This window comes from Watersipora subatra, chromosome 4 (assembly GCF_963576615.1).
Source record: "Watersipora subatra chromosome 4, tzWatSuba1.1, whole genome shotgun sequence".
Classification (NCBI taxonomy): domain Eukaryota; kingdom Metazoa; phylum Bryozoa; class Gymnolaemata; order Cheilostomatida; family Watersiporidae; genus Watersipora; species Watersipora subatra.
The window spans coordinates 1,613,662-1,677,910 of NC_088711.1; the positions used below are offsets into that span (position 1 = coordinate 1,613,662).

Consider the following 64,249-nt stretch of genomic DNA (forward strand, 5'->3'; position numbering starts at 1 on the left):
TACCTACTGATTACCTAAGTTAAACTGAGTACCTACTGATTACTAAAGCTAGGTTGAGTACTTATTGATTACTAAAGCTAAACTGAGTACCTACTGATTACTAAAGTTAAGCTGAATACCTACTGATTACCTAAGTTAAACTGAGTACCTACTGATTACTAAAGCTAGGTTGAGTACTTATTGATTACTAAAGCTAAACTGAGTACCTACTGATTACTAAAGTTAAACTGAGTACCTACTGATTACTAAAGCTAGGTTGAGTACTTACTGATTACTAAAGCTAAACTGAGTACCTACTGATTACTAAAGCTAGATTAAGTACCCACTGATTGCTCGAAGCTCATCTCTTTCTCGCATGATGCGTTCTATCTCTTTCTGCAGCTTCTTTTCTCTTGCCCGACCGCCTGCAAGAGAGGTTATTAATTCATCACAAACACAACTGCTTAAGCCCTAAAAAGAAAGTTAGAGAGAAAATTACAAATAAAAAACAAGCTGTGCCAATGAATTCTAGCAATACAGAGAGACCAAACAGTTTGACAGCCAAAGTGCACAGATTTGTTGTTCATAATAATATTGAAAGTATTCCTAAATCTACCTGAGTATAAATGTAAACGCTAGAAAATCCTTGTTTTTTTCAGTTTATATCTTTCAGAGATATTTTATGGCAGTGTTAATTTTCCTGTTTATCTTGTGATTGTCACAACTTTGTTTTATTGCCAATAGAAAGTATATATACAAAGTATCAATAGGATGATGGCATTTAAAAAAAATGATGGCAGTAGTTTGGCAGCTTCAAATGTATGATTGTTTGTATTACCAAATGCTGGTTAAATGGGTTTGGTTCTTGGAGGTCCCGTGGTGGTCACATACGATGACATGATAGGCAAGCACTAGCCAAAGCTGAGTGCCAAATATGCCATGTGCACTACTTTGCTTCTAACAAGTGTGTTCAACTTGATTCGGATCAATTTTCTGATGGCGTGATTTAAAAGTGAAATTTTAAGCTGATCATATACTTTCAAGGACAGATGAACCCATAAAATAATCTTCACCTCTTAACCATCATGAGAGAAGGAATTTTAGAGTTCTGCTAAGAAATTGGAAATCAAATTATTTAAAAGACTGCATGGACTTTTTATATATTGTATGCATTGTACATATTGTTAGTTTTGTGAGTGTTGTGCGTGTTGTGTGTATTGTGTGTATTGTGTGTATTGTGTGTGTTGTGTGTATTGTGTGTATTGTGTGTATTGTGTGTATTGTGTGTATTGTGTGTATTGTGTGTATTGTTGCTATTGTGTGTATTGTGTGTATTGTGTGTATTGTGAGTATTGCATATATTTTATTGCAAAATGTGATCGTCAAACACCTACCAGAGATCATTCATTCTCAGATATCACGCTCTACATAACACTAACACTGATGCATGTTCTAGTTACCCAGATTGTGACAGTTTATAATAATTCGATGATACATACATAGAACTTCGTGACGCTTTTTCCGAAGTTCTATTCTGAGCTCCCTCTTGTCAGCATGGAGTTGAGTAATCGTCTCATTCTGACTTCTGCTTGTATCTTGAACATATTCGTATAGCTCATTAATTTGGTTTGAACCCATCCTGCCTCCTATAATGTAAATAATTAGTATTAGCTTCAGTACTACAGGTACTGTTTATCAGTGACTAGACTTATCCATCCTCCATTTCAGTATTTGTAAGAATTTTGAATAGCTTTCAGTTAAATATTTAACTTATTAAGTATCTCATGGTTCACAATTTAAAAATGGGACTTTATGATCCACCTTTGTCAGGGTGATAGAGACACCCGTAACAAGTATGGGTTACTAAGCTAGTCTTGCATGTGTCAAGCCTTAGCCCACAATCACAGACTGAACGAGGGACTGGTACATCAAAGAATTGGTAAATCAATATGTGAAAACATATAAACATGTTTGTTTATGAAAGTTTGTTGCGCTGGTCGATGATGGGCCTGGAAGCACCATTGCCAGTCACTACCAACATACTACTCACTGCCAGTCACTACCAACATACTACTCACTGCCAGTCACTACCAACATACTACTCACTGCCAGTCACTACCAACATACTACTCACTGCCAGTCACTACCAACATATTACTCATTGAGCTAAAAATACTAACCTAACTCAATAAAACTCTAGTATTTTAGTGCAATCCAGTTTCAGACATTGCCCTATCGAGTCACCTTCAAAATTGATTTAGTCTTAAAAAAAGAAGTGGTCAGTATTACATCAATAATACACTAGCATTCTCAGAAATCCACAGCCATTTGTCAGAAGTAAAGTTTTCTTCCCAGACTTTTATTAGTTGAAGGTTAGAGAGATTTTACCCTTATGTAGCACAGTGATAATATTTTATTTCCTACTTTACTAAATAGTCTCACTATTACTAATTAGTATGACTATTACTGACTAGTATCACTATTGCTAACTAGTTATGGTTCAACTAGTTATTTAGAATACTCACAGCTATAATATAAGCAGTTTCATATAACCAGCTACGCCCTTTTCACTACCTAAATTACCTCTACTAGCAGCAGTATTTTCTAATGACCAAAGTGTTCAGGTACTGAGCGGCGTGACTCATGGTAAAAGAATGGCTTGTCTAATTCATAGCTGAATTGGACAAATAGGAATATGTATAATCCCCCATTATATCAGTCTGGGTGTTTTGTGACCTAAAAGCTGGAAATTCCCAAACAGTTTGTGAATTTAGACACTGGAAAGCCCCTTTACATATTTTCCAACAAACTCATAAGTGTAAGCACATTCTAAAAACCAAATACATTTGCTTATATCATTCATTTACATGTATATACAAATATACTGAGAGCACATATTCTGAAAAACAGCATCTAATAATAAATTTCATTTATCCACTAGGATAGTGCTTCATATTTATGTAGATTAACTGCTTATAGAATAAATTTATACACAAATGTAAGCCGTACATATACTTACATTTATTTTAACTTATAGCCTAGACGTTTCCTGGTTATAGTTGCTCCCTAGAGGAGCAATGCATCCTCTGCAGTTTACGTCTAGTAATAGATTGTCAGTACAATACTTCTGATTGTCAAATGAATCACTCAAGTAGACTGGTAGTGATGTCATCATTGAGGGCGGTGCTAAATCAATCAACTGTGTAGCTTTTACACTGTATTCATAGCTCAGTTGGGCTGGCTCGTGTACAACAAATAAAAAAGATTTACTATGAATAAAGGGAACAAATAGTACATCAAAAATGTAATAAATTTCAATTCACAGATTTAAATTCAAAGTTAGTCTGTGTAAGAGTAAAGACAAATTTTAGTTCGATTTAAAGAATAGGTCATAAATATATTGACTGTCCAAAGATATGTTGATATACATATGATTTGACATATTGATGCACTGATATAATTGATATAATGATATAATCTATGTACATTGCACCCTCAAGATACGATGTTGATCCGTTCCAGGGTTGGCATCGTATGTTAAAAAATCCGTATGTAGGGGTATTTAGACCATTTTAATTATACAATGCAAACATTCCCTAGTAAAATCGTCAAAATTTTATAAAAATTGGTACATATGGAAATTTAGTAACAAAATAGTATGTTAACTTTAGTAACTATAGTTACCTACAATAACTGTTTTGTATTTAGTGTATTTTAATGGTTATGATCCGCAATAAAACACAACATTCCAATGTGTGTACAAAATGCAGCATGGAAGGAGTTCAAGACCTTAAAGACGTACGTGTAACATAAATTTAAATAACTAAACTAAGTTTTAGTATGTATTTTTAACTATTTTACTGAATTTCAACTTTTTATCTCAAAATGTTTTATTATTTATCAAATTCTGACTTCACTTTCACTGTAACATTTAGTCTCTCTGGTTAAAATCTTTTTCAACCTAATTCGACAAGAAAGGCCAAGCGACTCAGTTATTGAAAGCGGCCTCTCACACACTTGACCATTTAATGGCTATCAAAAAGAAAACTGAAATTTTATTTACTATACAGGATGTACATACCTTTGGAGTAACGTGACTTGAGCTGGTACATGTAGCGAGTAGAGCAGAGAGAAGGCAAAGACTTATTAATGCTAGCTAAAAGAAGTTGTCTGATACTGTCCAATTTTTCCAACTGGTTTTAAAAGAAAAAGTTTAACACTTTTGGGTTCTGAAAAGCAGAAATGTTCAGGAAGACACAGCTTTCCTGTTGATGCAGAGAGTGCTTTAAGAAAACAATCTAACTTGGTGCAAAGTAGAAGATAGCCTACTTGATCCCTTTTTGAAGATGCCTGCTGGTTTTACTGTAAAGGCTGGTGCAGTGCAGAAAATTGCTAGCTACATTAGCTACACTAGCTACATTAGCTAACGTTTGTAAAAGGATCCAGAAGGTTGTACAGTAGTTTGTCTTGTATGAAATGTGCACAAGAATCAATGTAGCCATACATGCAGAAGTTTGTTCGTATTTATACTCTAGAGGGAAGGGCTTTAGCAAGTTTTAGAAAGTAATGTGGATTCGTCAACTATTTTGAGTAGCTAGTTATATATGAGTTACATACATATGATGATTTATATTTACGTAGTAGAAAACAGGCCTGCCTGCAAAGACATAATTAAACAAGAAAATAAAACACAATCAAAACAAAATGAATAAAACATGAAATAAAACATGAAGTGAATAAAACATGAAAAACACTGAAAATAAATTAATGATATACCTTATACATACATTGTACAGTATTGTTTTATGTACCAGTACACATCATTTAAGTAAATACTTGAAATTTTTCTGCCGAAGTAGGTTTTTCTGTCTCTTCTACTTCCTTGCCACCACTAAATGGTTGCTCCTCTTGAGTGCTGATCCGGTGCATGGCCTCCAACATTTTCAAGTCGTCAGTCGTAAGCTCTTCCTTGTGTTTGTTTGCTTTGATGGATTTCTTGTTTTTAATAACAATAATTGCAATAGTTTATTGGTTGCGACCATATTCTTTGGAAATATTAACAATACGAGGGCCTTCTTCCTATTTATTTATGACCTCCAACTTTGTTGTCATAAAAATCATTTTTCTTTCGTCTTGTAATGTTTGTATCAGTCTCAGATTCCATAGCTAACGAATTATATATAGATACTTGTAGTTATATACATATGCTAAATAAAAGTTAATAGTAAATGGGAATATAACGCTAAAAATGAATATTTGCTCTCGCTTGTGTACTTTACACGAAGTTTCCCACGTGGAGTGCTGACCTGAGAGAAATCGGTCATTGTGTCTCTTCTAAACATTGTGATATTTTATTCGGCGAACCACATTTTGGCGTTTTTGTTATTTCGACGTATAATTATAATAAGCACACCGACTGCCAAAATTGAACTCAAACGAAAATTTTCTTGAATTCGTATGGCGAAATAAAATTTGTACGATGAGGTGAAAATCTCACCATGTTCAACTTCGTAAGGTGAAAAAATTGTATACTATATCAGGGTAATCATATCCTGAGGGTGCACTGTATATAAGTCTCAAAGTTTGTCGTTCAGCTGTCCAGCCGTAGCACTTAAAATTTAGCAATGAAAATCCATATCGCACAAGATTTGATCTTAGAACCTCTCGTTCACAAGACGAGAAGGTAACCCAATAGGTTACACGAGATGCAATGGATTCATTGAGCGGTATGAGGTTTAAAATCTATCTGGGTTAAAATATGCATAGCAACTCTGCGTTGCGCACAGCGTCACTAAAGCTTGTTCTCACCGCTGTTATTAGTAAGTTTAGCAATCCGGATACTAGCTTACTAAAATTAGCCAATGACAACTACATTACCTGCCACTGTTTATATAAGCTGTTTTAACACCCGTGCAACGCCGGGCATTCAGCTAGTTGATATATAAAATGAGCTAATAAATGGCTGACCAATGTTTCATAGCTGTCTGACTGATGTGTCTCAAAACAACAGAGTTGTCTTTTCCCGTGTAAGCAATGATACTGAATACATCGAGAATGGCAGTTTTAAAATATTTCTATGTATTTTAACAGCCCTGAGAAAGCTAATAATATGTATTTTATGAAAGTTCTCAGAATAGATCTTGATCACTCTTTCTGCTGGTTAAAAATTGTAAGGCATTTATCTCATCTTTTCATCTTTTCCATCCTTAAAATCTTTTCTTTCTTTTACTTGCAAAGTTAACGCTGTCATAAAAGATCTAGAAAAGGTTTCTCAGCTCAGCAGTAAGAAACTGCAGAGAAACAGCTGATCTATATTTTTCTAGAACAACTCATGAGTTAGATTGACACCCTCTGTGTTTGCATTGCCACTTGTCTGTTTGTCCTACTGTTGTTATCAGCACATGATTTCCTCATTAAAACCTCGAAACGGACTGTTAGCTCATGTATCCTCACTTCACAGCTATGACATCCACCAACAATCTCGAAGCATGCTAGATGTAAATATGAAAGCTCCATAAACCATAACTGACAGATTTGGAACTCAATTTCGTTGTTTCACCAACTCGACTCCATTTAAACCACTTGGCCTGTGTGTTCTAATCTATTGTATCTATAACACCTAGCTTGTGTGACTTGCTGAGCTCTTCCCTTAGCTCTTCCTACCTATATGTAGTAGCCTAAAATGGTAGAAATTGGTCTTTACACAAAGACATAATCGTTACAAGTATAACCTAATAAAATAAAGGTGGAGGCATGTTGGCCACTATTTACAAGTTGCCTAGTTACCGGCTACTCAGACACCATTGACTGTAGGTTTCTACCTTTGCTACAGACAAATAAAACAGCTCAGAGATTGATGCTAAAATCATCATAGCTCTGTGGAAGATTTGTAAATCCATATAAAATCTGCTGCAGTATTAATACTATGGTGTTAGTTCAATATAACACTTGATATTTGCTATGCTTATTACAACCTACCAAAACAAGTTTCATGTCAAATACCCTTTGATTGCAGGGCATGACCATCTCTCTCGTCGACAACAACTGGGCATAACATTCACAGGTGTATTCGTTATGCAGTAGAAGCTTATAACGTCTCAGATGCTATTCAGAAAAATTAAGGTATATTTTAAAAGTTACATTTTAGGTACCAGGTCTGCTACCAACCATGCAAGTACCAAAGAGTAGCCTTAGGTTACATGTCAGACTGGCTAATAATAATAGAGCTATGATGTGCATCTGAGTAGCACATGTGACAGTGATTTGAAAGTTTAGAAGTTTATTTTAGGGCTATTGCTTAACTAAACAGCGTTTTATTTAAATTCTACTCGGATCCATACTAAAATCTTTAAGAGATTGCAATTTACCTCAGATGTTGATATAGTGTTACAATTCATTTACAAAAAATACTATTGTTTATTCATATTGCTCACTAAAAATAGAAAATGAAGACTATGATTTTCTGTTACTGATGTGAATTTTCATAGCAATGTATAAAAACACAATGCTGTCTACATACTATAATACAACACATAATAAACTATATCACCTAAAACAATATATAATTACTGAGGTATCCTGAAGTAAAATTGCTGGTTTATATGGCAAGAGAGGACAAGTCCAAGTGTTCAACAAAACAGGCGCAACCCGACCAGGGTTTGGCAGGTAGAAGGGCATAGTTATGTTTGGCGTATTACATAACTTTTCAGCCATCTAGCAAAAATGAGAAATACTGACATGTGTAAATGTATATTATTGATATCAGCAAACTAAAAATTGAAAAATTATTATGATAGCGCGCAAATGGTAGGATGGATTTTTAAAGCGCTAAACAGGTATAGCATCAAGCAATCTCACATTTTTTTGCAATAATCAGAACGGGTATAGACTTTGTAAAATCACTGTAGTGTAACACTTGCATAGAATGATATTTTATATAAATGATAGGATAACTCCTTCGAGCATGCTTGAAAATTGTCTGTCTCATGTTACACATCGGCATCATTGTACATCGGACTGGTATAATGAGTTGAAACAGCCCAACAAACCGAAAAGATTATACTTTTACTCTCTGTGTACGACACACTTCCTGGTTTTTTCTTTCGCGTAGGTATGGAGTTCTTCGCCTTTTTTTCATTCTCTTTAACGCTGCCACTTCTTTTTCTATCTTTTTCAGATGGTTCTCCAAAACGGCATTTCTACTTTTATAGTCTACAAAGCAAGCAAACTAGTCATCTACCTTGCAACATAATGAGCAGCTCACAATAATTTCAAGAACAATAGAAAGTACCTTTCAGCTCCTGATCACTTTCTAATATACTTTTTTTTAGAGTTTCAACCTCCTGTTGCAGTTCAGCAACCTCACCCGCAGTTCCTGCTACTGCAGGTTTAGCTCGTTTCAGCTGAACCCTTGGTACACGAGCTGACACACCTGTAATATCGAAATAAATGTAATTTAGCCATACTAGTTAACTCAATAAGCTACAACTGAATCATCTCTAGTTCCCTATTCTTACAACTACTAAAGCTTCAACTTGACTGAAAACAAGAAATTCTGAGCTCCTCGAATTACTAATCAGCCAGTTTTACCAGAGAAACTAAAGTTCCTTACCAGCAGGTAGATGCTCCATATTAGCAGGTTGGAGTGAGTTGTAACAAACTGTAGGCTTCTTTCAATTGTCATTGTATGGGAATGAGCTGGCTGTCATGGCTGGTTCCTTCTATGCACGGATTTCCTATGATGCAACCTTCAGATGGAATTGAGAACATATAATACTTGCGTGTTTTCCAAATCTGATATGCCATCAGTAAAATGGCATTCAATTTGGGGAAACTGAACTTTCCAATCTGGAAATCCCACCTATTTGGGAAATTGGAAAAATTTTCCAAGGCTTTCCAATATTATGGGAATTTCCAATGATCAACTTTCCAAATGAGACCTTCCATACAATAGAAAAAAACTCTCTGAATTTGTTGCATTTATGAGCCAATCTGCTTGTGAAGGGTGTCAAAATCCATCTTTCCATTTTTATAAATGCATCAATGTTTATCACACTATATATCACAGGTCCATTATGTTATAATTTGTTTTCATTTTACTGACTGAAAATTTTTTTTATGTTTTGTGCGCGTGTGATTTATTTCATCAAATATATAGTACATACAATTGCATACATACGAACAAGAAAATAAAGAAAAGTTTGAAACAATTGTACATCAAGAATCAAACAAAAGCAGAGATGATGGGGCCAGTGCGAAATAGCAGAGCTAACCAGTCGCAGGCCCGAGTTGACAGCATAAGGCGTAGACACTAATGCTCACCAAGCAGAGCTAAGGTGGAGCCTTATCTCCGTTTTAAACTCACCAATAGGTTTTATTAATTTCAACGACGCTGGCAATTTATTCCACAGTGCAGACATCACAAAGTTAGATGTTCGTTAACCAGCAGATGAAGAACAAAAAGGAGTAAGAAGTGAGGATGATTGAAATCGGGTGTTATAATGTGAAGATTTTTGAAATGCTTGTGAATGATACAGTTTGTGTGCTCTAATAAGTGATTTGTAATGATTCTTTCTATCAGCAGTCAAAATTTTAGAGTCGTGAAATAAATCAAAAGTTGGGTAACCAAAAGGCTTTTTATAAATAATCCGCAATATTTTCTTTTGAAACTTAATTAATTTGTCAAGCTGAACCCAAGAAGCATTTCCCTACGATTCTATAAACTAGCATAATTTAGAGTGAATAAAAGAGTAGTAAAGCATTATCAGAACCTTTCTTGGAACAGTAGTGCTTAATCGAAAAAACAGTCCTGAAATAGGTCTTAAGTCAACCAGTAAATTCCGTGTGTGTGAGGACCAACTCAAATTCTTATCAATTGTACAAGTGTTTATATATAACACAACTGCTAGCACTATTAATTAACACTTCTAACAAGCCGTGTTCAGCATGTTGGTCACATCAGATCAGTGGCAGCAGGTGCTATCAAAGAGTTTGAAATGTAAATGACTGCAATGGTAAGAGATGGCAGGTGGTATTTTATCCTTTTGCGATCTGTCACGGTTATTTGCTTTATGACGGTTCAATTAGAACCAATTGAATACGAGTCAACTCCGCTTGTTTTTTCAATAGTATTTATTGAGCGCACAAAAAATATTATTATCAAACCACAAAATAGTTACATAACTGTGAAAAAAGCTGAAAAAATTACCACAGATATTTGAAAGGAAGTTTAAGAAAGATATTGAACACTTGGTACTACCAATATTTGCATAGAGATAAACACAAATAGTTGATGCCTTTCAGCAACTGAAAAATAATAATCGGCAGCGATAGCTGCGTCAAAAGTCAAACTAAGCCAGTCTTAGTGCAGCAACATTACACACAACTCTAAAGACTCTAGTCTTTATGGTTCAGGTTATCATCAAAAGATAGGCGATCACACTGCTCTACATTTGATTAGGTCTAATCAGAACTGTTGTGTTGTAGTTTCCACTGATAACTGGCAAAGTTGCACTACAAGCTTCCGAAGGTGTTATTTTACAAAGTAATGTTCTAGCAGGCCCTTCCACGACGACAACGTGCTGGCTCTTCGGAAAGGAACAGTCACTCGGGCATCATCTGATATGAATATCTTCATGCAAAAGTTGATAATGTTTGATACGCTTTTCAGCACACTATGTTTAAAGTGGGTGCTCGAAACCCAAATATTAACTTTAAAAAAAGAACTATTAACACAAGACAAGCGCATCAGCTACTGAGTTACCAAACACTGAGTCACACTAAAACTATAATTTATAATCACGCTAAAACAGGCATGTTGCTGATTGTTCATTTTTAACAGTCAGGAGAAGACTCTTGCTCTGCGTTGAAGGTAATCGGCATCCTCTCCTGTACGTCAGCTACAATGGCAAACACCAAGTATTGGTAAAATAATTCTACATTGGCTCTCTATAATATATTACTAAAAATCAAATGCTTATAATGTGTCAACCGTCATCGTAAAACTATTGCTGCCAGTGTCTTTACCCTGACAGCAGATTGCCACTTGTTGCCTTAATCCTTATAGGTCAATATTATTACTGTTATCGTATTTTTAAGTTGAGTTTTCTGTTCATATGAGTTTTGCTGATAGCCTTGTCTGTGTAACGCTCCCTCTTTCACCCCCCCCCCTCCTGTTTAACAATTCTTCGTCCCACCTGCCCCTCCCTCCTATTCCTTCCCCTCGCTCACCCCGTTAAGTTGTAACAGGTATTTTATTTCCTTGGCATCTTTAACTTCCTCTTCATTCTGCACCCTTTCTAGAGCAGTCGATCTCATTTGATAAGTGAAATTGCAAACTGTTTTTAAATGCTACAGCTACGCTATTTTAATTACAATATACGTTTATTTCTTTTCCCTATTTCTATACACTAGTACCTACATCTTAATGGAGTGGTTCCCACTTGTTGTTGAAGATGCCTGACCTTCCTTTTCAGTTTCTTGTTTCTCTTCTTCACACCTGTGTGAAACAGCAAATAGTCATAAGGAAGAAGGCTGCCAAGAAGAAAAACAAATATTATTTGATCAACTATTCTGTATACTGAAGCCAAAATGATCTGATCATCATGAAACTGAAGAATTTTGAGAAAGCAAATTCTTAAAACAGTTTGACATATTGACCTTCAAATCTTTACTATAATAAGAGTCAAGTCTGTCCGTCTGTCCGACCATGCGAAAAGAGTTAGAAAAAAGTATTGCACCAAAGAGGAGTTAAACCTGAGTAGTCAGATTCCCAGACACACACTCTCCCATCTCACCACTTCATCATCTGTTCATATCTAAGAATAATTGTGCTCATAGTTATTACACATGATGATCTCTCACGCAGCATGGGACTAGCAGGGTACTAGTATTAATATTAATAATAATAATAACAGCTATTCTGAGAGAAAGACAGTAAATCTGCTATTAATTAAAGCTAAATAAGGATATAATCTAACTAGTGGCTTTACTGGGAGGATAAATCGCTTGTTATATGTGGACGATTTGAAGCTATTTTGGGAAAGAGCATATTTGAAATTAAACAGGTTTGTTTATGGAAACTACAAGTACTGGGGTAAGCTACAAGAAAACTGCAAGATTCCAACAACTGTAAGATGAAAGGAGTGAAATATAGTTAGGGGAAGGAATATGGGAAAAAACCAAATTAGCATTTAAATGAAAGAGCTTATAGTAGGGTTGTGGCTGTTTTTCAATACACAGGAGTGATTATTTATTGTTGGACAAAAGAAAGATTACACAGGTTACGGAATATAAACAGGAAGACCGCAAGGATTACGACTAAGAACTGAGCTCTGCACGCTAGAGTTGATGTAACTAGGCTATATTAACTTCTAAAGAGGACGAAAGGAGGGCAAGACTATAAGGACGGAGAAACATGGAATATTGTATTATGTCTAACAACCAGAGAAAGAGACAACAAGTTTGTAAAATGATCCATAAAAGAAGAAACAAAAATGGAATGCCAAAACCAGCATAATAACCAAAAAAGAAAAAAGGAGAGTTGGCACTGCATTGACAACACATTCAAGTGTCTGAGATGGCAGATTTTGAGAAGACTCAATATTCAATGTAAGTTACGCAGTTTAGGTGCAGTTGGCTGGGTTCGTCCATAAATTAACCAATTAGCAAGCTGGACACTTAGCAAGTTTCACACCAACTTAAATTTTCCAAAAGTAGCGTGACTTCAGTAAGTGAAACATGATCGTACTTAGCTGGATGATGTCATCTCAAAAATGCTTGAAAACTCGCTAGTGCACTCAGACCTATTAACGTGTATAGATGTAGCTAAACCAGAATGAGGGCTTCATCTGTTAGCATTGGTCAGACAGTAGAAAGAGAACTGCCCACAGACTCTCAACTTTCCTTTCTACTGTCACTTTACCAGCTCCACACAGTTATACTCTCCGAGTCGTCAGCGATGTTATTAGTGAACATACACGGTACTTACGAGAGAGTTTAACAGTCTTGCTACAAAGTTCCTGTCTGAGCTGGCTCACAACAGCAAAAAGTTCATTCATCGGCTCTAAAACATTTCTGTTCGCTTGAGACGTGTTTCCTGACTGGGCTGTCATGGTCAAGGTCTTATCAAATGAGCCTGTAATGCATTCATTAGTTTTTGTTGAATGCTGCCACAGATTGCTGATATGTAACTTTGCATAGTTCAGTCACTTATATTAATGCTTCTTCTGTCTACATCGTTTGCATGTTTACATTAATTGTATAAAAGAATATATAACGCTTGCATCTTGAAGCTTGGAGACCAGCCTGGACTCCCGCTTTGTCGTCAGTGTCTCATCTTTCAAAACCTTTTTTGCTACTTGTTACTATAAAGTGTACATTCTGAACCTGAAAGATGTCAAGGTTAAGCATATATTTCTGTGTTATAGTCTTGCAGCTGCATAAAGTTGAACAGCCGTCGAGTAGGGCATCGGTTTTTAAGGATACATTGTTTTATGGATGCACTGTATTCTATTAGTGGCAACATTTAGCCAGTGGCCATAATGACCGACTTCTCTGGCAGAATCGCAGAACAAGTTAAAAATGTCCCAGATTTAGTGTAAATCCTGTAATGCGACGGAGATAGTGTACTTAGATTAGCTGGATTGGTTCTCTGGCATTCATTTATCTAGCAAGTCAGTAGCAGCCAATTTTAAAAAGTTTCCACAATGCAAATAGCGTTTATTTAAGAAGATTAATTCCAGCTTGCAGACGAGCGTGCAACTGATTGTCATATCTGCCGTTCCTTTTACCTGTTACTCACCACCAACACTCTAGAACATTTCCTAGGGAAGCTCAATATATGCATAAGGAATCAATCATCACCTCATCAATATTGTATTATTACTAACCTGTCTGTTTATTCCACACTTCAATGCTGAGAGTGATTAATTTTGAAGCTTGCAAAATGATAGCAAGACTAGAACGTTCTTCTAGAAATGTTGACGTATAGACTGCTTAGTCAGCGGTAAAAGCTGTAGTTTCTAATCTAGAGCTGTATGACTCTCTGGAAGTCTACAGTGCGTATGAATAAGGAATTGATAAGAAACCAGAGGCACTTCGTCACAAACTATTCATTACGTACCGTTTATGCAAATTTTTTCTTTAGGTACCAGTGTGAGAGGACAACTCTTAACCACATGGAAAGAGAATCTTGAAACACTACTTTTATATGAACCTACGAGTTGTGATTATTTATTGACAATCTGCAAACATTTTGAAGTTTCAAACAGTGATAAAACAGGATAAAATGTTATGTGTTAATTTTTAATACAAGTTGGCCATCTGAAATGAGCAGTTAAGCCCTGACAGGCCCTATCTGCTCGAGCCAAAGCTCTGTGGCACTCTGAATAGAGCCTTCCTATCATATGAAAGCCGTAAATAGATAAATTTAAGTGTGCAAATGCTTGTAGTCAGGTCAGAAGTTCAGCTACTGTATGATGTATTAGTTTCATATGATGGTATTGAGTCTGATGGTCTGTGGAAAAACTTGATCTTTCATATTTGCTATCGGGTCCTATGGTACCATAATGGGCATAGAAAGAATTCTAGTTTTTTGATTACAAATTTGTTATAAAAAATTTATGGTTTATAGTAATAACTTTGTTTTTGGCATTTATGACACTGCATGGCAATACCTTGCTTTTTATGTTTGTGGCAAGGTATGTGGTATGTAAAGTATATACATACATATACCGGTAGATATAAAAGTATATACATACATATACCAGTAGATATAAAAGTATATACATACATATACCGGTAGATATAAAAGTATATATATATACATATACCTGTAGATATAATTGTCTAGTAATCTATGACTACAACTGCTCCTCCGTCGAGTATTAGTATAGCTTTATGATAGCTAGTATTAGTATAGCTCTATGATAGTTATTATTAGTATAGCTCTATGATAGCTAGTATTAGTATTGCTCTATGATAGCTAGTCGTAGTAAAGCTTTATGATAGCTAGTGTTAGTACAGCTCTATGATTGTACACGCCTTATAAATATGCGTAAAATAAGTTTATATGCTATTACTTATTGTGTGTATCTGAAGTTTAGGATCTTTTTAAATTGTAACTCTTTCCTGGTGTTTAAATGGTTTGTAGACATAGCATATTATGCATGTACTTTCCTTTCAGCAATGTTTGTATTGTTTAATGAGCTACCATAAATACATGTAATTGTATAATATACAGAGTCAACGTATAAATACACATGGCTGTACAATATACAGATTTGAAGTATAAATACGTATAGCTGTATAATATATGAACTCACAGTATAAATACATATAATTGTATAACATATAAACTCACAGTATAAATACATATAACTGTATAATATATGAGCTCACAGTATAAATACATATAGCTGTATAATACATAAACTCACAGTATAAATACATATAACTGTATAATATATAAACTCACAGTATAGATGCTTATAACTGTATAATACATAAACTCACAGTATAAATACATATAACTTTATAATATATAAACTCACAGTATAAATACATATAACTGTATAATATATAAACTCACAGTATAAATACATATAACTGTATAATATATGAACTCACAGTATAAATACATATAATTGTATAACATATAAACTCACAGTATAAATACATATCTACTATATGAACGGCAATCATTGTCTGTGTGTGTGTCCGCCTTATAGAGTACCGTACCTTTCGGACTATCAGCGGCTACTAGGTATCTAGGGCGCATTAACGGGAATCTCCGGTTAGTACACGCCTCTATACATAACCTATTCATCGTTTGCCGTTTTCACACAAAAATGACGCAATAATTTCAACTCGATGGCTTTCTTTTAGCTTCATGACACGCGATGCTTTTTTGTCCTCGACGTATTAGGGCTAATTTGTTTTCGGCAAAACGATATAGACAACAGACTCTCTCGATATTAAAATTTGGCGATCAAATTTTATTAACTCTATAAAACATGACGTCATTTTTGTGAACCTCTATTTCTTGTTTTTTTTAAGGTTTAATTGCTAAATCGCTGTTAAGGTCACTACTTTTCACGCTGACGATTGTATTATCCCGAGCGGGAATAGCATCTAGATTCTCTCACCTCCGATCAGACAAAGACACTACAATATTTTATTTTTACATAACATATCGTCGTACCGGTATCGTCGTATTCAGTGTTTTGATGGATAGCTGTTGGTGAACAGTAACTTTTTTATACACACACTTCTATGCAAGAATTGTTATTACTAATTCAACATATTCACGAATTTTATTTTGTTTTCTCAGTTCGTATTAATTGTATCATTACCGAATCATCTCATATTGTAATCGTAGCAAAACAGACTCAATTTAGCTAATACTTGCTAATTATTTTACTGTTACATCTAAACCTTTTTATAGTTGTTTTATTTTTAAGTTTTATTTGACCTGCACAAAACATTTTTCTCATGATATGAAGTTTGAAAGTTACAGTTGTTTGACAAAATTTGATCAACTTTACAGTTGTTTTTATTTTCTCTTTATTTCAACTACACAAAACACTTTTCTCATGATACGTTACCTATTATGTTTTTTCATGTTACCTATGTAGTTTGAATGTTAGAATGGCAAATGTTGTTATATATGTTAAATACAAATAGATTTTCTGTGCAAAGACTTTTTTATTACCCAGGTACAAGTACAGCTTATGGTGTAAAATGTTGAAAAAATACTTTACCAAAGTTGTTTTCTTGCCTTGGAACGGATTAAAATTTACATTATTTTAATGGGAAAAATTGTTTCGGATCTCGAACAACTCGGCTTTTGAACTACCTTCTGGAACTGATTATGTTTAAGAACTGAGGTTCCACTATACGTTATCAAAAGATATAGGTCACTGAAAGTTATGAAATTTTAAATTTACATTGGTTTGAAAACCTTTACAGTTGTTTTATTTTCTCTCTTAATTTATTTCAACTACACAAAACACTTCTTTAATGATATGTAGTTTGAAAGTTAGAATGGAAATGTTGTTATATGTTAAGTACAAATCAATTTTCTGTGCAAAGATTTTTTTTACTACCCGGGCAATGCCGGGTAGCACAGCTAGGCTTGGGGCCGTGGCGTCACTCGGGGATGCGTTGGAGACCTTTTTTGCTCCGAGTACAGCGAGAGTCACCAGGCGCGGCTTTCCGGATGAAAGAGTTGGCGAGTGCGAGGCGATTGCTTGCAAAGCGATTGAGTGCTAGGCGATTGGTTGCGAGACGATTGGTTGCGAGTGCAAGGTGATTGATTGCAAGGCGAGTGCGAGGTGATTGATTGCAAGGCAAGTGCAAGGCGATTGATTGCGAGGAAAATGCAAGGCAATTGATTGCGAGGCGGGTGCGGGCTGATTGATTGCAAGGCGATTGATTGCGAGTGCGAAGCGATTGATTGCGAGGCGAGTGCAAGAACGCGATTGTCAACTGCTCGGCGGGTAAAGACTGGTCAGCTGAGGCGAGGGCTCAGCGGCAGAAGTGCGCAATTGTCAACTGCAAGTATAAACGAGGGTGAACGGATGCATGAATCTAGAATATTTACTAGATTTTACACGTATCTAGCTGTAAGACACATTGCAGATTTCGATTGTTCTCCCCAACATTGACATGTATATGTGCATGCATTCTCTGATCAGGACAATTTCAGTAGACTGCATATTTGGAGTTGTTTTACAGTATGAAAGACAACTCTCAATAAACCTTATGCTGCACGTGAATCTGTTCCTGTAGACGGGTAATGCAGCTAGTAACTGTATAACGTATAAACTCACAGTATAAATACATATAACTGTATAATATATAAACTCACAGTATAAATACTTATAACTGTATAATACATAAACTCATAGTATAAATACATATAACTGTATAAGATATGAGCTCACAGTATAAATACATATAACTGTATAATACATAAACTCATAGTATAAATACATATAACTGTATAAGATATAAACTCACAGTATAAGTACTTATAACTGTATAATACATAAACTCACAGTATAAATACATATAACTGTATAAGATATGAGCTCACAGTATAAATACATATAACTGTATAATACATAAACTCATAGTATAAATACATATAACTGTATAGCCTAATATATAAACTCACAGTACAAATACATATAACTGTAACATATATTTTACTGCAAGAGTAGCATCATATTTGTGAAGCTTGGTTAGTTTATGGGTAATTTTACTACATGTAGTATTTATTAAAGCAAATGTTAAGGTCATGTACCTTGAAGCAGTTTCAAAACCAATCTGCTATTAATACTGACTACACTAGAGTTACAGGCATTTACATTAAAGTTGATCTTATTTTTCTGAAAACGGGAGTTACTGCCTCTTGATACACATATTGATATAATAAAAGGTGATAATGTGTAGAATTAAAGTTTGTTTGAATGATTTCTCTGGTAACTTAATCTTATGCACAATCATTTACACTCATAGACTCATGACAATTCATTTAATAGACAAACACTTCATTAACATAGTTAATTGTCGTAAATGATAAATGCTCCCAACTTCTCTGTACTGGCTTCTGATCCATATAAACCTATAAGCATTGGAAGTATGATTTCACATGTAATATAGTATGTTACTTTGTTAGAGAACCCATCAATTTGCTTCAAGTAACTCAATTCAATTGTTTAATCTTGAGTTGAGACGAACTCACATGTAAACTTATGTAATCAATTCATGGTTAATATATTTTATAGTTGCTGATTGTTTAGAGGTAACTTGACAGCACACTAACTAAATAAACTACTAACACAAGACTCTATAGCCACAGAGCATAACTACTACTTACCTACTATTCATGTGTAAGTCAAACATATATGGAATATCCAGTGACTCTTCAACTCACTGAAAACAATAGCTCAAGTAGAAACTAATAACTTGAAACAGTGTCTGCCTTAAGTAATTGTGTTGAAGTTTTTAGTTTTGAACATTGAAATCTTTTGATTTTTTAATTAAAAACTCTTATTAATGAAAACACAAAAGCATTGAAAAGTTACAAAAAATGTTTTCTGTAAAAACCTACAGTAGATCTTATTGACAATAATTGAAAGTGTCTGTTGGTTTTTAGAAGCAATTCCTTCAAAACATGAAATCCACTGGAGCATTAGTTATACTATTGCCATCATTCCTACAGCTACAAGATGCTGTAGTATATACGTCACTCCTCCCTTATCTAACATACTCTCACTCCACTAACTTGAGTAAACACTGATTAGCCATCAGTGACCTACTTCATTGTAACAGCTCATAAAGAACTTGTATTATTTTTCATTATTATTATTGCTTCAGGTTTTACATATAACTAGCTGTGCCACCCAGCGTTGCCCGTGTAATAGAAGAGTCTTTGGACAGAAAATTGATTTGTATTTAACATATAACAACATTTGCCATTATAACTTTCAAAGTACATATCATGAGAGAAGTGTGTCGTGTAGTTGAAATAAATTAAAAGAAAAATAAAAACAACTGTAAAGGTTTTAAAACTTTGTCAAACAACTGTAACTTTCAAGCTAGTTGCCTGGCATAATGCCAATGGAAAACTCCACTAAGCTAGTTAATAAGGATAGACTTCCAATGACGGTGAGCCATGACTTTGAGTCTGTATTGTTGTCCAGCTCAGCTGTTCTACTAATAACTATAGCCGGATTTCCAACAGACAGATATACGGACTTTGAGAAATATATATATAGATTATTATTACTATTTGAATGCACGTTTAGTAATCATGTAACAATGCCAACAGAAAAGCTCAGGGATCTCTGGGATATATTTCAAACAATTTTACAAAGTACAAAAAAATGTAAGAAATAAAACACTGTAAAAGATAATATAGTTGTAACTGAATGACATGGAAGAAACATTCAAACATTTCCTAGACACTGAAACAGGCCGATAGAGTTGCATAATAGATTTAATACAACAAAGTTTGAAGCATACACTCTTGTATATCAATCTATAGAACGTACACTCTTGTATATCAATCTATAAAGCGTACACTATTGTATATCAATCTATAGAGCGTACACTCTTGTATATCAATCTATAGAACGTACACTCTTGTATATCTATCTATAGAACGTACACTCTTGTATATCTATCTATAGAACGTAGAATAAAATTAGCACCAATACTGTTGATACAACATGAATGAAAGCTTGCCAGACTAAGGCTGAGCAACAGGAACTCAATAACAAATCCTGGATTTAAATGTCATGGGGTCAGATTATAGGCTCGGCTGAGCCCCAGTAGGCAAATATGGCCCAACCTACAATAGACACCCAACCCGTCACTGCGTACATATAGTCCCAGTTACCAGTTGCTTCTAGTATGGCTCCACTCACATACGTCCCTATAAATCCAGGAATAGCTCCAAACATATTCATCAACCCTGAAACAGTAAAATAATATCAGCGATTAAACCAGGAAAAACATGCTAAGTTGCAAGGATTAGATACAATGAGAGGTGAGGAAATTAAGTTAGGTTCTTCACATTTCCCAAATACTGTAAAACCTCTAATTGAACGCCACCTCCATTTGACGGCAACTGACATTCTTGGATCTTTATGAACCCATAATAGCAAGTCATCAGTAGAAAAGTGTCCATAAAATCCTGCTAATAATGACTCAGCTACATCAATAACAATTAGTTCCTTCGTTGTTTCCGTTCGTATTGATAAAAGTTTTCAAACTCCAAAGCTATTCGATTTTACATTAAAACTTTGAAAGCAACTCTTTAGAAATACGTAGTAATAACTGTATCAGGCTAATAATAGTTGCTGATATAACACGGTCTTAATACTTTGGCGCATGTGAAAAACGGTTCACATTCGCGATGACATATGAACTACTAGTTTTAGGCTAAAAGTTGTGCTTAGCGCCCTACAGCTAAAAGTTTATCATTTGTGCTAAGGGCATCGCATGAAAATTTTGCTCTGCTACAAAAATTGTCTGAATGCTAACATTGACTAGTTCGGCAGAGCAGAAAAAGAGTTGAGGTCAGAAGGCATTGTGGAAGGTATTAAACAACCAGAAGAAAATCAAATGGTTCCAAACGAAAGCAACGATCAGAATGCGATGCATATATCTCTTAGAGAAATGTTAATTTTTGTTTCTGTATTTATTATAAGTATGGTTTGTTCATGTCACTCGTTCATGAATATATATTTGTAGCATTTGATAGATCATTGTTATATAACTTATAAATTTGCAGATTTATAGCATATTATTTGATAGCATCTTTGTGGTTATTTTAACACTGCTTACAATGAATTGATGCTCATAACTCCTCATCTATTGCACATAAAAAGTGAGTTTTGGCTACAAACTGTAGCAAACATATCAATGAGTGCAATAAGCTTTTATGCAACCTTTTTAAATATAATTATAAAACATAACTATACCTTCAAAATTAGAATGAAATAAAAAAATTGAAAGCTCCAACAGTACAGGGGCTATAATATCATCGCAGGTTAATCAAAAGTAATAGATATGAACTGATAGAGATATTTCTCGGCTGCTTCACAATGCCTATTTATTAAGAGATCTTTGACAAGTTAGGAATAAGTCAACAGATGTATTGTCCAAAAGAGGTCTGCGTCGCTTCGCCGGAAGGAGAGTGCACAATATAGGCAACATTCGTTTCGCCCATAAAAAGGTTTATTTCATCTTCCCAAAATTCTAATGAGCTATTTGAAAAATACAACAAAAGCCCCTGATTGCCATAATAGAGGAATGGTTGAAAAATAGAGTACAATGGCGTTCAAATAAAGGTTTTATGGTAATCAACATTGACCAAGGGGCTACAACCAGACTCTATTATGAAGTAGAATATGCTAACAGCCACCCCAAAACATGAACTACGACACACATGTACATCCGCCAATACTTGAGCTGTGAGTACTCAGAATAGCTGATTGTATGACTCAGTCAGCAGTAAGTACACTGCTAGTCTTGTACATACCAAAAGCAAAGCCTGTGTGTTCAGGTAAAATATCTGATGGGTTCATAATTATGGAGCTTTGGTATGCCCCTTGACCCGCACAGATGACACAGAAAAGAAGAAGACTTCCCTCATAGCTGCTGACATAAGAGACACAGATAAGACAGACGCCGAAGAGAAGCATACCAAACACCTACAAATACATATCAAAAATAGGTAGATGCATGCCAAACACCTACAATCACCTGTGAGAGCAGGTGTGAAGGGTCATATATGAACTAGAGACAGATGGATGCCATGCAGGGTCAGAGTGTAGATATAATGACCATATCCATAGGAAAGAAATAACCATGCCTAAAGCCATGTCATACTCACATTCATTCCTTTGCGAACCAGAGTTTTAGCAAAACCCTTCATGAGTAGCCAGCTACCTAGAGAGCCAAACATAACTGATGTGCACATCGAGATAACCCACGGCAGCACATTGTACACCCATGGCTGCAACATACAGAATATATGTTAGCGCGTGATGAAACTCTGTGACATTTGTGCCACATAAACACATGGGATGCAACAGGAAGGAATGAATCACTAAAAAATGTGATAGAAATTATAATAATTAAATATTTGAAAAAATTAAGAAATTATAAATGATTTTTCTTTCTTTTTTGCTGTCGATCGCTTCGACAATGACTCTTATGGTTTAGGCTTTATCACAGACTTCCAGGCAGATCTATTTGACAACGACTCTCTTATGGTTTAGGCTTTATCACAGACTTCCAGGCAGATCTATTTGACAATGACTCTCTTATGGTTTAGGCTTTATCACAGACTTCCAGGCAGATCTATTTGACAATGACTCTCTTATGGTTTAGGCTTTATCACAGACTTCCAGGCAGATCTATTTGACAATGACTCTCTTATGGTTTAGGCTTTATCACAGACTTCCAGGCAGATCTATTTGACAATGACTCTCTTATGGCTTAGGCTTTATCACAGACTTCCAGGCAGATCTATTTGACAATGACTCTCTTATGGTTTAGGCTTTATCACAGACTTCCAGGCAGATCTATTTTCCATTCATTTCTAATGTTCCAATGACTATTCACTTATTCAATAGACACATAGAAAAATCCTGTTCAGTATTATTATATTTATAGTCTCCAGTTAATTTTACATTATTTAATTTCAGATGGAGTTAGCAGCCATTTTTGCCTATATTAGTCAATAGCATACACTGTAGAAATAAACTCTCAACTCATGTATGACTGATATAGTTATAAATACATTGTACCGGCTGACATACTAAGGAGTGTGCTGTTAAAAGTAGTTTATGACTAGTTACATCTACAAAATGCTATATATTTGTGCTTGTGTACGATACATGAGCTATGAGGACACAACTCCACGAATACTATAAAACCTTAAAACTAGTAGAGCAATACTTTTTAGCAGTTGTTTCTTAGTCCTATGATAACAATATTAGACAGCAGTGAGATGTCAATACATTAATGAATTACGAGGCTGCTATATTTATCTAATTTTAAGCAGGCGATTTATTAACTAATAAAAGTAAAACTGTTCATTTAATGAAAAGCAATAAATACGAACTTAATTGTTTATCATTGAGCAGAAGGATGTGAAATTTATTACTTGAAGGGACAAAAAATATAGTAATCTATACCTTTTCAAATCAACTCTTTTCTTTTAATTCGTTAAACGTGTAAAATGATATTTTACTACTTCATGCTGGTACTGTTTGAAAAGTGAACATACTAAATATATAAGATATATTATATAACGTAAACTATACATAATCTATGTCTGGCAAAGCAATCATAATTGCAAAAAAGTCTAAGACAAAATTCAAAAGAAGGTTCACAGTTAACGAATAGTCAAAATCCGGAGTGTATAACATGTAATATAATATTGAGACACATTATGAACAGCAGTATGAACAGCAGTATGAACAGCAGTATGAACAGCAGTATGAACAGCAGTATGAACAGCAGTATGAACAGCAGTATGAACAGCAGTATGAACAGCAGTATGAACAGCAGTATGAACAGCAGTATGAACAGCAGTATGAACAGCAGTATGAACAGCAGTATGAACAGCAGTATGAACAGCAGTATGAACAGCAGTATGAACAGCAGTATGAACAGCAGTATGAACAGCAGTATGAACAGCAGTATGAACAGCAGTATGAACAGCAGTATGAACAGCAGTATGAACAGCAGTATGAACAGATGACAGAGTTACTTGTGAGAGTGAGAAAATGATATGGTAAATGAGCATGTAGATGGGTGATAGAGATTAGAGATCATCGTAGGAAAGGCAAGTGGACTGTATATTGACATCGGATACATATAAATGACTGTTCTTCTATTTTTGTCTGATGAATGACCTACTTATGGCCATCATCAGTAAAATAAGAATAAAAGCGGATTGTTTGCAGAAGATCATACTGATGTTGCTGTACAGCAGTGATTTGCGTTTTCATGCTCAAATATATATTAATTAACTGAGTTCGGGTCTCCGCCTTGTAGCAGCTAGGTATGATTTTCCCACTGAAGACCTTACTCCTTCCTTAGAGCATTGATCTACGATCTGAAGATCTTCGAGCTAAATGAACAAAACCTAAATCTGAAGATAGAAATATGAGTTTCAGCCGATCCCTTTAAAGTCAATCGTTAGTTTGTGGCAGTCAAGCATCTTATGCTTCTTCACGCCACACATCTACAGTAAATAATGGCATACTCCTGTCTCCACATCGATTTCACATCACCAGTAGTTATCTTTGAAGCAACTTCTAAAAGGCATTACTTTCAGGAGAGTAGTCTGCTACTAGTTCATCAAAGACATCACTCATGCCATCCAATGGTAGAAATGCAAGACCAAGGAACATTTTATTTCATGCGAACATTTCTTATAGTAGTCTATTTTCCTATGTTTCTCGGGATCGATTGTCCTACGTAAAAGTTTTTCAGAGATGCGAGTTTGAGGAAATGCAGGTTTGCGAGCTAGTTCATAGGCGATTTGTACACTTCTTGGAGAAAGTATAGTTTCAATGATTTGACTTCAGTTCACATTAGAGTGTATGTGACACATTGGTTAAATAAGAGAAAAAAACCAGATAATGTTGTTTCATATAAAAGCATGCGTAGCGTACACTTGCGTGCTTTTATAACTTAGCTGATACATATAACGTACCTCACACATGCAACGATCAAGGTACGACTGAACTAATAGGTGCTGATCTACTAATCTGTCCCAACAACTCCACACCCACTGTCTTGGAGCAGGGATCTAAGGCTAATCTGTCCCAACAACTCCACACCCACTGTCTTAGAGCAGGGATCTAAGGCTAATCTGTCCCAACAACTCCACACCCACTGTCTTGGAGCAGGGATCTAAGGCTAATCTGTCCCAACAACTCCACACCCACTGTCTTGCAGCAGGGATCTAAGGTGGTATGTGGGTTGTCTCAGTTGATTTAGTATTACCAGTTTTCCAACAGTAACAAGAACGGAGAACGCTGTCTGTCGCCTTGCTTCTTTGTCTAATAGTCTGATACGGTTTTGTGGAACAATGAACAGCTGCTGCAACTTCATTGAAATCGGCAAGTGTGTTCAGCCCAATTCGTTGGATCTCATGCTACAGTTGCATTTGCTGGGTTTTCTACTTTTCATTCAGGCACTTCCGCAACATCTAGTATATGCACATGTACGAGGCCGCTTAGTAGAGGTCGCTGTTGCAGACGACCTCAAAGTATGCTATTGGATGACCTTTACAACCTGCCTTTATAAACAATCTTTCCACACCACCCGTTGATTGTATTCGATTTTGTTTTGCTTTTCTTGTACAAAAAAGCTTCATGGCTTATCAAGCCATTTCCTTTTCTTCATAAAATTTTCTGTAGTCCATAATAAGTTGTTCAACCATGGGATTTTGCATATCAATGCCTTCAGCAACAACTGTTGAAAAACTTATAGATAACTAAAGTGAACACTAAAACTTAAAACAGCAATTACAAACAAATCAAACATAGTTTCCATCTTCGTAAACTTATCCCATTTTGAAGGTAACTGAGAAGTAACTATCATAACAGTCAATGTAATGCGCTGGTTATACAGACAAAAGGTGATCCGAAAGTCGCCAACCTTTTTACGTCACAGTTGTGCAGTAGTTCCCCTGACAATCGGTATTTTACTAGTCGCAATCCAGCTCAGATACCACTTATACATGTGTGATGCTCTATCTTCTGTTTCTGTAAGCTGTTTCTTGTTAGATTGGATTCAATTTTTTTATTATTTAATGATGCCATGATGCAGGAATAGAGAAGAAGTCATAGAGTAGGAAAGGAGAAGCTGTAATGTTGAAGAGGGTGTGAACATAAAACTACCTGGGCAGTCGGATATTTTTCATGGAAAAAGGTTGGCATCCAGAAGAGGAAGACGAAATATGTGTAACCATTAGCGAAGTGTCCAGCCAGCATGGCCCTGTAAAATAAATTCCGGAGATGTACACAATAGTAGATAGTGTATAAGCGCTATTAGCCATTGAAATGTAACATACCAATGACATAGCTAGAGCAGCTGTGTTCACATGTTCAACTTACCAGAAGGCTGGAGCACTCAAAACCTTATGCCATGAAAAGTCTTTCTTAGAATGATCGCTCGTAGAACCTTTGGTTTCTACTGTTATAGACGGATTATTTTTTATATCACCATTTATGTAGAGAAGGTACACCCAGCCAAGACCAATCAGGCCTGTAAAGTTAACATGAAAATAGCAGTTAATTAACAAACAACAGATGGTTGATGTGACCTACATTATGTTGATGTGACCTACATTGTGTTGATGTGACCTACATTATGTTGATGTGACCTACATTATGTTGATATGACCTAAATTATGTTGATGTGACCTAAATTATGTTGATGTGACCTACATTATGTTGATGTGACCTACATTATGTTGATGTGACCTACATTATGTTGATAGGACCTACATTATGTTGATGTGACCTACATTATGTTGATGTGACCTACATTATGTTGATGGGACCTACATTATGTTGATGTGACCTACATTATGTTGATGTGACCTACATTATGTTAGATTAAATTTCGAAAACATGCCTTGATGATGTAGTATGTAATGACCAAATGTAGAGTAATACAGTCATACCTCGACTTACGAGCTTAATGTGTTCTACTACTGAGCTCGTGTCGTGCGTCAATTTACTCGTGACTCAAGGCACCATTTTCTATATAAAATAACTAAATACAAATTATTCCTGTATTATATTATGAAAAACAGATAACACGTGATATTATGGAAGAAAAACATTTTTCAATAATTGTAATTTAGTACCTATGCTAACAAAGTAAAAAGATACATACTTAGTTGTTAAAATCTGCATAAAATGTAACACTGTACACTGCATATGCCCATTGCAGTGTACACTACTGTAAGTTTTTACTTTCGAGACAGACATAGAGGCTAACGGCTGTCTGTGAGACTTGATAGCAAGGCGTTCGTTACACTAAACTTTTGTCACGCAACAGATGCTTCGAAATTAATTTACAAGAATTTAGCTTACTAAACACTTACTTGAAGCTAAATTTTAATTTTTTACCAAACTTGATTGAATTTTGTCGTTTTAATTTTTTATTATCTGTTTCTAGCTTCCCTCTCATTACTATAACTTTTAGCCGACCTTTTAAAAGGCTTTTTCAAACTGGTTTGAGCAGAAAGATCAAACGATGCTGTTCTTGAAAGCAGTTGCTCGCATACTTGGCCATCAAGAACCGGCTTGTATCTCAAAGATTACTCGTGTCTCAAGAGAGAGACTTGCTTAAAATTTGACTGGTATCTTGATTTTATCATGCATGCGGGCACTCATATGTCGAGGTATGTAGTGAGTATCACATTGAATGTGCAGGACTCATGATCAATAAAGTAGTGTAGGGGTAACCGGGGCACCGTGGGCCCAGGGGTACGGCGGACCACCTCCCTTTTCACTGAAAAAAATTATTTTTAGAATAGTCTTCTCTTAATTTTTGAACAGGATATGATGTCATCTTTCAGCCATAATGTTTTGAAAACTCTGCATGTCATATTCAGCTACTGGTAAGAAAATAATTTATTTTAAGACCTAAAAGTAAATTTGAACACATTTGATGTTCAGGTTACTTGACCGAAAACTTATACATATTTTTGTTGTTATTGCAACACATAATACAACTAGCCTTGTTCTTTGGTATGGTGTAATTTAAAGTCTTCATCATCAAAACTTTTTAAAAACTTATATATATAACGTTTGCTTCATGTACCGGGGCACCATGAACCATCTGGCCCGGGGCACCGCGGACCATGGTGCCCCAGAAAAACTAATGTTGCTTTTGAGTTAGTATTTTTAAGCTTTAATAGTACTTTAATATGAAGAGTTGAGTTTCAAAAGAAGTTTTGAGATGGGGTTCGTAACCCCATCTCAAAAGCTCCCCTTAGAACTGTTGCGACGTTAATGCTAACTGCAGTCAAAAGTGTGATAGAAGATGGCATATCTGCTAGGAAAGTGTCGCGACACCTAAAGATTCCCCAAGCCACTCTAAAGCGTTGTCCAGAGGTTGCTAGAAACCATGGCATTGAGAATGCTTGCATTCAGAAAATGAATGCCACAAAAAGTCAACAGTCGTGCTAACAGACACACCTGTTAAGCTTCAGTTAGAAAAGGAGGCTGAAGATAGGAAGAATCGAAAGAAAAAACCTGGTAAACGCAAGGTTAGTTTTTTGTTGATTGTTGAATAACACACTCCGATCCCAACGAAGTAAAAAAATTGTATTGTACTACAAATCTATTTGCAATAGCAGCTATTTTTATACAGGCTACCACACATATAGAGTCCAGCAGCGAAGAGGAGGCAGAGCTAGCAGTTGCCCAGTCGGATAGCGAGGAGCCAAGCAGCGAACCTGAAGACCTACCCACCTCAGCTGAAAGACCTATAGTTATTGGGGACCTTAAAGTCTCCAATCATGTTCTAGTAGTAGTTAGAGGAAAGAGAACTGTGAAGCACTTCGTGGCAGTGATACTTGACGTGTGTAACACTGATGACACCATCGATGTATCATTCTTCATACAGCGCGGGTCCAACTTTATACCCCCAGAGAAAGAAGACATTGCATCAGTTGACATCTATGACGTTGTGATGTCGCTTCCAAACCCTTCTGTTTTGGTGGTACCCAAAGAACGTGCAAGCAATTTTGCTTCGATATTGACTTATCCCCTCTGCTTTAATAAGCAATTTTTTTCGCCAGACTGTGTCAGAACTATTTTTTAGATGTTGAACACTCCATTGGAGAAATTTTTAGAAATATACGTTTTTATATGGTTTTGTATAATACATATTGTAAGCTTTACCAAATAATTTTAATAAATGGTCTAGAGCGTTTACGTGGCAGTAGTTTGATGTGTATGTCCACGGTACCCCAGGGTGCGGTCCACGGTACCCCGGGACCGGGGTACTGTGGACCACTTGTAGAGGGTGCAGAGAAAGTATCCCGTGGCTTGTGTTACCATTTGACAATGTTTTCAGTAAATTCATTATGTAGCCCAGAAATCAAAGTATGATATGGTAAAGTTTGAGGGCTTTATCTAGAAAACTGTTGCGTTGGCATGAATTCTTGTGATTTCGGGCCAGCGGTGCCCCGGTTACCCCTAATATTGTGACTGCATTATCTACACGAGTTTTGGATTTCAAAGGGCCTTTTTCTAGTCATCAGTTCACTGTTGACAGACTTAATATTTATAAGACAAGCGATTGGTAAAGCACTTACCGGCAAACCGGAAGACAGAAGGCCAACCTTGTAAGTGAAGTATAAGGGACCCGAACAGGCCTGAAAATACAATTCCGCCGTGCGTGCCTGATGATATGACACTGTAGACAAAGGTTCTGTCCTTGTCCGACACATGTTGGCCTGTGGCGCTCATCACAGAAGGAAAATGCATGCCTGCACAAACACAACCTAGTGACAGTCCGAGTTGGTCATGGGAGTTCACATAGTATGAGTATTCTGAAGGTAATTAGTTTGAAACAAGAGGACACAGGATGTCATATTACTAACATGACAATTCAAAACAAACACAGACAGTAAGATCCATATTTATACTAAAAAACATCTGTCATAAAAAAACTTCATTGAATTATAATTATTAACACAATCAAAAGCTATTTATAGGAGGTAGTGAGTGGAGCTTTTAAATGCACCTCCATAACCAGACAAACCACATGAGCTCGAGTACAAAGTATCAGCCTAAGTAAGCATATAATGAATAACAGTTTGGTTCCTGTGAGAAAGGTTGTTCCTAATAATAAATGACACAGGAGTCACCTTGAAGAAGGCCTTGAGAGAGACGAGAGAATATTATCAGAGCTAGAGCAGACTCCTTGGTGCCAGATCCAAGATGAGGAAAATCTGGAGTGGCAAATGTTATACTTGCCCACAGGATGCCAACTGCAAGAAACAATGTATCCGGTATGTGGAAGCCCTCATAGCCATATTATGTAATAACAATGCTTGAGAATGGTAGCTTCGACGACACATACCCGTAATAATCACTCTCTCTGCACCAAACCGGTCAGCCAGGTAGCCTCCTAAGATTTGAGTAACTGGGTAACCCCAAAGAAAACAGGCCATCACAAGACCCTAGAGAAAATAAGCAAAGTGAAAAAAGGTATACTAGGTATACACCATGCTGATCTTCTAATACACTAAACATTAATTTTGAGTTGCGCCTTCGTGTTTGACACACGCAATATAGTATATCCAATGTAGTGGAACCTCGGTAAATGTAACGATTCCAAACGCAAACTATTTGGAACTCAAACGAGAAATTCAATAATATTTTGTATCAGAATTCATACATATATTTAGAATTCGATCAGCCAAACGTGCATCAATTCGGCAGGATGAATTTGAGTCAAACTGTGAATGAGCATAGACTTACACTTTGTGCAAAAACTTTATTTCACTTTTTTATGACCAATTTTCCCAATCATGGGTCCCAAGAAAGTAAGCAGTAATGAGAAGCCGAGGAGAAAAACTGTGAAGACCACAATTGAGTTGAAAAAAGTAATAATAGTGAAGTTTGAAAACAGAATGCATATTTCATTTTTGTACTATATACCTTTAGGAGTTCATGTCTCTTTTATGTACTGTCTTAATTTTTTCTGGAATTATATACATTATACTACATGAATGCCTGTGAACACGTAATTCAATACCCTTTTTTATGAAGAATTGAACTTAATATTCGAAAAATTTGGTTATTTTTTGTCGGAAAAAATCTGGAACAAATTATGTTTGAGACCTGAGGTACCACTGTATAATATGTAGCGAGTGTAAAACTCACTAACCTGCTGCTTCTTGTCCCACCCAAATTCATCATACATCTCAGGCATGCAAAGTGACATTGCAGTTCGACACGCATATATTATGACACTTCCCAGAAAGTATATGAACATCATGAGCTTCTTCCTCTGACTGAAACATATCTGGAAATGAGCAAAGCCAGTCTATCAAAAAGCATGGAGGAAGTTATAATATTTAATTTTTAAAACAAATCAATAAAAAATTGAGTTGGTTTAATTTTTTTTCTTTTATCTCCCTACTTGCTTCGAGTTTTCTAAAAAAAACATACAGGACTATTTATTGAGTTCTTTAATTTTTATTATGTATTGGTGGTACCTTCCGCGAAACATTGGGAGCAGAAATGCATAACCATTTTTAAGCAGTGCAATAAATAAAAAAACAGCGGTTGATAATACTTTAGTTTTGTGCCTATAGGCCTACTTGTACCAAATATATAGGTCTATCTATCTATCTCTATCTCTGTAAAATATCTCAAGTGGCCGCTAGGCCTGTAGAAATAAAATGGAGCATTAGGCATAAAAATAAGATCACAAATAAGCATAGACTTATTTATCTAAGTCTGAAGGATAAAAGTATAAGATCGCTTGGTCTAGTTATAAGAGAATCAGATGTTAAAATTTCATCGCACGGTTAAAAAAAGAGTGTTTCATTGCACTTGTATTGATTGTGTGTCTGATATTGGAGCCTCGAGTAAAATAGGATGAGTTCTTAATTACAAATCTATTAAAATCGACCATTAGGTCTTGGCTTAAAATTTTTTGCAGTGTGCTTTCGTCCTTGATGCGTCTTCTCTCTGCAAGTGTTTGCCATCCCATTTTCACCATTTCTGATGATATACTATCAAATTTTCTTAAATTGTTGGCCCACCTAAAAGCTTTTCGGTTAATGGATTCTAAATCTTGTATACTATAATCAAAATGTGGACTCCAGATTTCCGAAGCGTACTCTAGCAGTGGACGACACACACTATAGTATGCTGTCCTTTTGACATTAGGAGATGTTTTCTTAAGGGTCCGCATAAGCATAAAAAGAGTGCCGTTAGCCTTACGTATGATGCGATTTATGTGTTCATTAAAATTGAGGGTGCTAGAAACAAGTATACCCAAGTATAAAAAGGATTGCGAGGATATAAGAGAATATATGTAATAGAGAATATAAGAGGATATAGGTACCTATATTTAAATCTGTTCTACTTAGTTACAGAGATTAAACTCGGGTATACTTACTGAGACCAGAGCCTATCTTGACTAGGCAATGCCAAAGTCTTGGAATATCCATCAGCGCCATTTTTCACAGGAATGGCCGCTTCTACAGGCATTACCCTTTTAGTTTGAAAGCTTGTACATCACAAGGTTTCATTGAGACGGGTACTCTTTTGGTTAAAAGAAACTGTCAGCAGCGAAAGCAAAATGGGTGTGTGTGTATATGTCCCAAAATAAAAACAACCGAATTTTCTACGAATACAGTCTTTTATAATTACCACACACGAAACTACAGCCCGGGACACCAGTAAACAAATCGGCAGCTTTGCTAACTAGACAAAGCTTGTATAATGCAAATTGAAATATAAATTGATACCCAGCAGATCAATATTAAACAGAGCTGAATGCTATTTGCTGCAACTATTGTTAAAAAGATAGAAGAATTTGTAGCAAAAACATAACAGTTAGCTGTTTTAAAAGTATTCTACGAAAAAGCATTCACGACAAAAAGAAAAATATTGCGCGTTGTGGCAAGTGAGAGTGTACAGGCACAAAGCAATATTAGCATAATTTCTATCACAGTGAACGTTGATTTTTGAACGGGGCCCTTAAATATGTTTTTTTTTGCGATTGTAGCTATATTTTTGTTTGTGACCTCAGCCTATTTCTTACGCTAACATTCTGGTCTTTTTTTCGGGGACTATTCGATCCTCACTACTCCCTACTTAGTAATTGAGAGTGGTTAGCGAGGAATTCGTGGATTGGTCTACTTGCTTATTTTTCTTAGATCTCACCATTTGTGTTACCAATTTACAGTCGAGCTGAGTTTAAAATGCACCATGTCACGCCATAGAGATTTTCACGGTATAAATCAGCGGTATCATGGTGGGTATTTTAAATTAATTGTCTGATGTCCAAGTTTAATTTGAAACATTCAGGTGCAGAGATCTTCGTTCAATCGTGGACATTGGTGTTCGTTATCAGAATGGTTTGCTTATCAGGAATGAGAGCAATACATTTAGAGTATCCAGAAAGAAAGGCTTATATTGTATAGTAGGTTTTTTTTATCTGTAACGTAATTTAAACACCCTACTAAACGTGTAAACGTTTAACCAGTGTAAACGTCTACTAGTCATAGACAATTACACTGTCTGCTGATCTGCCATCGAGGCATTCGACTTCAACGATAGATTGTTACGCGTAGTTCGGGAATATTATTTAATTAATGTATGTGTGAATGCACAATTAATCTGCATCTACACATACATCAGTTCTGAATTTGCTTTGTCATCTTATTCTATAATGGACTTTGTTTAGTTGTGTATTTTTGCGTAGGCTTAAGCAATACCGATATTTACCAGTAAAATATACTTTATTCTGCAAGTTCAACAATTAAAATACAAAACTAACAAAATTCTAAACAATAATATTAATGACAAAAATTAAAAATAGCCAATGAAAGTTACACCCTTACAAGAATGGTTGACCGTGTTCTTTAGCTCAGTCCCATACATCTATAAGTTTCGAGAGTCCTTAGAGGTTATAGAGAGGCTCATTAGTTGAAATAAAAAAAACCTTAGCAGACGGAAGAGAGAGAAAAAAGCTCAACAAATGAAGAAGAAAAAGACAGTCTTTGGAGCTGTTCTTGTTATAGATTTCTATTAGTCTGTGAGGTGTTCTGTTCTCCAAGTTGTAGAAGATTGGTATTTGAGTGGATCAGTCTTAAGTATGGAGTGCACTGATTAGAAATGATGACTAACTACAGTTATTGGTTAGAGGTTGGCAAAGCCATGTGCATGACATCACCTCTAATTTCTTTTGGTGGTTTCCTGGCAGGCTGGTTGACGTATTTTCCCAGAGGGATACCTTCCAATGTAAGCTTTTAATCTGCTTGTTGGTGCTTCTATCACTATGTTTTCACGATGCGCAAGTTTGATCCAATCGATCCAAGTTGAGCGAGTTTGGCTATTTGCAAGTTTTTATTGAATGTTTCCTGTTGCGAATGAGGAAAATGGCACTTACGGATCATGCGCATTAAAATATCACGCGGGCTATTCCATTATAAACATTTTCACATTTCACTCGTTTTTATTTCGATTTTAGCAGTTCAGAATGCGCTAATGTTCGGAATGCTGCTAAGCGTAACAAGACTTCGTCGCTATTTATTGATCTGTAGGGTAAATAATTAGCGACGCAGTCTAGTATTTTTACCGAAGCATTGGCGTTAAACCATAACTGCGACGAACAACTTTTATCATATTTACTAGGTAAATCAGACATGCTGATTCCGATTTTGTAATCAAAATAAAGATTAGGCCACTAACTTTCAGAGTAATGAAGAACTTTTTATAGCGTTTTAATATCGGCCTCGAAAACAACACGATCGGCATAACAAGCTGCGCCCATAAATACTTGACGTAACCTAGCTTTTTAGGAACAGAAGTTACGTAGGGATGTTTAGACCGATTTAGAATAATAGAGATGGGTGTTTTAAAATCCATTAATATCTAAATTCAGCCTTAAAAATAATATCAGTCTTTTCTGAAAGGTAGATAAGCTATTTAGCATTGCATATTTAAAAAGCGCAATAACAACGCTAGCTCGTGATAAAACCGCGCTTTTTGAGCTCATTTTTCTTGGCGTCCAGCCCATTTAAACGTTATGTAACAAGCTGCGAGCAATTTTAAATAGTTTATATCCCTTTCATAAAAAACTGAAACTATTTTACAGGCTGGATTTAGATAATAATGGGTTTTAAGACACCCATCTCTATTATTCTAAATCGGACTAAACATTCCCAACTTCCGTTTCTGAAAAAGCTAGGTTTCGTCACATATTTATGGGCGGAGCTTGTAATGCCGATTGTGTTGTTTTTGAAACGGATATTGAAACGCTTTAAAAAAGCCTAAATGACTTTGAAGGTTAGTGGACTAATCTTTATTTTGAGTACAAAATCGGAATCAGCGTGTCTGATTTACCTAGAAAATACAATAAAAGTTGTTCGTGACAGTTATGGTTTAAAGCATTGTCCATTGAAACACTTGATTGTATGGTAACTCAACTTGCGGACAATTCCAAATGTGCGCCATGTGTGTCATGGAAACCTGGTGTATAACTATTGTTTCTCATGATGATCCTTTGTTATATCAGGTGTTTTGCTCGTTGCAGTATTGTACATATCTCGATTAAAACCAACAGTTTTGTGCTCAACTGATCATTTTGTGCTTTTATTACACATGCTTTGGTCATGATTTGATGCATTCGTACTTCCTTCGGTACCCCTGTATTTATAACGAATTAATTTCATTTGAAATGCAATAGTTGAGATGTCCTACTGCAATTCATACACAACATTTGTAATTTTCACGTGTTTCTGCGACTGCCATTGCCAGAGACATAATGTAGCCTGGGCTTCAACAATTCTAATTATACATGCTGCGTGCCCCCTTGGTCACTGCAGGATCTGTTTAGAGGTGCAATCAACTACAAGACTGATATGGATATTTCACTAGAGTCTAATAAAACACTCGTTCACATTTATTCACTCATGTAGGTCAGCTGTACGGTCTCACCTACTTTCAGTTACTGTTTGACCCATGTGGGTTTTCTCAACTACTGTTTGACTTATTAGGGCTGCTCTGTAACTTGCTGACAAACCTCTATTCATTGTCCAAATCCAGACTCAACTGCAAGTTGCAGGCCAACTTGCTTTCTTTCTCTCACCACCGTGACTACATTCATCAGCACTGCCGTCATCACTTCTGCTATAGCCGTAAGATTTGTCAATGCTGATTCCTCAACCGCGACTGTTGAATCTTCCATCATTATCTTGCTTTGACTAAGAGATGCAGATGTAACAAGCATCCTGCTGAGAAGCACCTCTTGGATTTCACTTGTCAGCTGAAGGGATGTTGCCATAGACCTGGGTTTTGGTGTAGGCTCAGGCCTACTTATGCTAGTTTGAAAGAAAGTTCATGAAAGAGCACAAGTTTACTATCATTAATCCATTTGTGCAGCTCAGCCACTTACATACCGTACTTTTCGGACTATAAACCGCACCCCCTATATAAGCCGCATCTGCTTTATTTTCCAAAAATGATAATAAAACAATACATAGGCCGCACCTTTGTATAGGCCGCTGGACTCAGGACAGTGCTCTTTAACGTGGCAGCAACTTTGCTGTTTAAAACGGCTCTGTTTCGTATTAACCGATGCTTTTTAACCTAGTGCCTAACGGAACAGTACCGTTAGGCATTGTTTTGTATTTTCTTTCACCGTTAGAGGCGCACTAACCGGAGATTCTGGTTAATGTACCCTAGCGGTGAAAGAAAAGGCCACAGATTAGCCGCACCCTTATATAAGCCGCATGGCTCAAATCATCAGAAAAAAGTAGTGGCTAATAGTCCGAAAAGTATGGTAATCGGTACCCTAAATGCCTCGGCATGTTATAACTCTGATCTTAATCTCTTTTTAGTTACATCTTCAGTACTCTCTGCTTTCACAAGTTCTATGTCTAGTATCATTCTTTTTGCATAAGTACTATGTCTAGTATCATTCCTCTTGCATAAGTTCTATGTCTAGTATCATTCCTCTTGCACAAGTCTCTAGCTTCTCAATATCTCCAGTTTTTAGCTACCATAATTAACACCCCATCATTTACAACTTCAGCGTTTCCATTCCATCTATTAACACTTCTTAAAAACTCTCTTTCATCAAATGCTACGAAAGTTTTACACTCTTTAACACACATATTTTTCTCTTTGCCATAGTATGCCTACAAAACATGCACTGCTCTCTCACTTTTCAACATAACTCTCCTACTGTGGCTATTGGCTCATAACAAAATTAGTAATTGTGCTCTATCTGCATAATAGCTTGTTCGTTACCGTCTACATAGTTATAACCTCTTCTGTAAAATGCTCTTTTAGTAGACAATAAGTCTTTCTCATGAATTATTATATTGCCCTCATACAAGCTTTCTGTAATCTATATCTAATTGCTATGCCCTATTGCTTCACTTCATCGGTTCTCCAACACCTTCCCTCTTTTATACTCTTTCCTTTCATCTCTTCACAGATTATTAAATTTACCATTTGCTGATCTGTTGGTCTTATAGAGTATGATGATGGGTATGATGACTATGAGGAGTGTACCGGAACATCTTTGACTGATAGCTGTGTCTCGCCTGGCACTGGTAAGTATTGCGTCCGTAAATAAATCTGATAGCAGAGGAAAGAAAGTTTAGTCAAGGTAATGCCTGTCCTTATATCACTGGAGAATTGCCATTAAGTATTGTAAGAGACAAATGTTTGTTTTGCTCTGTATTATCCACATTTAAAGGCTGGTTCACACAATATCGGCCAAAATACAGCATTTTCCTTTTGGCATTCATTGTCAATTATGTGAACCATAAACCGATGGTATCGACGAAGCAACGCGGATACATCAGGAAAGTTTACAGCTGTCAAACTTTCTCGATATTGATATACGATGACCGCCTGTACAATGCGAACCATTTCGGTGATACTAATTCTCAGTCATTGATAGCGTAATTATTTATTTCTGTTATTTCGGATAGTCGCTGCGGGACTAGTATTTGATTCAAGCATGCGAAAACAAAAAGGTTTTTTCTTGAAAAATAAAATAAGAACACTATGTCATGAAGTATTTGCTGATGCAAACGCGGATGGGTTACTGACCACTCTTTAGTCTCATACACTGGACATCATGGAGTTACTGACTATATTTTCTAGTTTTCTCTACTGTACATGCAGTTACTGACTGTATTCTCTAGTCTCATACACTGTACATAGAGTTACTCAGCTCACACACTGCTTGTAGCTGCTCAGTTCACATTCAATCGAGACAGACGAAATAATCAGTTCGCAGATTTTCTCAGAAGGGAAGAAGAAAATGAAATAGCTGAAGAGCCAACAGATATACTTGACAGTTACATAGAGGATCAGTTTATTCCCCAGAATGATTTCAACAGTAGCTTTGAAAAACCTAAGCTAACAGATGACGAGCATGGTAAGCTAAGCTTGTCATAGTTTCAACAATCACCTTTGTAACTTTATCTATAACTGTTATTGCAAATCTACTGCATGTGCTCATTCCTTAGATGTTAGGAAGAGGCTATTGTTAATAACAGATCCAACTTGTCGACATGTTCAATTTATACATATATGTGTTTCTCAAAGTATGTCTGTGGATATGTGTGTCATTCCGGCTATAGATCTTAAAATCTTGATGTTAAAATTCTGCGTATCGAAGGATTGGAACTCATGACGAATGCATCGACTTTTTTTTTCCCGACGCTCGACCACTGTGTTAAAACACCATAGTGATCAGATGTGTTTTCATATAACGAATACACCATGCGCATGCTAATTATTTTAGCCTTGCGTCCACGAGTTAGGATGCTCCTGTTCAGAAATATTTTGAGACCTAAGTATATGCAAGGCGATGCTTAGTCCTCTTTTTTTGTTAGGGCTAATTTATTCGGCCCCACGATATCGACAATAATTTATTTCGAACATAAAATTTGCCGATTTGTGTACTGATTATATACAGGGAAACGTCGGTTCTCGATCACTTCGTTCCTCGACCAACTCGGTTTTCAACCAAAGATTTTGAGATTTGTTCGTCTCGGAACTCGAACATAAATTTTGTTCTCGACCAAATCGGAGCGTGCGTATTGGAATTAGAGCAGCTCCAGAAATAGCATGGAAACATTCGTTAACAAACAGAGAAGCATTTTATGTTTCATAAGTTCTTTACAAAAAGGGCGGAACCATCTGGGGCGAGGTCTCCTCTCCCAAAGAAATTTGCTAGGAAGATAACCCCCTCTAGTCGAATTACCCTAAATTGTTTTGGAGGAGAATTCTCCTTTAAAGATATGAAGTAAATGTACCATTGTTGTTTATATTTTCTTTTTTCTATGATTTTGATGTAACTGATCTGTTGCATTTTTTGCTGTTTCATTATTAATTTCTGCAATTTTTAGTACCTTAACCTTTAATGTTTTTGATGTTTAAAGCGCCAAACCTATGAAATGTTTAATTTTGTTTTCTTTTTTCATCATCATAATTAAAAAACCTTTTATTAAAATTAAACACGATCTATATCTAACCGTTTTTATTTATAGTATGCAGTATACAGTACAAGTTTATGAGGTAAAATGTTGAAAAAATACTTTACCGAAGTTGTTTTTCACCTTAGAACGGAGTAAAATTTACATAATTTTTTCTAATGGGAAAAATTGTTTTGGATCTTGAACAACTCGGTTTTTGAACAACCTTCTGGAATGGATTATATTCGAAAACCAAGATTACACTGTACATCATTAAAAGATATACTGTACGTTGCTGAAAGTTATGAAATTTTAAATTTACAGTTGTTTGAAAACCTTTACAGTTGCTTTTATTTTTTCTTAAATTATTTCTACTACAAAAAACACTTTTTTCATGATACGTAGTTTGAAAGTTAGAATGACAAATGTTGTTATATGTTAAATACAAATCAATTTTGTGTGTGAAGACTTCTTTATTACCCGGGAAACGCCGGGTAGCACAGCTAGTGTATATATGTATATAGAGCTACAGTTTATATGTTCTGTACACTCATATATACACACTACATTTATTTCAAAGTTACACTCTGATTCGAAGTCACTAAGGTCTAAATCCGATCCGTTGTTTTTGGATTCATCCATAATGTGGTTTATAATCTTACCTAAAGACTTAGAAATGTTTTGATGAACGATGTGAATGTTTTTCAGGAATACCATATGACATAATAGCGACCATTGTTATGGCCATTGTACGGAAGTCCATTTTTTAACTCCAAAGCTTTACAGGTTTTTAAAACTTTGAAATCGACACCATCGAAATACTAACAGTCTGGCTAGTATTTTTATTCGAACTAGTTTCTTGTTTAACTTAGTCTGGTACTTCGAGGTATATGAAAGACTTTGATGTATATGAAAGACTTCGATGTATATGAAATACTTCGATGTATATAAAAGATGGTTTAGCAAAAGGCCGACAGCATTAATGTCGCTCTGCCCGAATGAGAGTGCAAATTTGAAGTGCAATTTAAAGGTTAAATTTATCTTGTCAAAGTTCTGACGAGCTAGTCGAAAAATACAGAGCCACCCTCTATTTGAACGTCACCTCTAATAAAACGCCTCTGTAGGAAAGGGTTAAAAATAGAGCACCATATATATTCACACATCAAGCCAAATATTTCTTTTTATAAAGCTATTTGATATTACGCATATCTTCAATTTGCATCTGTTATCAATAATAAATATATCTATATATATATATATATATATATATATATATATATATATATATATATATATATATATATATATATATATATTATATACAAGCCTAAAAATGTGGTATAAAATTTACAATGTGTACAAGCTACAATGTGGTATAAAACTCATTGATTATCATATTAAATTGCATCAAAGTTTTTTCCTGAACTGCGTAAATCATCACAAATTTAGTTATTACTCTTTTTCACTTAGACCCAGAGTTACTTCACCACTATTCACATTGGTTTGTAATTGTAAAGTACCTCTGCCTCCTTCCCTGCTCTCTACTAGTGTGTACCAATGTTTGTCTCCTGTCATGTTGATTGATATATTGTTATAACTATGTATATATAGCAAAACTACTATCATGCATGGATGCAATACGAGATGTAATGGGTGAAGATATCCCTGATGGGGTTGTAACCAAGGTTATAATAGACAGCCAGTATGACAGTGAAAAAGCTCTAAATACTTTACTGGAATACGGCTGTAAGGACTCTTCCGGTGAGTGTCTTTGCTCATACAGTTTAGCTCATAGAGTTATTTTCATTACCAGACATAGAGCTCATCTCCTTCACTTTTTTGGAGTTGTTTTTAATAGAATTCATAGACTTGTTTATAACCTGCTAAAATTATTTATAGTCTCACTGATATAACGTCATACTTATGCTGCTATCTAATCTCTTCCCAAATCTATGCTCTTTCTTGTTCAAATGGAGAGTTGAAGATTTCTCTTGCTTAGGTTGCATAACACAATATGTCCTGCATAGTTAGGTAATTTGTGTAAATTTGGTAGGCAAGTCAGGAGGTGCCGGAGCAGAAATGTCAAGGCAATTGCAAGCAGGTGAGGCCAGCATTTGTTAGACAGCTGCTGTTATTACAGTACCATGTTAATTGTTGGTAATTTTGGTAAAAACCATTTTTACATACAAAATAACTTTATTTACCCATAGAGAAAAGGTGGTGGAGAAGATAACCCGAAAGCATTGAATATCCTTGAATTATTATTTCATTTGAACCATTTGGCATGTCTGTGTTTTCTAATGATCACCTGTCGTTTGTCTCTGTGTATCATATGCATCGTGCCAGGTTTTCCTTGTGTTAAAATCGTGCCCTCGTTCTTTCTTTGTATATCCTTTCTTCTCGATGAAAATGTGGCGCCATATAAGGTAAGACTCACAAGCTTCTTGTAACATTCTCATTTCTACTAACTGTTTGCCGCTACTTTCTCTCGCTTCTCCCTCTGGCCTTGTCGCTACACCACAGCATGGTAATTCAATAACCCTAAACACAGATTTACCTGCAGTGGGACAATTACGTCCTTCGTCAAAGTTATCTCTCTCCAACTTGAACAAAAATGCATTGGGAGGCAGTCTCTCTGGAGGCACATCTCTCAGTACCCTGGCCGCGACTCATTTGCGCACAGACAAAGCTTCGCAGGGGGTACCTATTCAGAAAATTGCTCAACCAACTGCTGGTGAATGCAAGTCGACTCTCGGAAAACCTCAAATAGCTCTCTTAAAGCCTACAAAAACATTTGAAAAATGTGAATATTCTCTCCCCAAACCTCAGTTGACTCTTGGACAATTCCCTACTGGCCTTTCACGGCTGTCGGCTACAGATTCTACAAACACCATAGGCAAGGTGTCATCAGCTAGTTCACTACATGTACTTCAAGATACTATTAACCTTAGTTGTGCATTGAAAACAAAGCCAGTCCAAAGTAGGCCTGAGATGGTGCGAGCGGAAGAGCCAATGGTATGGACTAGTGATGCTGATACTGCTCTCGAGCAAAAACCTTATGAGCCTTCATTGATTCAAACTATAGAGGGACAAGTGGATGAAAAACTCCTGGCTAGGGAAGTGTCTGCATTTGGAAGGCTTATGTGTGGTGGTGCAACTAAACCATTAATTATGGGTGACATCGACTGGTCTTATCAGAGTCAGCTACGGTTGGTCCACCCGCTGCTCTGCAAGTTTCAGGATGAGCGGAAGCTAGCGGACATTCAGTCATTTGACTTCACCTCTCCTTCTCCTGACGACATCGTCTCGGAGCGTCAGAGCGGCGCTTTCACCAGAACTGGAGAAAGTAAGAGCTGCAGGCCAGTAGTGCAGGGTATTTGTAACTGATCAGCTTTTGTGCTCTAGTACAGAGGTTGTGTTTTGCATTTCTGCTTTCCTGGGGCCATATGTGTACCACAGGGCTCTTGGTTGCTCTCTATAACACGCAACACCTATGTACCCATCAGCGCCTCTAGTATTATCTCTTTTAGATATACTTTTTTGTTATAATTGAAGCTTTATGGCATCTCTTTGTTACACAACCTTTTTTGCTATTCATCCAATATGGTTCAGTTTGCTAGATGGGGTAGTTCTTGCTTATTTCATTCTATGATTTACTTATTGTCTAAGGAGTTGTCATGAAACCACCAGCAGTAGAAACTTCTCGAGCTGACAAAGGTTCACAGAAACAGTCAAAGGCTGTTCCAAAGCTCGCTGCTTTTCAAATTGGAGATTCATATGACGAAACAGAAACCCGACTCTTGGAGTCAACATCGCAGCTCAGCCTCAAGTCACAGAATGGTTAGTTGTTTCTCATCTCCAATTCGGCCATCTTCTGTTATCGCTTGTCTTCAAGATCTCGACTCGCAGCCTTCTTATATTCTTACATTAGTCTCACTGTAGAATTCTATTTTTTGCCTTTGTATAGGTGCTAGTAGTAAAAAGGAGCCCAAGACACCAATTAATGCCCAGCTAAAAGGTGTGAAGGCTTTGATAGAAGCCGAGGGCACTCGGAGTCCGTCCCTTAGCAGAAGTTCTTCCAAGTAAGTTTTCGACAGACTATTCTTGTTAACTACGGCATGTCGAACAAGTTCTTCTTAGAGACACTGTCTCTGCTGCCATGTTGTGGTCATACAGTCTTCTCAATCTTCTTGCTGGTCTGTGTTTGACATTGGTGTTGTGGATATATGCGAATGAGAGTCAATGGCACTGCCAAGTTGAGTACTGTAAATTGTTTAAATACATAATTATTATTTGTTTCTAAAATATACCAGCGCTCATTTGGAAAATATCATAATTGTAATTTTCTTATATACTAGCAGAAAGTGTTGCCTAGCAAAATTTTGTTCGAAAGGGAAAATTACTAGAGATATAATTGTATTAGCTAACGCAAACATAGAGTTGATATTTGTTTGATTATCTATTTTGGAATTGTAATATTTCTAGCAATTACTATGTTCAATGTCTCATCAATCTGTATTCAGTTACTCTATTTCCGAGAAGTCTTTTTACAATCAGTAATTGCTATATCATGTATAACTGCTCACTCTTTCTCTCTTTTTCACTAATCTTTTGACATCCCAATATTGAAGTCTTTGTTTCCAGTTCAATACTTACCTGGACGATATCGTTTAATCAAATTCTCATTAGTGTATTTATGCCTTTAGGGAGAAGATATAAAATTTGTTGTTAGCAAATAAAATATTAAGATTGGAAGTTAGACATTAGAATTGAGCTTTGATTAGCGGATAAACAACAGCCAGTGATTGTCTTTAGTAATAACAGGGATAGTGCTGTATGAACATGTAACAATAATATACATGTACATGCTATGTCAGGTCTAAGCTGGAGCGACTGGATGCAAGCGCAGAATACGAAAAAAGATCTGAACAGGGAAAAGAGTTGATAAATTTGGTTGTCATAGGTGAGTAGCTCTATTGCTTGCCATGGTGCTACTAAATGTATTGTTATCTGTGAGTTGTTCTATTGTCACTAGTGTTACTATTAATAATATTGTTCATCTGCCTCTAATGATTTTATAGGCATTTAGCTAAATGATATATTTTTGTTGATAGAATAAGTTGGTAGCTCTTTTGATACACTGTTTCTACTCATTTCATAGGTGGGTAGCTCTATTAATACACTGTTGTTACTCATTTTGTAGGTGGGTAGCTCTATTGATACACTGTTGCTACTCATTTCGTTGGTGGGTAACTCTATTGATACACTGTTGCTACTCATTTCGTAGGTGGGTAGCTCTATTGATACACGGTTGCTACTCATTTCGTAGGTGGGTAGCTCTATTGATACACTGTTGCTACTCATTTCATAGATATGTAGCTCTACTGACGCACACTCTTGTGCAACGCTTCCAACTATCCATACATGTAGGACAGATGGTGTACTGGCAGCAATAGTGACCCAACTATCACATCCTTAACAAGCACTTAGTACTTGTTCTAGAATAATGTACACAAAACTACCGGTATTTGTGTGTAGGATATATTAATGCTTAGAGTTTTCTTACATCCGCAGGTCATGTGGACGCTGGCAAGAGTACACTCATGGGTCATGTACTCTATCAGCTAGGAGTTGTCAGCCAGCGTCAAATGCACCGGTAAGTGGCAATATTCTCATTGTTGAGTTGAATGTAGCGTATTAGGAATGTTGGGGGCTGAAGTTAAATATAACATATCAGGTCATTTGTTCATATTGGTGGGTTAAAAAATGCTCAGTGTCTGTTACCTGCACCTCCTCAACCTCCGCCACCTCCTCCACCTCCATATAGGTTTGAGATGGACAGTAAGAAGCTGGGCAAAGCGTCTTTCATGTATGCCTGGGTGCTGGATGAGACAGAAGAGGAGAGGAATCGAGGGGTGACCATGGATGTTGCGCAGACTCGATTTGAGACGAGCACCCGTATTATCAATTTATTGGATGCTCCTGGTCACAAGGATTTCATACCAAACATGATAACAGGTCAGAACCACTTGTCTGCAGTCATCACCATGCTCCTCACTAGTGAACTCAAGAAAAAAAAACATCAATTCACAGGTTGCCAATGTAGAATTTTCTGGTTTGTTTCATGCCCAGTAAAATCATACTGTCGCTCAAGTGACCTTGAACTCGCCGCAATTCATTACTAGGGCGGCAACCGCAGGTTATGTTAGTCTAAACCATACACTGTTAAAATGTACTTGGGCTTGTTAAAATGTACTTGTTAAAGTGTATATTGGGCTTTACCGTCTCCTCGAGTTCAGTGAACAAGGAAAATATTGGTTGCATCATTTCAGACTGTTATTCCAGATACTTTGATAATGTTGCTGACTATCTTATGAACTGCTTCAGGAGCAGCCCAGGCAGACTGTGCTCTGCTCGTCGTCAATGCTACAAATGGAGAGTTTGAGACAGGATTTGAACTGGGTGGTCAGACAAGAGAGCATACCATTCTAATTAGATCGCTGGGTGAGCTCCTACTCTTGACAATTATTTCTCTGGCTATAGACTATTGTTGAATGTCAAGTGGAATCAGAGGGGGGTTACTGCATCCAATCATAAGCTCCACCCAGCTACAAGCTCCACCCAACTATAAGCCTAGCCAACCGTAACCTTTATCCAACTATAAGCTCCGCCTAACGATAAACTCCCATTATAAGCTCCACCCAGCTATAAGCTCCACCTAACTATAAGCTCACCCAGCTATAAGCTTTACCCAACTGCTGTAAGGTTCACTCAGTATAAGCTCTATCCAACCATAAACCCTAACCAACTATAAACTCCACCCAACTATAAGCTTCACCCGAGTATTTCCAGGCAATTTTTGAAATTTGCCATTTGTATGAAGATAGAATTTTTGGCTAATGCATTCCACAAGAAATACGCACAAACTACTTTGTGTAATTCCATAACTGCTACTTGAATGTTAATGTGCTACGCATAAATGTGGCGTAGACTTTTTCAGTATTTGTATAATCTGCTTCGACCTTTTGTTATAATTATCTACCTCAGTAGGTATACCATAACGTTTAGCCATGGCAACTAAATGAGTAAAATGTATATGAATAGTGAACAACAGAGTGTTTCATCTAGTGTTCACCCATTGGCTAATCATTGACATACATGTATGTCTGTTTTGGGGGAAAAAAGACCCCTGTATGTCACAAATGACATCGTTACACATGTGAGTGTTTTTGTCTCCGAAACCGCTTCTTGGTTCTTCTAACATCAAAATCGTTGAAGAACAAAACACTATGATTATCTATGTTGGTATGAATAGGTGTTATTTTAAAATGCCAATCAGTTAACCTTAAACGAACTGACCTATTTGGTTTCGAACTGCAATTTATGCAGAAGTTGTATAATGAAGTGGCTTATTTAGTTTAACCAACTGCGATGGCCAATAAAATGCCAGGTTCTGGAACGCCAGGTTCTGGAACACCGGTAAACAGAAACACCAGTAAACAGAAACACCAGTAAACAGAAACACCGGGAAACAATAATCTGCATGTGCTGAGCTTAGTCTCGCTTTCCAAAACTTATTTTTTATCGCAATTTCTTGGCAATGTCACCAGTCGTGTCAGACACATTACAGATATGAATTTTCACTAATTTCAGATCTATGGACTGGATGATTTTTATTGAACACAAGTACTACTGATCCCACGACCAAACGAGCCGAGCGAAGTGTGGGAGTTTTTATGATAAATGCATGTGCACACAACTCCCGAAAATTATTCATCAACAATGAGACGAACCCTTGTCTAGAAATTTCATCAACAAATTTAAGCATCGTTTTGTAAAGTCGTTAAAGTATAATAACGATACAAAACACACTTAAACCTATTTAAATATGTTACCAAGTCTTTGTAAACCGTCGGTATTATCTTAAAACTTACCCATCTGATCGGATTATACACAAATAGACAGATTAATTTGGACGAAAATTGCCACAAAACGCTTGAAAAGCTTAGTTTAATAAAAGTTAAGACCGGAAATTGAAACGACGGTCGACAGAGAATATAACGATCAAGTCGTGCGCATTTTGCGAAAAAATAACGTGCACATTTCACCAGTCTATGGCATTGTTTACTTGTAATCGAATTTATTCAAAGCTTTCTGTAAGAAACGTAGACCGTTTGAGGCGTTGACCAGTTTATAAGTACGAAATTGTGGTACACAGTTTATCAGCTTATGTTTTTGTCTAATCACCGAAGGCTTCATTATTTAAAACGTTAGCCGAAATTCGTTACAGCTTATGTACAAACTAGGGCTTAATTACAACGCCCCTTTATGACGGGAACCTTTTTTTATTTTGCTCCAGTTTGCAGAAAACTTTCAGACGCTTGAACGCTCATACTTGCTTTCTGTTAAAGATCGCTGCAAAATTGTGCATTGGTTTTCTATTATTACTGTATTACTATTACTAAGTTTGGATATTCTTTTTGATACTTCTTGATATTGTTAGCTATGACGTTTTTAAATGTAAACAAAATTGTTCATTGGTTTTCTATTATTACTGTATTACTATATTAATAATATTGGTTATTCTAATAATATCAGTGCATTTTACTTCTAATATTGCATGTCTCCTATTGCAGCGGGAGAGATATAAACATATAATCTTTTCCTTTCATTATTGCTGTTTGTCATGACCAAACACTTTTTTAAATAGATTTTCTAAAAATCTATATAAATATCACAACTTCATGATATTGTTAGCTATGACGTTTTGAAATGTAAACAAAATTGTGCATCGGTTTTATACTATTACTATATTAATAATATTGGTTATTCTAATAATATCAGTGCATTTTACTTCTAATATTGCATGTCTCCTATTGCAGCGGGAGAGATATAAACATATAATCTTTTCCTTTCATTATTGCTGTTTGTCATGACCAAACACTTTTTTAAATAGATTTTCTAAAAATCTATATAAATATCACAACTTCATGATATTGTTAGCTATGACGTTTTGAAATGTAAACAAAATTGTGCATCGGTTTTATACTATTACTATATTAATAATATTGGTTATTCTAATAATATCAGTGCATTTTACTTCTAATATTGGCTTACTAATATTGGCTGGCTAATACTTGCTTTCTGTTAAAAATCGCTATCAAAACCATTCTACATTCAGCGCAACCAACCTTCAAACTGTGTATAGTACCCAGTAGCTTGCCATTTTACTTCTACTTTTGCATTTCTGAGTTATAATAAACATATTTCCTTATCGTTGTTGGTAAAATACATACATTACAGTAGGTCAGGCCTACAGCTTAAATTAATTTTTTTTTATCGTTGTAAAACAGGTTTGAGATAGTAGTAGATTAGGTGTGATTGTTTGTGTGATTAGGTGTGATTTATTATTGTATTAAACCAAGCTTTTCAAGCTCTTTCTAGAACATTTCTATTTCAAACAAGTCTCATTTACACTATACTTTGTCAATTCCTGCTGAGAACTACTTTTTCAACAACCAACAGTACCCTTTCTTTTTTCCATTATCACTTTGGTCGTGGGCTGTATGACAGTGGAATTTCTAGTAGTTATTATTTCCATTAGTAATAATAATGCTGTAAATTTTAACAGTATTGATAAATCATCTGACTCGGATACGCTTACAGTCTTTTCGAAAATAGCCGAAAAAGTGTTCCTTCTCATTCCGCAACGCATTTGTGTTATTTTTCATCGCATTACCGGATGTAAAATTTTATGGTGATTAATTTGATATCAAATTATTTTATTGACCGTGTTGTTTAAAAGTTATTACGATTTATCCGCGGGAAATATTAGGATTTACCAAATGCGTAATTATATCCTGGTAAAGAAATTTATTTGTTCGCAAAGCAGTAAATATTCCAGTGTGCTGCGTTATCACATCTGTAGCTTGTCCGTGTATAGTCATGGCGGAGCTGTAGCTTGTCTGTGTATAGTCATAGCGGAGCTGCAGTTTGTCTGTATATAGTCATGGCAGAGTTGTAGCTTGTCTGTGTATAGTCATGGCGGAGCTGTAGCTTGTCTGTGTATAGTCATAGCGGAGCTGTAGCTTGTCTGTATATAGTCATGGCAGCGTTGTAGCTTGTCTGTGTATAGTTATGGCGGAGCTGTAGCTTGTCTGTGTATAGTCATGGCGGAGTTGTAGCTTGTTTGTGTATAATCACCACAGAGTTGTAGCTTATCTGTGTACTGTTATTTCTCAGCTGTTACATACCAGAAGGTAATGCTTGAGCCATTTGCTATGTTTGTATCCAGGAGTGTCACAGCTAGTTGTTGCCATCAATAAAATGGATACAGTAAACTGGAGTCAGACAAGATTTTTGGAAATTGCTAGCAAGCTTTCCGTCTTCCTCAAGCAGACTGGCTTCAAAGATGCCGATATACAATACATACCTTGCAGCGGTTTGAATGGAGTTAATATTGTTAAACCAGCCACCAACCTTCCTGCCTTTAGCTGGTATACAGGCAAACCTCTCATACAGGAGATAGGTTGGTGTAGTTTTCGACTTTGTCATATGTAAGACGCTCACCATCTCCTGGATGGAACCAGTGGACTGGTAGTTGACCCGTGGACTGGTAGTTGACCTGTGGACTGGTAGTTGACCCATGGGCTGGTAGTTGACTCGTGGACTGGTAGTTGACCCGTGGACTGGTAGTTGACCCGTGGACTGGTAGTTGACCCGTGGACTGGTAGTTGACTGGTGGACTGGTAGTTGACTGGTGGACTGGTAGTTGATCTGTGGGCTGGTAGCTGATCCGTCTATATCTATACTGATAGATTGATTAATATTGTATGTCTATGTATATACTGATAAATCGATTGCTATAGACGAGTTAGAATTGATTTGCTTGAATATCAAACACCTTCACTTTTGTGTGTCGACATTTACTAGTTATTGCAACATTTCTAATTATTTTCTCTTCATTTAACCATGTCTCTGATTAGTAAGTACTAGTAAAGTAATTAATGTTTAATACCGCTCAGCGTGGGTGACTCCGTCATCTACCCTGATTCTGGTAGCACGGTTTCTCAAGATCTATGGCTTATTATGCCTGTCCTGCCTCCTTCAAGCCATTTCGCCTTATAAACATATTCCAATAGTATGCTAGTAAAACATGTAAAAGAAATATATTTAGGATCTCTTGAATTAATCAGCGTGCAAATAACCAACAAAGGCATGAAGATTAACATATACTTTTCTGTTAATGCAGATGACCAACAAAGGCATGAAGATTAACATATACTTTTCTGTTAATGCAGATAACCAACAAAGGCAAGAAGATTAACATATACTTTTCTGTTAATGCAGATAACCAACAAAGGCATGAAGATTAACATATACTTTTCTCTTAATGCAGATAGGCAACTTACTGCTCATTAAACTTGGTTAGGTTCTCATTCTATAAACTCAAGCTTTTACATAGATATTAAAGACCAAGCATCCCAATCTATTAAGTTGTCTCTCTTGAGACTCTCTCTTCTCATCGAGTTGCTATTCTAATATCTTATAGCGTTTCTAGACATGTTGGTCTCAGCTCAATATGACTTACAACACTATAGGTGTTATGACATCAACGTGACCTGTAAGTCAACTCGTCTTAGTGATGTCATTACATTCATAGTTGTCTCCACTTGACATTAAGTAATGGTTGTATGTGAACATGAGTCGATACTTGATAATATGCTGAAGCTGTTTTTATAGAGAACTTCAAGCCTCCGGAGCGATTAGTGAACAAGCCCTTGCGCATGTGCGTACAAGATATATTCAAAGGTATGAGTGGTAGCTTCTCAGTGGCAGGCAGGATGGAGGCTGGAGATATACAGAATGGTGACAGAGTTCTGGTCATGCCGAGTGCAGAGTATGCAACAGTGAAAGGTATACATCGAGCCGCATCAAGTTGGTTGCAGTAGTTAAATTACCCTTTTACTCTCACCTACACTCTTACTCTCACCTACACTCTTACTCTTACCTACACTCTTACTCTCAGCACACTCTTACTCTCACCTACACTCTTACTCTCACCTACACTCTTACTCTCACCTACACTCTTACTCTCACCCACACTCTTACTCTCACCTACACTCTTACTCTTACTCTTACCTACACTCTTACTCTCACCTACACTCTTACTCTCACCTACACTCTTACTCTCACCTACATCCTTACTCTCACCTACACTCTTACTCTCACCTACACTTTTACTCTCACCTACACTCTTACTCTCACCTACACTCTTACTCTCACCTACACTCTTACTCGCACCTACACTCTTACTCGCACCTACACTCTTACTCTCACCCACACTCTTACTCTCACCCACACTCTTACTCTCACTTACACTCTTACTTTCGCCCACATTCTTACTCTCGCCTACACTCTTACTCTCACCTACACTCTTACTCTCAGCTACACTCTTATTTTTACTTTCACTCTTACTCTCGCAAAAATTCCAACATTTACCTAAGACAATATGCACTCACAGCAGCATAGAGCATCTCTCACCTTGTAGAATTTAGGTCTAGAGATTGCCTTATTTTATAGGTATACTCATTGATGAGGGGCCAGAAAAAATTGGGTTTGCAGGAGATACAGTCACTTTACAGTTACTCGGAATAGACATTCAGAAAGTTCATGTTGGTAAGTACTGCAGCTTCATGTTTATTGTTGTCTATGTTCGCCAATGATAGGCAGGGCATAGCTTGATTTCTTGTTGCGCACTTGCAGGCTGTGTGCTCTGCGATCCAGCCAGCCCTGTACCTGTTGTGACAAGACTTAAGGCTAGACTGATTATATTTAACCTCGAAGTACCTATCACCCAAGGCTATCCAGTAAGTTTAAAACTACCCGCTGTACATCGTTGTTGGTCATGTTGAGTGTCTGATACTAACTCTCCTTCTGCACTCCACATCGTTATGGTTGTGTTTCATGCAGGTTGTTTACCATTCCCAGTCACTGAATGAGCCGGCCAACATCTCTAAGTTAATATCTAAGCTACACAAAAGTACTGCTGAAGTACTTAAAAGAAAACCAAGGTGAGGCAAATTCTGTTTCTTTCCTCACTTTTCCCCTAACCATACTTATTTCTTTGTGTATTGCAGGGTAACAGATTTGATCGAAGCTTCAATTTGATCAGGAAGTATTGTCCTTCTCTGCAATAAATTAAGCTGTTTTGTTTAGACCACCTGTTATGGTTGTCATATTAAGGCAGTATGTTAGGGATAACTACAATGAAGAAGACCACCTGTTGTGGTTGTCACATTAAGACGGTATGTTAGTAATAACTACAAGGAAGAACTGTGTGTAAGTTTAAGCTCTGTGATTGTCAGGTGTCTGACAAAGAACAGCACTGCTGTAGTAGAGATCACACTAGCTCGACCTCAATGTGTCGAACTTTACCGTGACTTTAAAGATCTGGGAAGGTTTATGCTCAGATCAGAAGGCCATACTATCGCTGCCGGAATAGTTATGGAGGTAAGTCACAGTAAGTCACAATCAAGTTTGTCTGATTAACAGCCTGAAAACTATGTCCACCGGTCTTAAATTCTTTGTTTATGGCATATCAGCATCATCTTTGCCATTAGAGCATCTTGAAATTTTTAACTGTTCAACCTGACCTCAACCTGACCTCAGACACATGCTATATTCTAACTGTATTTAATAGCATAAAAGCTTATGATAAAATCCCGAGTGTACAATTACATTCGGGAGTATTTGTAACGCTAAAATAATAGTAAAAAGCCCTTTTTAACAAATAGCCAGTTGAAAGTGCGGGTAAATAACGTTGTGTAAACCAACATGAGGAACACGAAAGGGCATATCGTGGCAGTGTTTGTAAGTACAATTCAAGTTATAAAGCCCTGATGCTAGTTGAACTTGTACATGGATGGTCAATCTGCTTTTTCAGTTTCCTGTATACTACTAGAGTGGGAATATAATTGGTAACAGGAATTAGGTTTAATAGTATTTTAGTGTTTCGAGTATTATAAACCTACAAAAAACTTTACTTAGTTCATGATAAATATATAAGAAAGGCAAAAACAGGCATTACAGCAACAATTTGGAACAACTTTGTTGGTCAGCTGAGAAACCTCCTATTCTGTTCTATTGTACATAATTGCTTGAGTCTGACAATGTCTAAACTTATCTGCAATGGTTCCCTATATCAGTTGATAATAGTCTTCCTGTTTTCATAAAACCTTTCCATGGTTTACCATGGTTCACACTTGTAATACTTAATGGTTTGTTCTTGTTCCACACTTTATCAAAGTAAGATTCTCTGAAATATTGTTCATGACTATCTTAGGATGCTGACAATGATTTACCAAGCATATTATAGCAATAATATAGAGGTTAATAAAACAATACATATCATAACTCTATTAGATTAATAAAACGATTATACGGTCACACCTGAGTCTTTAGGGTTGAGTTGGTCAGCTGAGTTGCATAGTTATAGCATGGCAGTTGAAAAACACCCAGGAAAGGTTCTCTTTCACTGTATCACATAACAGTTTTCTCTCAGTAACTGTTCACCTTGAATGTGTCACATGATAGTTGTCTACTTTCAGAGTGTTACATAGTGGTTTTCTACCACCGAGGTGTCATATAACACTTACACCGAGGTGTCATTTAACACTTACGAATGTAATATGATAGTGGTCTACCTTCAGTGTAAAATATGAGTTATTCTCTCACACATTTATGGCCCCTCACTACTTAATGAATTTATCAAATATTGAATGGCCCTAATTAGCAGCATGCTAAAAGTTAAGAACTGGTTCACAGTATATCACTATGTTTCGGCGTTTTCCTTTAGGCATCTATCCGTCGATTATGTGAACCCTAAACCGATGGCATGGACGAAGCAAAGCGGATACATCGGGAAAGTTTACAGCTGTCAAACTTTCCCGATATTTCACCAAGCATCCATGACCGCCTGTACAATGTGAAACATTTCGGCCATGGTAATTCGCGGTCATTGATAGCGGGATTTATTTATTTCCATTTATGATAGTCGTTGTGGGACTAGCATTTGATTCAAATGAAAACAAAGAATTTTGTTTCTTCACGAAAAATTAAAAAGAAAAATGAGAAGACAATATCATGGAGTATTTGCTGATGCAAACACGGATGGGTTTGTGATAGTGTGAACATTGTTATCATCGACGATCACCAAAGTATTGTAGCATCAACACCGAGATACGACGATATAGTGTGAACCAGCCTAAGGCCTCTGTAGTCAACGAAGTTGATTGGACAGTTCCAAGCCCTCCAGTTTTACACAATACACAGCAACCCTTCCGATCAATTGAGCTTTTCGTCATATTGTTGCTGCTATGTTGCAGATTTGCCCCAACAAGAACTGAGAGTTGAATAAAGCAGAGACTAGAGAATATGTTTATAATAAATGACATTGATCTTTATACTTCATACTTTCACTTTGTGCAAATCTTTTTCAACTGGTTACACACCTTTTTGTATAAGATTGATTCGGCAATGACCGCTCTATGTATATTATACTCTTGCCAGTGAAGGAAGTTTCACTCCCCAATTTGGCCATCGTGATTAACCCTTTTCTGAATGAATATTAGTGAAGGTGGCGTTTTTTCATTTCTTGTTAATGATGGTTAAATAATATCTAGCCAGTTTTCTCTTGCTGTAGTTGTGAAGGGAATCATAAATTTTGGTTGTTATTCAAGCACCTTGCAATTGTACATGTACTTTACGACTTTGTTGGAATACCTTGCAATTGTACATGTACTTTACGACTTTGTTGGAATAAAATATACTAATAGCATATTTGAAAACACGTGTAGTTTAAATCGTATTAAGGCTAAACTAAACAAGAAATGGCAGACTTGTTGATAATAGAGCAGGCAACCTTTTTATGAAGGATGAACATTTTGCAGCCATTACATGGCCATTCCATGAATTTTGGAGTTGTGTTAGCCAGGCCTATGGCCATCAAGAAATAATTATAACCACCGCGTTGATAAGTAATCAGTGATGCTCAGATGTAAAATGAATTGCAGCTGCAGCAATTTTTTGCCTAAATATCTATGTAGTCCCATTAGCAGTGGAGTAACAGTAGTAAACATGTCACAGCAAACTTATATACAGGTATAAGACAGGTATAATTGCATTATGTACTTTTGCTACAGCCTAGTACATGGTACATATTCAGTATCCAACCACTAGCAAAAGTTACATTTCCATTTGTTGTGATCGGAAATTAGTAAAGTATTCAAATTCTATTAATAGCCAGCATAACATTTTTATATTGCATACATACCTCGCATCGACTTCAGCCATTAGATGTTATTTTTTAAATCGTTGAAGACCAACTATGCTGAAAGTGTTCGAATGTGGTTACTAATTAACCCAGGTAAAGTTGTTTCACCAGCTGATGTGGCCAGCATCTTTAACACCGCATATACAATAGCATAGAGCTTGCTTTTTCTAAATTTTGTGCTGCTAGAATCTTGCCTTTCAACAGAAACATCTTTTTTGATGAAGAATTTAACAATCTGGAGAATTTTGAAATACTTACGACTGCCGAAAAATTAATTGGAGATATCAATAGTAATACTGAGTGACCAAGTGCAGCTTCCACTAGCAAAAGTGTGCAGTTACAATAGTGAATGGGATTTCTCCCAGGCCCGAGCTTCAACCCATCAGTTAGGGAAACAGACCATTTTCGCAAGTGCAATTCTGCATAGCTTTTCAATGAAAACCACATTGCTAGAAAAAGAAGCCAAGGAAAAACCAAAAGTAGATCAAGCTGGTTCAAAGGGTGAAGGCAAACAAGTAAAGCAGAAAACAGAAGCGAGTCGTAACTGTAAGAGATAGGAAGTGAGCAAACAAGAGTCAGAATTGGATGAATCAGATGATGAATTTTGTGTAAGCATTGCGCGTTGTGAACCATTCAGTAACAGTGTGTCGAGAAAGACATGGGTCCAATGACACTAATGTAAACATCAAGTACATTAGGCATGCACACCTGAAGACAGCGTGTATATGCGCCACAACTGCGAGTCTGAGTGAACTACACTAATGCCATGCTTAGCAGCAGACATTTACTTATAATATTAGACTGTACTATTGTTATTATCTCTAATATATTATGTTATTACATTTTCAAATAAAATAGTAGTGGTCATACTGTAAGGATCTATTAATACAGTATAGTGAAATATGGAATTTTGCATATAAAACTGGATGGAACCAACGATATACAGCTCCCATGGGGGCTGTATATCATTGATGGAACCAAAATAGCTATAAGGACATAAAAGTATGAGAGGATTGGGGATGCCTAATTTTGCTTGGTACAGCCACAATAGTTGAGACTTGGCTATGAAACTCTATATAAATATATTTACATAATAATGTTGTTACATAATAATGTTGTATGTCCAAACAGTTTTTCAGCTTTAAAAATTAACCAATTTTGCTCAATGCTTATGTGGTCCGTGTCACCCATGTTTCCCCTACATGTACCGTATATGAATATAAGGAATCGTTATTTAATCGGATTAGTGTTCACTCAACTTATGAATTAAATTATTAAACTGACCTCCAAAACAATTGCATCAATAATGAAATTAACAAATTAATTTATATTCAACTCAAACTATGCATTACATTAGCAAACTAATTTGTCAAATAATTGCATTAATAATTAAATTAATTACTTAAATAGCGATTAACTTGAATTATGCAGCAAGTTATTAAGTTTATTTGACAAACCATAGCATTCCTTATTGAATTCACTTTTTCAAAAGCTGAATTACTCTTTAAATTATCAAATAAGCATTTGATTAAACTTCATTAATAATTGATTCTATAAATTATTTGCAGAAAAAACTGTGTTAATCATTAAATTTTAAATTAACATACTTGAGAATTTCGAATTAAATTAAACTGCTAGTTCATAAATGAATGAATAATTTACTGTAATTATTATTGCGCATTGTTAATTGACCACAACAATGTTAGTTATATATGTTGATTGTTTAGCAGTAGCATTTAGGATTTTTAAACAGCCATCAAAACATATAATTCCTTTAAAAACACAAATCAGAGCCTATTTGCAAATACAAAACCTATCAGATTTTGAGCTATGCACAAATCTAGGTGAGATTTGTGCCATGACTTGAGCTTTAAAGGGTGCTGTATTATTTAAAATTATTAAATAATTGCTACCGTCCTATAAGAAATTCTGTCATCTTTTAAATGTTGTATTACCAGTATAAAACAATCAATTTTAGAACTACTGCAAATGGGAGTTATGTTTGTTAATGTTGGGTCTTTCCGTTAGAGATTATATAAAAATAGTGACGTGGCCTGTTTGGAAACTAATACGGCCCATTTTACACTTCTATTGGTTGCGTAACTTTCTCATACACGGCCCCGGTACATCCTAAACACGTGCGCGTAGCATAGGTTTTCATTGCTTGAGCGTAAGGCTTTTCCTGTAGAGCGCCCTTGACTACGAACAAAATAGCGACCGTTGTATCGCTTGCACGAAGGTGCCTAAATTGCCTGCTTTCAAGAGAACAAATTGCTAGAAGTATCTGACGTTTTTATTTTGGTACTAAAAAGTTTGCACTAAGTCGTTAGACTGTGAGGACTTATCCAATGAAGTTTAAAGATGTGACAACAAATCTAGCTATTTTGTCAGACACTTACATATTAGGTAATATAGTAAACGTTAGTATAGAGTGCAAGTACAATCCCGTAGTAAAAAACCCGTAGTTCTGTCAACCATTAAAATAATACCATTTGTAGCATACTTATCAGGCGTTTTCTAGTAACTAGATAATAAAATCTGAAGAATCGTAGAGTAAAACAAATCTGGCTTTTATCAAATATGTTTGTCTCTATGAAAGGTAAATAGGATTTGAATAATACTTTTTCAAAGGATGTGTTGTCATGCCAGTAGCTGGGCACTTGAAAAAAGGTGCCTTAATAAATGGTTGTTGAGTGTAAGTCTATAACTTCAGCAAATTGATTTTGAATTCAGTATCTCTGAAATAAATCAAAAATGGCACAATGAGGAAGGCACGCTCAGAGACTTTGAGTCTGCATATGACTTTTTGAGAATAGACTACCAAAGCCTATGCTTTGAAAATGGTTACTAAATTTGATTTTTTTAATGAACTTAGCATTAATATAAAGATCAAAAGAGATATAAACACTTGCGGAATTATTGCAAGATATTTCCTTGTAAAGAAAAAAATTACTGTGTGCCAGGCAGCAGTGAAAGAAGTGTAGAATGTATTGCCTATTGCCTATGTAAAATGTACAGCCTATTGCAATGCTTACATTACGTAATGCTTGATGCAATGACTTTGTGTTAGAGATTCACTGGCGTTTTGAATTTGAATAAACTGAGTGTTTGATAAACATACCACAAGCTATTTCGGCAAATTGTGACAATAATGGCAGTAAAACTTTCAGACTTGATTGAAACCTATCAAGACGTAGAAAAAAGTGGTGACTTTTCTGAGTGGTGTGACAAGTTAGAGCTTGTAGCTGAGCTGCAGAATATTACGGAGTTGAAATCTTTTGTGCCACTCTTTCTGTCTGGACCAGCATTCGCCATTTATAAACAACTGTCAGCCGACACTAAAAAGGATTATGCACTGATTAAACAGGAGCTAATGACTGCTTTTGGAGTAAATAACTTTTGCGCATATGGACAACTACAAAGAAGGATATACAAAGAAGGAGAAACTGTTGATGTTTACCTGGCAGATTTGCGTAGGCTAGTAGCTCTGATTGGCTAAACAGTACCAGAACCCTTGTTGAAGTGTGATTTTGTGGCTGGGTTACCAATTGATGTAGCTACCTAGATAAAGTCCATTTCAGCAGTTGAAAAACTTTCGTTGTCAGAGTTGGCCACGAGAGCCAGAATGATTATGTCTAGCAATGGTGGAGCACAAGGAGTCTGAGCAATGGGGTATGTAGGCTCAAAACCTGCTGGACAGATTTGTTCAATTTGTAATGGCAGAGGTCATGGAGCCCACCAGTGCCCATCTAAGGTTGTAAAGAGTACAAAAAGGCTAATAAAGTGTTACAACTGTCAAGAGCTTGGCAATCACATAGCTAAGAATTGCTCTCAGGTTAAGGTAAACGAGAATGGGGGAGTGTCTGCACCGGATACTCTCCCCGCTACAAGTCACTGAACAAAGAGGTGCTACCATTTATTGATATATACGTAAACAAAGTATCGGCAAGAGCTCTTGTAGATACTGGTTGCGAACAGACTGTGGTTTTAGATGATTTTTGTGTTAAATTGGGTAAAAGGCCTAGCGGTCCTGTTCAAATTGTCAGCATATTAAATGGTAAAACTACTGAGTGTAAGGGTGAAACTGTTTTAGAAGTCAATGTCACAGGAAATGAAGAGCTTCCTCTGCAGTGCTTGATTGCGTCAGCACTAGTAGGTGGAGCACAAGTGATATTGGGAATGGATGCTATTGCTAAACTCGGTGGAGTTAATGTTGATGTTCACATTGGTGTTAAGTTTGGTGGTGAGGTGCCAGTGATAAGTGTTGGCACAAGACACCAGAGTAGTTTAGAGATTGATGATAAAGATTTCATAGCATGGTTTGATGGTAGTGCATGGTTTGTCAAATGGAAATGGAAAGATGATGAACCGATTCTACAAAATCATTGCTCTGAATACAAGATAAATGATGATGACAGAAAAGAGTTTGATGAAGGAGTGCAACGCTGGATAGATGATGAATGGCTGGAGTTATATGATAGCACAGTCCATGGTCTTGTAGAGGGGATAATTCCATTGATGGCTGCAAAACAACCAAACAAGCCCAATAAGATTCGCCCTGTTATGGATTACCGTGAACTAAACAACTATATTCACAGTAATCCAGGTGTTGAGACTGCAATTTGCCAAGAAAAACTGCGAGATTGGAGGTTAGGGGGAAGCAAAGCATGTCTGTTAGATTTGAAGAACGCTTTTCTACGAATTCATATAGAGCCCAGTCTGAAAAGATTCCAGGCAGTGAAGTACAGAGGTAAGACGTATGTAATGACACGCATGGGATTTGGTTTGAATGTTGCTCCCAAGGTATTGTCCAAGATCATAGATAAAGTGCTTTCATTGGATGAACAGATTTGCAATGGAACTGATCACTACATTGATGACATTTGGATAAACGAGGAGGTGGTTCAAGCTGATGTTGTTAGAGCTCACTTACTAAGGTTTGGACTTGTGGCAAAAGACCCATTGACACTATCAGATACTCGTGTGTTGGGTCTTAGAGTAAACAATGCAGAAGATGATCAGTACAACTGGAAGCGAGATGGTGATTTGCCTGTAATTTCAGAAAAGGTTACAAAAATAGACCTTTTTTTAACTAGGCCAACTAGAGAGTCTAATCAGGTCGAAGTTGAGTTTAGTACTTCAGACCTGCTTGATAACAATGCTCAGTTGAATCGAGAGCTTGTTGAATCTGATCTCGATCAAAATAGTGACTTTGAAAACAGACCTGTTTGAGATAGACATCTTCCTAAGTGGTTATCAAATTTTGTGCTGTAATGGTTGTACAAGTCAGTTAATCCTGAGATCTATTAGATGTTATGCTGTATGGTTTTACAGCATAACATCATAGTTTATGTTTGCAGTTTAATTTATTTACAGTTGATCTTGAGATCAAGAGGGGATGTAGAATGTATTGCCTATTGCCTATGTAGAATGTACAGCCTATTGCAATGCTTACATTACGTCATGCTTGATGCAATGACTTTGTGTTAGAGATTCACCGGCGTTTTGAATTTGAATAAACTGAGTGTTTGATAAACATACCACAAGAAGCACTAAATGAAAAACATGCATTGGCCGAAGCAGGTATAAGCTTAAAACAAGATATTTCTTTAGCAGATTCAGCTTGCATAGAGCTTGCACATATAGCAACTAAAATAAAACTCTTAAAATATGCCATGAGTGAAAAGTATTAAAAAAATGCAAATATTGTTCTGACTTCTGCTTTTAAAAAGGCAACCAATGCATACATGAAATTTTTTTAGCCTGTTGTAAACCTTAGTCATGCTTTCTAAATGGAAAAAATTAGTAAACAACCAACTGCAAATAGGATCGACCCACCGCGTGCACTTACAAAACCACAGCGTTGTAAAAATTCCGTCTTTTTCCATCGCCAGAGGGTTGCAAATATGAGACATAATTTGTAGTGTGAATCTGAATCCATTTTGGTAGCCATGATGTCATGAAATTTACAGCGCAGCGTTTAAAGCACTTGTAAAACAGTGTGCTTGGCATAGTGCCAAAGAAATTGTGTAATTCATCAGAGACCTCAACCATTGCAAGCGATGGAGTGATGTACTCAATCCCAGACAACCAGCAGTTTTGTCCTTATTTGGACTCCTCAGTGGAGTATAGTCTTATTTTTTTAGTTAAGCATATAAAGCCCAAGTAGGGATTACCCGCAAGAGAGTGATGAGAAACAAATTAAATTCAGCTTGCTTATAAATGGGCACAAGGAGTAAGTCTTCATATCGGTCTACTTATCGGTATATGTGTGAATAATTGTTTATTTTACTGTGCTAGAGCAGTGCTGTTGTTCTAGCAAACATGGAGAGGGGCGTGTCTTTGGTAAAAATGTTGTGAGCTTCCTAGTATTTGTGTAGCTAACAACGCATGAAGGTGTTTTTATTTTAAATGGTCAAATGGTAAAGTAGTAGTGAGTTGTGTTAAATATATCCAATTACTGTTATCATATAATGATGCTATAAGTTTAGTACATAAACTGTATGCTACAACCTATGCATCCATTGCCACCAAGCAGTGAGTCAGTGAAAACAGTTTTATTATTAGTGACAGATGACAACAACAATTTAACTAAAAGCATAATGTTATAGGTTATAAAAAATTGATCTAGTTAGAAACTGTAGCAAGTTTGTATACTAAAAACTACTACCATTCTGGATAGTATCTAAAATCCAGTTCTATTCGGATTATTTTCTAGATGTTAGTATATCGTTGATGTTAGTAGTCTCTCTACACTGTAGTACTTTGTAGGTGTTAGTATATCGTTGATGTTAGTAGTCTCTCTACACTGAAGTACTTTGTAGGTGTTAGTATATCGTTGGTGTTAGTAGTCTCTACACTGTACTACTTTGTAGGTGTTAGTGTTAGTATATCGTTGATGTTAGTAGTCTCTCTACACTGTAGTACTTTGTAGGTGTTAGTATATCGTTGGTGTTAGTAGTCTCTCTACACTGTAGTACTTTGTAGACCAAGTTTTGATAATGACCATTTTATGGCCATTTCAGAAAGCATTAAACAATGGCATCAAAGAAAGAAAACTTCTTTAGGGCGTTCAGCAACAAAAAGCCAGAAACTCTGCCTCCAATTGAATTGAATGTGGAAAAGAACATGACACAGATTCCAGTTGGCCCTTCTGATTACATTCAAGAGGCGGAAAAGTGTTCATCTTCGGTTGAACAGCTGAAGTCTGGAGAATTTTTAGAATTATCTGCCAATAACTCGTTAACTCCCCCTGCACCACCGCAAGCACTGCCACCAGAGGGTAACAAACCTGGGCTCTCGCTCGCACTTACCATGCAAGCATCGATCCATAATTCTGTGCCACCAGCCCCATCTCCACCTGTACTACCGCCTTCTGTACCGCTTTCACCAGGAACTAACTTTTTGAAAAGTTTGAAAAGAGTCAAACCTGGCAATCCAGATATTTCAACAAGTCAAGCTCGATTATCTGCCGAAGAGGACAAAGCTCTAATGATACCAAAGCCTCCTCCTATGCCAAGAAATGCATCAAGCAAACCTGTAATGGAGACTGCTCAGCGGGACACCTCTTTACCGCCGCTAGCTGTGAGACTGACTGAGCAGTACACCTGGAGCTGGAAACTCACAGATGATTCTTTGGAAAGATGCAAGGATGAGGTGGCATTTGCTGTTAAAGAGCTACAAAATGTCAAGCCAATCATTATAACTCAGTCCGCCAAACTCTCACCACTGTTCATGTGAGTGCAGTGTCTATCAGAAGTGTCAACTAGTTACTGAGAGTGTAAAGCCAGTCAGTTCTCAATAGTTTCATAAGAATATAAGAGTCTAAAGGGAAGTTTAAATAGTCTGACATGAGAGTAGAGTCTGTCAAATGATTTGGAAATGTTTAGCAAGTTCCTATTAAACTTAAGTATATCATGGTAAATGCTGTCTTTGTTATATTCGATTGATAGTTGATTTTCTCTTATGTTTATTCACTCTTTTTTTCAGTCTCGTCAGTCAGGCAACAACAAAGAAACACGCTTGCTCTGAATCTAGTCGACTTGAGATTGTAAGGTTGCTGCTCGAGAAGGATTGGGTTCGCTTCCTGACTGACTACTTTGCTCTTTTGTTTGAAGTTAAAGACTGGAGCATTAAATACGTCGGAGTTGCTATTGAGAATCTGTTAAAAGGCTTGGGAGCATTGCGATATC

The 64,249-nt window shown here is 36.4% G+C and overlaps 3 protein-coding genes across 7 annotated transcripts; 1 reads left to right on the top strand and 2 right to left on the bottom strand.

Annotated features, from left to right (window-relative positions):
• Window positions 1-7,747: 7,747 nt before the first annotated feature.
• LOC137393173 (uncharacterized) lies at window positions 7,748-8,649 on the bottom strand. Its single transcript, XM_068079610.1, has 3 exons — window positions 8,591-8,649; window positions 8,270-8,410; window positions 7,748-8,190 (listed from the first exon to the last, which is right to left on the bottom strand). Exons 1-3 carry the CDS (start codon window positions 8,607-8,609, stop codon window positions 8,036-8,038), a joined length of 315 nt encoding a protein of 104 aa, XP_067935711.1. The 5' UTR covers window positions 8,610-8,649; the 3' UTR covers window positions 7,748-8,035.
• An 11,173-nt stretch (window positions 8,650-19,822) lies between these two features.
• LOC137393169 (voltage-gated purine nucleotide uniporter SLC17A9-like) lies at window positions 19,823-33,165 on the bottom strand. The gene is made up of 10 exons (XM_068079605.1): window positions 32,677-33,165; window positions 31,435-31,561; window positions 30,625-30,724; window positions 30,410-30,532; window positions 29,855-30,028; window positions 26,634-26,784; window positions 26,418-26,514; window positions 22,388-22,510; window positions 22,034-22,205; window positions 19,823-20,461 (listed from the first exon to the last, which is right to left on the bottom strand). Exons 1-10 carry the CDS (start codon window positions 32,766-32,768, stop codon window positions 20,292-20,294), a joined length of 1,329 nt encoding a protein of 442 aa, XP_067935706.1. The 5' UTR covers window positions 32,769-33,165; the 3' UTR covers window positions 19,823-20,291.
• A 246-nt stretch (window positions 33,166-33,411) lies between these two features.
• Window positions 33,412-55,565, top strand: LOC137393167 (HBS1-like protein). Of its 5 annotated transcripts, XM_068079600.1 has the most exons (19): window positions 33,412-33,537; window positions 37,769-37,846; window positions 38,494-38,682; window positions 41,336-41,485; window positions 41,778-41,825; window positions 42,156-43,070; window positions 43,394-43,564; window positions 43,692-43,806; window positions 44,602-44,687; window positions 45,299-45,380; window positions 45,552-45,742; window positions 46,112-46,228; window positions 50,019-50,252; window positions 51,467-51,640; window positions 52,307-52,402; window positions 52,490-52,593; window positions 52,697-52,797; window positions 53,092-53,236; window positions 55,111-55,565. In XM_068079600.1, the coding sequence occupies exons 1-19, from the start codon at window positions 33,492-33,494 to the stop codon at window positions 55,129-55,131; spliced, it is 3,063 nt and encodes a 1,020-aa protein (XP_067935701.1). In that variant the 5' UTR covers window positions 33,412-33,491; the 3' UTR covers window positions 55,132-55,565. The 5 variants fall into 5 exon arrangements, with proteins under 5 accessions (XP_067935701.1, XP_067935702.1, XP_067935703.1 ...); XM_068079601.1 differs by lacking the exon at window positions 42,156-43,070; XM_068079602.1 differs by lacking the exon at window positions 42,156-43,070 and having other exon boundaries at window positions 43,397-43,564.
• Window positions 55,566-64,249: the final 8,684 nt, after the last annotated feature.

Coding starts and splice junctions, on each gene's coding strand:
- LOC137393173 (XM_068079610.1), bottom strand. Junction 8,191..8,269: donor AAGTGATCAGGAGCTGAAAG/GTACTTTCTATT, acceptor CTTGCTTTGTAG/ACTATAAAAGTAGAAATGCC.
- LOC137393167 (XM_068079600.1), top strand. CDS start 33,492: ATGTCACGCCATAGAGATTTTCACGGTATAAATCAGCGGTATCATG. Junction 41,486..41,777: donor CGGCTGTAAGGACTCTTCCG/GTGAGTGTCTTT, acceptor TAAATTTGGTAG/GCAAGTCAGGAGGTGCCGGA. Junction 52,798..53,091: donor GTACTTAAAAGAAAACCAAG/GTGAGGCAAATT, acceptor TGTGATTGTCAG/GTGTCTGACAAAGAACAGCA.
- LOC137393169 (XM_068079605.1), bottom strand. CDS start 32,768: ATGCCTGTAGAAGCGGCCATTCCTGTGAAAAATGGCGCTGATGGATAT. Junction 30,029..30,409: donor CTCTCAAGGCCTTCTTCAAG/GTGACTCCTGTG, acceptor GTGTTTGTGCAG/GCATGCATTTTCCTTCTGTG. Junction 26,785..29,854: donor TTCTGTCTTCCGGTTTGCCG/GTAAGTGCTTTA, acceptor TTAACTTTACAG/GCCTGATTGGTCTTGGCTGG.